The sequence below is a fragment of the Lycium barbarum genome, chromosome 5, assembly GCF_019175385.1.
Source record: "Lycium barbarum isolate Lr01 chromosome 5, ASM1917538v2, whole genome shotgun sequence".
NCBI lineage: Eukaryota > Viridiplantae > Streptophyta > Magnoliopsida > Solanales > Solanaceae > Lycium > Lycium barbarum.
This window is the reverse complement of record NC_083341.1, coordinates 4,337,424-4,409,512: the sequence shown is the minus strand read 5'-3', so window position 1 is coordinate 4,409,512 and position 72,089 is coordinate 4,337,424. Positions and strand designations below refer to the sequence as shown.

Here is a 72,089-nt window from a genome sequence, read left to right as displayed (position 1 = left end):
TGTAAGTTTTGCACTTCAAAAGAATGAAGGTGAAAGTGACTCACAATTGGACTATGCACGAGTTTTGGGAAGTTTGATGTATATTATGAATTGTACACGACCAGATATAGCATGTGCTATTAGCAAGCTGAGTCGATTCACGAGTAATCTCAATCAAACTCATTGGATGGCAATGAAACGAGTCTTGGGGTATTTAAAACACACCCAAAACTATGTTTTGCATTATGATAAATATCCCGCACTAATTGAGGGATATAGTGATGCAAACTGGAACACCGGATCGTCTGAAGTTAAATCCACGAGTGGATATGTTTTCACCGTTGGTAGAGGAGCAGTGTCTTAGAAATCATCAAAACAGACATGCATCGCCCGCTCTACAATGGAATCTGAGGTTATAGCTTTAGACAAGGCCGGTGAAGAAGCTGAATGGCTCCGGAATTTCTTAGAAGATATTCCATTCTGGACCAAACCTTTGGCTCCTATATGTATACATTGTGACAGTCAAGCAGCAATAGGTAGGGCAGGAAGCGTAATGTATAACGGAAAATCTCGTCACATACGACGGAGACACAATACCGTTAGACAACTCCTCTCTAGTGGCGTTATCACTATTGACTATGTAAAGTCAAGAGATAATGTATCGGATCCGCTTACAAAAGGCTTATCTAGAGAGGGAGTTAGTAGATCATCAATGGGAATGAGGTTAAGGCCGAGGACAATTCATCACGGCGGTAACTCTACCTAGCAGACTGGAGATCCCAAGAGCTAGGTTTAAGGAGATCAAACAAAGTTGTGACTGACGGTTCAACATTGTCAAATAACTCAACCCATTCTCGGATGAAGACAATGTTCAGAAATAAGGATAAAACTTTATGGCTTGTTAATAAAGCATTAAGATTTTTAATGATTATCTAAATCTGGCAGTGTATGACCAGATAATGTGGCTATAGGACCACATGTTTAGAAAGCACCTATGTGAGTGTTAAGTGTAAGCCGCTTTAAAGGGGAATGACAGTGAAGGCCCATTCTCTATGCACTCATGAAACCAGGCGGTGTTCATGGCTGAAACGAACACAACTGTGAGAACTATAAACGGTTGAGGGTTGATTGTGTGACTTATGTTGCCTAGGTATACAACAAAGTTCGACGGTTCAAAGATATCAAATCTACCGATTGATCGAGTATATCCGATATAAGTTCACTACGGAAAGTTCAAAGGGAAATCTACTTATCCAGATGCAGTCAATCTTCGCTTGTATATCACACTTGTCCGCGCATTCTTTTATATTATGGCCATTCCCCATTCATGTGGGGGATTGTTGGGTTTTGATATTGGTGAATGAGAAATGATGGGATGAAAAGTGAAGGGAATGTAAAAGGTCCCATTTGCTTTGGTTAAAGCATTTGTCCCACATAGGAAAAAAATAGGAAAAGAGAGGTGTATATATTACATTACACTTTCTCTAGTCGCTAAAAGGGTTGAGGGGGCAAGGACCCCTCGCGTTGTCGTCCTCGCTCGGCTCGGCTTCGGATTTGGATTTGGATTTGTCAAAGATCGATTGATTGATTATCTTTTTGGACAAAATTTTCTTTAATTAATTATTTGTTTCTTTAATTAATTAAATAGAAAGGAAAACCCAAAAACATCCAATGCGGATCGACCCTGACCCGCTACTTATGACCGATCCGGTCCGTTTTTCTCTTACCGGATATTTTCGAATTTCCCTCCAAAAACCTAGTGACTGATCTGAATGGTTGCATACATTCAGAATCAGTACCTCCAACTGCTATAAATTCCTGATTTGTTCCAGAATTCATAACGAATTTTCTGCGCTCAAAAACAAAATAAAACCTTTCTCTCCAAAACTCTCTTGTTTTATTCTGTGTGATACACTGATGTTGAGTGGTTCGCCGCTACCTGAATTTGGAGTACTACTATTCTGGTAAGATAATCGTTCTATCCCGGGAGGGGATATTCCATCAATATCGAGTACTGTGAGGGGAATAATTTCCTTAAGGACACACTTTGAACTAAGTGGGCTCGATTATATTCTGAAAAATATTTTTATTCTTCCAACACTGTTTCTGTTCATTTTTCAGTTTCTGTAGTTTACTGGTTTTAAGTATTGTACTGTTAAGTATTTTATACTGTGTAATCTGTTTTTACTAAGTGTTTTACAGATTGTGTTGAAACTTTGTTTAAACTTATACAGATTATTTTGCCAACAAGGACCATTTAATTAATTTGACATAATCTTTTCTTAAAATAACCATTTTAACTTTCATGGTTTAATGGATGCCTATAAATAGGGTTCTTATCCCTTGGTCCTCTCAATAAACACAACCAACAATTCTCTCCTTTATAGTAAGCAAATACCAACTCTGCACACACAACAAAAATTTGAAGCCAAATCTCAAATGGCACCAGACAAGAAAGACATATCCAAGATAGGTCAAGAAGCCTTTGCTCTTCTTGATGAACAAGAAGCCTTTGCTCTTCTTGATGAACAACAATTCTACGCGAGAAAAGGAAGGCCTTGTATTCCTCCTCCACCCCCTCCTTCTTATGTTTGTTCAAACAACCAATAAAAATTACCTTCATTGTAACCAATACCAATCTCAAAGGTCTAATCTTGTTTAGTTCAAACTAGCTCATGAAGAGAGAGTTATCGACAGTTATGAAGCTGTGCAGCTGCATGGAGGGGTTCTTACATGTAATTATTTCAAGAGAAAACCAAAACATATGCCTTATTATTACTGAGCAGAGAGGAATTAGAGTAACTGAGTTCAAGATGAGCGTAATTATATATTCATCTTGACTCTTTTACATATGTGCATAGTTTAATTAAATCTACTCAAGCTAAGTCAGTTCTGAATCCAACCAAGTCTTTTTTTTTTAAGAGTTTGTGAGCATACTTCTGCAGATTTATGGTCTATGAAAGTTGAAACCACTTGTAGTCTTGTACGTGTATGATGGTCTTTTTATATATATTTCACTTTTAGATGCTATATCGTGCTCTCTTTTGTTTTTTCTTTTAGTCATGATTTAATCTGCAGTACTCTAGCAACTTTTTTCCTTTTTTTTTTTTTTGCTTCGTCTTTTGCTCTTCTCATTTAATTTGTAGTGACTTCGTAGGTACCACATAAAAGTCGCCGCTAAAAATCTCATTTCTTGCACAAGTCCCAATTTGGATATTGTCAAAACCAAGAAAATAAATATCGGAAAAGGAATATAAAATGCCACATACTCAACATGTTGCCTTCTCTTTATGTTTATTTCAACAAAAAAAAAAAATCAGCTCCTTTCTCCCACTCTTTAAAAAATATTATTTCGATTATGCATTTAAAATATTCCCTTTGCAATAAGAAGATCCATTTCTCCAATTATATACTATTCCAATTTGCATATGTTCAAATAACCTAAATATTTAAATGAGATGTTCTTATATATAAATCATATATATGCCTTGGTGACTTGTTGTACCATCTAATCGGGCATATAGTCAGTGATATTCGTCAGATGATATTAAATAATTAATTGGTTATGGAATTATTGGAACAATCCGTTATTAGTCATGATTATCAAAAAAGAATTAGCTACGACTTCAGTCACTAATTTGTTGTGCGCTAAATAGCCCGTAGCTAACAAATTTTTTAGTGATTGGTTGTTAAATAGAATAGCACGGAATTTTATTGTTGGCTGTCGAAGTTGTCCGTCGCTATTCCTACTCTTTTATAACATATGTAATCATGATGATATTTAATCCCTACTCTTTTATAACATATGTAATCATGATGATATCTAATCCTAGGATATGAAAACATATTATTCCCAAGAAAACAATTAATAATATCCACATAACTCCCATGATTAAGATGCCAAAGGGATCGATTAATACTTAATTATTTTTCTCTGTTCTTTTGTTTAAAAGTACATAAAAGAGAGATTATTGGAAAGATCATATATACTTTTAGGATGAACTTAATTAATTGATTAGTTAATCAGATGCTTAATTCCTCTAATGATGAATTAATTTATATTTAGTTTGGTTTCAAGGAATATTAACTAACAGATGAAGCTAAGAATCAGAAGACTGAACTAGTGTATTTATACTTAACTGCGTTGGGAGAAATACGGACCATAATTACAGTCAGCATTTTGAGATACAGCCCATATTTATGGACCGTATTTTATCATGGCAAAAAAACAGAATCTTGAGGCTGAATTTTTCACAAAATACGGGTCGTATTTCATTAGACAGTTCTACGACCCTTCAGTAAACCGGTCATAACTTTTTGTACAGATGTGTGCTTGACCTCCATAACGTACCATTGGAAAGGTATTTTAAAGGGCTACAACTTTCATCTGGAAGTTTTCCTAAATTTGCAATTAATAAAGAGGCTATAATCGCTTGAAGTAAGACCTTCTGCAAACTCACCTGAAAACATGCCACGTAGAGTGGCTTCCAACTTTTCAAAACACTTCACATACTCCTCATATTGGTTCCATTATACCCCCATCTTACTAGTCGAACTCTAGCCCAAATGAACGAGGTATTACAAAGGTGATAAGTTTGTAGAAAGGGCAATAAAAGATGTTCTAGTTAGGTACTCAAAAACTCAGAAGGGTTATCGACTCTATGATCTGGTGTCAAAAGTATTGTTCATTTGTAGGGATGTGACCTTTAGAGAGTCAGTTTTTCCTTTCAAACATGATGTTGACAATTTACAAGTTGAGGACATGTTTTGGCATTCAGTTCCTGATAGTTCAGAGGAGCCTGATATCACATCTAGTCCACAAATGGATATGTAGCATGAAAATAATAAGGATGATTCAACTCTTATCATTCAATCCACTGATGTCTCATCCGCATAGAATGATACTACACCAGGACAACATGGAGATGCAGATACTGAGGTCATTAATGAAGAATCACCAAATATTGTTGCTCTAGTTGCAGATGAGACTGAGACAATAGATGGCATTCCTACAGATGAAGATGTGTTTCATGATGCTAGCATGCAGATGCCTTCTTTGATTCAACATCATGATGCAGTAGATGAGCATTTGACTATTATGCCAGATGAACAACAGCACCATGCCAAGCCTGCTAGAAATGCCAAACCTCTTATTTGGAATAGTGGCTATGTTATGACACACAAGCCTAGAGGACAGTGTTCATATCATATATCCAACCATATCATGTACTCACATTTGCCTTCTGCCTATCAGGATTATCGAAGGTATTTTTCAGCAACAGTTGAACCTAAAAGCATCAAAGATGCTTCTAAAGATCCATTATGGGTAGAAGCAATGCAAAAGGAGATTGATGCTCTGGAGGAAAACAATACTCGGAAGTTGGCTCTATTTCCACCTGGTAAGCAGTCAATAGGATCAAAGTGGGTATACAAGATCAATTTGAAGGCCAATGGTGAGGTAGACAAATACAAGGCAAGACTGGTAGCCAAAGGATACACACAATAGAAGGTCTAGACTATCATGAAAGTTTTTCACTAGTAGCAAAAATGGTTACTATGAGAACAATGATTAGTTTAGCAGCATCTCATAATTGGGAGTTATATCATATGGATGACAATAATGCTTTCCTTCAAGGTGACTTAGATGAAGAAGTGTACATGTCACTTCCTCAAGGTTTTCATAGACAAGGGGAGATAAGAGTTTGCAAGCTGATGAAGTCCTTGTATGGACTTAAACAAGCATCTAAATAGTGGAACATAAAGTTGACAAATGCCTTGATACAGGAAGGATATACACAAAGCACTCATGACCATTCTTTGTTCACTAAGAAGGACAAAGAGAGGTTAGTGGTTGTATTGATCTATGTGGATGATTTGTTGATCACAGGAAATAGCACAGATCTCATTAATGAGACAAAAAAACTAATTGAATAGTCAGTTTAAAGCAAATGACTTGGGAATGTTGAAGTATTTTCTTGGCATAGAAATGCTCAGATCCAATAATGGGATTTTACTTAGTCAGAGGAAGTATGCTCTTGAGTTGATTGCTGACTTGGGACTAAGTGGTTATGAACCATATTCCACACCATTAGAAGCCAATGTCAAGTTGACTTCTGTGGAGTATGATGAAGCAGTAAAGAAAACAGATGATCCAATTTTGGAAGATGCAGGAAGCTATCAGAAGTTGGTTGGAAAGCTAATCGACTTGACCGTCACAAGATCAGATATATGCTTTGCAGTGCAAGTGCTAAATCAGTTCATGCAACTTCCAAAAAGGCCACATTGGGATGCAGCACTAAGGGTGGTTAGATATGTGAACAAGTCATCTGGACTAGTATGTTATTAAGTAGAAATTCTATCACAGAAATGTCAGTTTTCTGTGATTCACACTGGGCTTCATGTCCCAATACTGGGAGGTCAGTTACAAGATTTGCAATACAGCTTGGTAAGTCCTTAATCTAATGGAAGTCTAATAAGCAACATGAAGTTAGTAAAAGCTCAACAGAAGCAGAATATAGGTCTATGGCCTCAGCAGTTTCAGAATTTGTTTGGTTACTTGGACTGCTTAATGACTTACAAGTTTCAATGATCCTACCAATTAAAGTGTTTTGTGATAGCAAAGCAGCTATCTAAATAGCTGCTAATCCCATATTTCATGAAAGAACCAAGCATATACAGATAGATTGCCACTTTGTCAGAGAAAAATACAAGAATGGACTTATTCAACCTACATATCTCAATACAAAGATACAGCTTGCAGATTTGCTCACAAAGGGACTAGGAATTGTTCAGCATCATTTCTTATTATCCAAGCTAGGAGTTCTTGATGTGTTTCACCCACTAGCTTTAAGGGGGGTGAGTGTTGCGATGTATATTGGAGCATATATTAGTGTATATCGAGTATAGCATATATCCGTGTATATCACATGTATATCGCGCAGTGTATTGAAGTGAAGAGTAGTTAGTCGAGTTAGTTAGTTTGTTAGATGATCACATGTCGTTGAGCTGGATGCAGCTGTCATTTTAGTTACAACTACAAATACTCCACTCTCTTGTAATGAGTAATTCAATTCAATGAAAAATCTCCTCTGCTCTCCTCTAACTTTTTTTCCCGCCAAAATGTCAATTCACCATGGATGAGCTTGAAGCTCAATTCATGGTTCTAATTCAATTATATCATTAGTGTAGCCCTTAGAAAGTTCAGATATCTATGGGATGCTCTTATATAATAATCATATAACTTGTGAGAAGATCTCTTTTTTCCAAATTATATACTCCAATTTACACATGTTCAAATCCAAATAATTTATGGGATGCTCTTATATATATAAATCATATAGTACCTTGGTAACATATAGCAACAAATCAAAAATACCAACACGGGTTGTCGTAGAGTAATAAGTACTTGTTCATTTTGAATCAGAGGTCTGGCACTACCAAGAAAAACAAGAATCTAGCGAAGGACAACTTTTGTAGCTAAACAACAAAATCCGTCGCTAATCTCATTTAACGACATATTAGCGAAAGATTATCAAATATTAATGTTGTTATCAATAGATTAGTGACGAAGTTCATAGCTAATTCCATTTTTTTTTTTAATGTCGGGTTTGAGCCCAGGGTATGGGGTGTCTTCGTTAGGGAGCGATTTACTCCCAAGGGACTTCCCGTGCGATTCGGAATTGAATCGAGCCTATTATTTGTGATATTAACTAATTAGTAGTGGAGTTTGGTAAAATCTGTTACTCCTCATTTAATCATGATGATAACTAATCCTAGGACTATGATATTAGAAAGCATAATATTCCCTAGAAAACAATTACTATAACTCCCTAATTATATGCCAAAAGGAATAGCATTTAATTATTTTTCTCTGTTTCTTTTATTTAAAGTACATAAAAGAGAGATTGGAAATATCACATATTCTTTTAGGAGGGACTTAACTAGTCAGTCAATCAGATGCTTTATTCACCTAATGATGAATTAATTTAGTTTTAGTTTGGATTAAAGGAATATTAACTAACAATGAAGCTCAGAAGGAATCCAATTCGAGCAACATAAAGTGTATCTTTTGCTCTTTTAAATTTATTTATTGAGAAAAAATAATGTTAGATAAAATCCTGATTTTAGTATTACTTATTGTCACCACCTCCACATGATTATTCTTAATTTTTAACACATAAAATAATGGAGTTAGGCTTATCAATCATCAACAAGTGTGACAAGAATAAAGGAAATATGGTATAGATGTTATAGCTGGTCAATATTACTGTAATTTGGTCAAAATAAGTTAAACCGAGATTCATGGAATATTTAATTTTCACCGAAAGTACACATGTTGTAAGTTATTTCATTTCCCAAAAGAGAATCACATTTATGTCATTGTTGTAACTTCATTCTCAATTGTATAGTATATATCAAAATAAATCAGTATGCATTTGTTATTTACTCTATATAAAAGATAGTTACGTTCCAGTTTCAGTTTAATCACGTGGCACACTTTCTTTTTGATTCGTTAAAAGAGTAAGACCGTCATGTTTCTATATTTAGAAATAACTTTTAATTTTAAAGTTCTTATTTTACTATTTTAATGAGATGATTTATAGTTATACAAAAATTTTAAAATTTATTTTGGACCACAATCACTACTGTGTGTCTAGCCAAACGATGCGATACAAATTAGGATAGAGGAAGCATTTAAGTTTATAAAAGTTCATGAGATGACCGTGAAGTTAATAGGACAACAACCACAAAGATTGTGGTGAGATCATAAGTATTCCTTCATCTTTAATATAGATGAATAAGTCGCGAATGCTTTACCTTCCAAAGTCGGACTTTGGGGGCCCAAATCCTGTTACTAGAACTGTGTTCAATAACAGAAAACCAGAAATTTGAATTAATTTGAAAAAACACAAAATACATAAAACTCAAAATATTCGAGTCCACAGAATTCACTGTGTGTCCTTAAGGAATTTAATCCTCCCATTGTATTCGAGGTTATGGATTACTTCCTCGCAGGATAAAACGGATATACCTGTTGATGGTGTAGCGATACCCCAAACCCCCACCAACTTCGTTGAACGCAAATTCGGCAACAAATCACACGAGTCTACTATAATTTTGTTTTGAAAACAAATGCAGAGAACAGTTTAAAGGGGAGAAAAAATTCAAATTTTGGTATATGTATGAAATCTGAATCTAGGCCTCTGAATTTGTAGGCAATAAAAGGGTGAGATGGAGAGATGCAATCCAAAATGTGTCTTTTAGGTACACTCCAAAAAGTACATTTTCTCATTTCCTATTCACACCGAAAAATCCCAAAAAAATCCAAATTAATTGGTCCTCAAAACAGATAGCGAATAAAAAAAATTATTGGTTAGGCAAGGACCATTTAATTTGATGATAATCTTTTTTTAAAAGAGCCTTCTAAATTTTCATGGTTTAATTGATGCCTATAAATAGGGTTCATATCCATTAGTCCTCTCAATAAACACAACCAACAATCCTCTCAATTCTACTATAGCAAGAAAAATACCAACTCTTTACACACAACAAATCAAAAGTTTCTAGCAGCTCTCAAATGGCACCAAACAAGAAAGATATATCCAAGATAGGTCAAGAAGCCTTTGCTCTTCTTGATGAACAACTCTATGGGAGAAAAGGAAGGCCTTGTATTCCTCCTCCTCCTCTTCCTTCTTATGTTGTTAAAACGACCAATAAAAATTACCTTCATTATAATTAATACCAATCTCAAAAGCCTAATCTTGTTCAGTTCAAACCAACTCATGAAGAGAGAGTTATCAACAGTTATGAAGCTATGCAGCTGCATGGAGGGGTCCTTACATGTGATTATTCCAAGAGAAAACCAAAACCTATGCCTTATCATTACAGAGTAGAGAAGAATTAGAGTAACTGAGTTCAAGATGAGCGTAATTATATATTCATCTTGACTCTTTTACATAGATATGTTCATAGTTTAATTAAATCTACTCAAGCTAAGTCAGTTCTAAATCCAATGAAGTCTTTTTTTTTTCCTTCTTAGAGTTTGTGAGCATACTTCTGCAAATATATGGTCTATGAAAGTTGAAACTACTTGTACGTGCATGATGGTCTTTTTTTATATATTTCACCTTTAGATATTAAATCGTGCTCTCTTTTGTTTTTTACTTTTAGTCATGATTTAATCTGCAGTACTCTAGCAATTTTTCCTTCTTTTTTTTTTTAAAAACTTTCGTCTTTTGCCCTTCTCATTTAATTTCTTTTGGTATATGGGACTACACATGGGAGTTTATCGTGTTCCCATTGATACTAACATGACCAAAAATCAATATAGTTTGATAAAAGTCTTGTTTCATCTTTCCTCTCAAGAATAATTACATATTGTATTTAGCGATCAGATGATATACTCTAATAATTAAAACTATCAATAAACAATTGGAGTACTAGTATTAGCTCAAAATACTCATGGTCTTTTCGAGGAAAAAAACGAGAATCATTCTTCTCTGCAATCTCAATGTACTTCAACGCCTGATTTCTTTAATTCGCCGACAATGAAAGTATATTTCGCATTTTTTGCAACTCATAACTAATAGTAGTATTTTTTTTTTCAAGTTAGATCGAAAAATAATGTGATGATGCGAAGGTTGTTATAGTGAGGTTTTCTTTGACATAGTTGATTACTATGCATCCAAATATGACATTAAACGTGCCAACTTACATACGGAGGCGGAGAAACATCCGCCGAAGGGGTTCAAATTACACTGTTTATACATAAGTAAAATTATTTTTATGCTTAGTGTGTTTACTTCTTCACTCCCCAAACCCCACTCAGTGTGGGATTCACTGGGTATGTTGTTGTTGTTGTTTACTTCTTCAACTTTTGAAGTCCCTTATCGCAAATTCTAGCACCGCCACTGCTTACGTATCATCCCATGCAACAATTAATGATTCATAAGATAATCCACCAGCTTATACAGCAATTGAATTTAATTTTTCTGTAGAGAAAAAAGAAAAGAGAAGTGTACACTACAAAAGATCCTCTGTGGTGACTAAAGTTGACACGAAAATTTGCAAAAGCCGTCATGCAAGGTCATTCATGATGACTCTAAGGGATGACTGATGACATAACATATGTTCCCTAAAAATTCCAACGGACTAGATTGATTTATTCAACTAAATAAGGAGACCAGAGAGAGAATACTTAACCATGGTAAAAACACTTTTAAATAAATTAATCTGGTCCGTTGAATTTTTTAAAGGTGGTGTAAGAAATTTAAGACCCAACCGGAGGAAATGAGGAAATTAATTACTAATGGGGAGCCTAAGTTAGCTGAAGCACGTTTGTGTCGACTCTAAAAAGTTACGTAGTCTCACGAGGCCTAGGCTTACTACAGATATAAAAAGTAATATGTTAATTAAAGAAATATAATTTATATTAATATAATTAAAATTCAAATAAGTATATTTTCAATATATAAAAGCAAAATTTTCATTTCACTCTTTTAATATCTTAACTTTCATTTTAATGAAATTATTTACTTCAAATTAATGCGGAGCCGTAACTTGGAATATATGAGTTTCGAGTCCTAATTTTTTAAGCTATTTAGTTCTAAATTAATAATTTATACATATTTAATGAACTTTTAAGACAAATACAGAATTTGAACCAAAGTGCTTTCGAATTCGATCAAATCGATAGCTGACACTCTAATTCCTCCCTACTTCAAACTCATTTTGTTTTTAAAAGATTAATTTTAGTTAACCAAACAAGAGATTTTAAAGATAACCCAATCTTGACAGATAATATTTTCTTCATTTTCAACATTTTATGGCATCATTTAATAATTTTTAAAACTATCTGAAAATCATTTTTGTACTAATCTTGGTAAACACATATGAGCTCATTAAAGTATAAATACAAAGTAAAAGAAATGCCTATATATGAGTAAAAGATTTTTCAGAAATTCTCAAATTTCATAATACAAATATAAAGTAAAACAAATGCTTATATGTAAAAATCTAGAATAAGCAACAAATGAAAAAGATGAAAACAAAGAGCAACAAGAAACAAGAATATCTAGCAAAAATGACTATTTTTTAGGTTAACAGATAAGATCAATAGAAAAAAGCAACAGGGAAAATAAAGTGCAGCGGATGGGGTTGTTCCTCCCTTAATCAAGGGTCTCGGGTTCGAGCCTGAGTATGAAAAAATCTTTGGTAGGGAGCGCTTCCCCCGATTTGGCCTATGCGATGCGAATCCAGATTAGGCAAGCTCCAATACGGGTACCGGATACCGGATAGAAAACAGGTAAACAAGGCAGAATGTTTGATAACTTTTAAAAAGTAAACCATAAGAACAAAATTTTAAAAATAAGATCAGGATTTAGAAGTAATTAATTGAAAAGTTTGACATTTTTTGAAACGTTTTGTTAGGAGCCCTTTTATAGTCCCATATATAATAGTAATATTTTCTTTAGCGACTAAAGCCGCCACTGAAAGCGATTAAAACCACTCCATAAAAGAAAAAAGAACACCCACATAAAAGGAAATGTAAATTTAATCTCTAATTAGTTGCGACATGTACATACATGGCACAAAATTTTTATTTTTCTACTAGAAAATACATCAAAACCCCCCGAGAGTTGACACTTTTTTTTTAATAAGACACCTAAACTTTGCGGGGGTCCTATGACTCTCCTGAACAACTTCAAATTGATATCAATACACCCTTTTTCGGCCACCTGACATAATGAGTGTAAGTCACTCTCCTAGAGCGAGTGAGGAACCAAAAAAAAGCTTGAAAATTTTATTTTTGATTGATTTCTTTTATTAAAAGTATTTTTCTTACTTTTTTCTCTTTTCATTTTGAGTACTTTTTTTCAAGTCACTCTCCTAGAGCGAGTGAGGAACCAAAAAAAAAGCTTGAAAATTTTATTTTTGACTGATTTCTTTTATTAAAAGTATTTTTCTTACTTTTTTCTCTTTTCATTTTGAGTACTTTTTTTCCTTTTTTTAAATTTTTTTTTTTTTAGTTTCTCCCTTCTTCTTCATAATAGAAGTTGGTGGTTTTTCTAATTACCGGCGTTTGCTTTTCCGGCGAGGACGATGAAGAGCAATAGAAAGTGTATAGAATGAGGGGAGAGGGAGATGATCGCTGCCAGCCACCATTTCACGACAAAGGGTGTTTTCCGCGATGAAGAGGTGATAAAGCGGCCGGAGGTGGTGCTATTTCTTATTTCTGCCTTTTTTTTAACGATGGTATGAAATTTGTTCTGGTAAGCATTTTAGGGGTTTAACTGTGTTTTACGGGGGAAAAGAGGAAGATAGAAGATGATGAACAAAGGTCGCCCGATGGGAGCTTTTTCTGGCGACCCTTTTCGCTTTCAATTTGAGGATGGGGTGGACTGGGGGGGCTTTTGATTTACGATTACATGAGTATTTTCAGTGATTTGAAGGAGAGGAGATGGTAGAGTAGTAGTGGTCAGCCATGGTGGTTTTTGCCGGTGCAATAAAGCTTTTCAAATTGATTTATTGGCCACATATGTGTTTGTATAATTTTAGGAAGAAAAAATTAAGCTAATTACAGTTGATGATAACATTTATGGTGAGTTCCACTTAGTTTCCCTTCTTGAAGCTAAGTACCCCCTCCATTTCTGATCATTAGTTCGTTAGGGACAATGGAGAAGGAGGCACGAATATTTTTTTTAATTTATAAAAGATTGTCCTTTTCTTGTTTTATTTTTTCTTTTTTGTAATTTTTTTTTTATATTTGACATGTGGCCATTAGTGATAGGTGCGTGAGATTCACTTTCTTTCTCAAAATTAGGATCGATCAAAAAGGATGTATTAATACCACTTTGAAGTTGTTCGAAAGGGTGTTGGGGGGGGGGGGGGACCTCAAAGTTTAGATGTCTTATTGAAAAAAAATGTCAATTTTCGAGGAATTTCTATGTATTTTCTCTTTTTCTACCGCTTGTCATGTTTGTCGCGAAAACACTTTGTGTTTTGTAGTGACTTCGTAGGTTACCGCATAAAAGTCACCACTAAAAATCTCATTTCTTGCACAAATACCAATTTGGATATTGTCAAAACCAAGATTAAAAAAATATTGGAAAAGGAATATAAATGCCACATAATCAACATGGTGCCTTCTCTTTATGTTTATTTCTAAAAAGGAACTCATATCCCTACCGAAAGAAGTTCACTCCAAACAATGTAACCATCAGAAGAAAAAAAAACAGATTACTCCTTTCTCCTACTCTTTAAAAATATTATTTCGATTATGCATTCAAAATATTCCCTAAGAAAAATCAGATTATTCCTTTCTCCTACTCTTTAAAAATATTATTTCCATTATGCATGCATTCAAAATATTCCCTTTGCAATAAGAAGATCCATTTCTCCAATTATATACTATTCCAATCTGTATATGTTCAAGTAACCTGAATATTTAAATGAGATGTTCTTATATATAAATCATATATATGCCTTGGTGACCAGTAGTACTATCTAATCGGGGATATAATTTGTGACATTTGTCAGATGATATTAACTAATATTTAAGTAGTGGAATTATTGGAACAATCCGTTACTAGTCATGACTATCAAAAAAGGAATTAGCTACGACATCAGTCACTAATTTGTTGTGCGCTAAATAGCCCGTAGCTAACAAATTTTTTAGTGATCGGTTGTTAAATAGAGTTAGCACGGAATTTTGTTGTTGGCAATAGAAGTTGTCCGTCGCTATTCCTGCTCTTTTATAGCATATGTAATCATGATGATATTTAATCCTAGGATATGAAAACATATTATTCCCAAGAAAACAATTAATAATATCCACATAACTCCCATGATTAAGATGCCAAAGGGATCGATTAATACTTAATTATTTTTCTCTGTTTCTTTTGTTTAAAAGTACATAAAAGGGGGATGATTGGAAAGATCATATATACTTTAGGAGGATCTTAATTAATTGATTAGTTAATCAGATGCTTAATTCCTCTAATGATGAATTAATTTATATTTAGTTTGGTTTCAAGGAATATTAAATAACAGATGAAGCTAAGAAGGAATCTAATTCACAGCAACATACAATATATCTTTTGCTCTTTTCTTTTTTCCTTTTTGAGAAAAATAATGTTAGCTAGGTTAAAGAATCAACATATATATAACGTGTAGGAGTATTTAATTGTGTGAGACATTTTATTGAAAATCTTGCGGTTTAGTTTAAAGGGGACATTATTATAACATGTTAAGAGTGCATTTTCGTTGATTTACTCAACAACTGATATCAGAGATGATAGTTCAACGAGATGAGTATATATGGACATATCGGAATGATCCATGAGGTTCAACTTAGTGCCTGTCAAACTTTACCCAAAGCTTGGAGACGCACATAAAAAGAAGCTTGCATGTATGGGCGTTGATGGCCATAAATACTCAAACGATGTAGGGGACATACATCAAATCTCCATATCAGCCTATGAATCTTGGTGATGTGCTATGCGGAACTTAATTAGTTCGAATCGGAGATTGTTAGGTACTATTCGACCATAATTTCACATTGTTAGTTGAAAAGAAAAGAAATATTATATATAAAGTGTAGGGATACTCTTAATGGTGATGCCTTTGAAGAATATATATTACACGACCCTGGTTCAAATCAGACTATGTTACACCATGTTAAAAGTGTATTGTGGGCTGAATTTATCCCAACATAAACATTTAACTAATTACATCAATTGAATGCAATTTGTCATATCATGGTTGGTCTGTTACATGTCTTTAACAACAAATAAATGTCTTTTTATTATACCATGGGTGAAGTGATTAAAAAAACTATTAAAGAAGAAAACAAAACCATAGGCTTCAATCTTCATTTTAACACAAGGCAAATTTAAGCATAAAGATTTGGATTTTGAATGAGGTGTGCTTCAACTGTTTTATATATGCCAATAGCACTATCTTTGCCAGCTTTAATATCTTCTTCTTTGACAACAAATTCACCAATTCCATGATAATTAGTTGTCATCTTGCAAATGCAGCCTTGATTGGACTCTTCAAATTTAATCTCATAAGAAATAGAGTCCAGCTTTTCTCCCAATGCATCCCCTTCAATCATTGTGTATATGCACACCATGTTTTCTTTGTCTAGTTCATCTATTCTATGTTTCACAAACTCAAATGGACTACCTGCAAATTAAACCAAAACAAACACTACTAATAAAAAGTCATTAGGGAGATTAAAGTATTATATAACCATTTGATTAGAGACTATGAGGGAGAGTAGGTAGAATTTCCCTTATAGCTTTATTTGAAAGGGCATTTGATATGACGAAAGTCATTTTTCAGAAAGAAAAAAAAACCTATGAGAAAGTCATTATTTCATAGAAAATAACTTCCGTCATCCAAAAGTTGGAGTTGCATATTTGATATCTATATGACCAATAATCTTTTCTCAGAAAATATTGGGGTGAAAATCTCGAACCAAAGTTACTAGTGAAGTTATAGAAGAACTTAAATTATGTTAAAACTTTGATCCCACTACGGCTCCATCCTTAACTATAAGTTTCAGATTCGAGTTGTGGGTATGGAAACAATAGTAAGCGTGTTTGCCCTTAAATGGGTCTTATACGACACGAATCCGGATTCATCAGAGTTCTAATGTAGGTACCGCACACAGATGAAACAAAAAAAAAATTGATATGCACTAACCTTTTGTGAAGTTCACTTGTTCAATACTTCCAGCTCCACCATCTCCTTGTAACAAACCAACACTCTCAACAAATTGAGGCAATAGTTTTGGTATAAGAGATTTTGAATCCACAATTAAAGCTTTGAACAAACGAATTGGTGCTATAGGGGATTGAAACTCTTGGTTAAAAGTTGTAACACCCATAATGATCTTGAATAGTCAAATGGTTTTAGGATTAAAAGTTTAATTATTGGCTAAAGAAGCTGATGATTTATATTGTATGATGGTTATTTGGTTAAACACGAATTGGCATACATATAGCCTAGCATGGAAATTTTTGGTTAATATTCTAAACTCAACAAAATGTATGGTTGGCGTTTAATGACCTTGATTCAAATTTGAACACGAGGAATTAAGTTGCGTTTTTTTAAATTTAGTCTTCTTTTGGAACCTAAAGTTTTGATCGAGTTGTACACAAGATTGTGGTATAGCCATCAATGAAATGAGTAAAAATCATTAAAGATCGGAGTTTAAATTTCAGAAAAAGGCAAAAAACGGTAGGTGATTTTTTCTCATCTGCTTAAGTCTTGACAGACAAAGTTACTCAATTCATTTGCAGGCGGGAGGTAACAAGTATCAAGTGAAATAGTCATACGCGCAAACTTATCTGGACCAAAGGCGAAGCTAAAGGGATGGGAAAGAGTTACGTTCATTCCAACTCTGTTCGTTGAAAAATTACATTATACATGTAAGATTAAATATCTTCGATGTAGATATAGTAATGTGAACGCTAGTCTTTTTTTAACCAGAAAAGCAAAAGTCCAACTCATGCTAATGAGAAAGATTATGCAATTTTTGAATGTTGAATTTTGAAAATTCTTTGACCATATGTTGCTTTACAGTGCCATGGTCCAATACGGAAATGGACCGACTTATTAATATGACTTTTCTGAATTGTTATTAATAGTACAATGTTGAATGACGAACCAGAAAATTTGAGACATAAGCCGAAAAACTTTTACTAGCCTCCTCTTTCAAAGACATTTACTTTTTTTATTTAATTACCCAGTATAATTACATTTACAAATCGATATCTTTAAATTAATAATCCATATTCTTTGTGTCCTTAGCTAATATTCTCATTTGCTCCTTCACAGAGACACTCCATTTTGTAAAGCCAAGGCTAGTTGGTACCCAAAATCAAGAGACAAAGTAGGTTTAACTGAATTCATTATTTTCAGTAGCTTGAACTATATATATATATATATATATATATATATATATATATATATATATATATATATACGTATAATAAAATCACACTCATTTCATGAAATGTTAGTTTATATATCTAACATCATATGTGTAATAACACAAACGTACTTTCATATAGATTCCTTCAGACAAAACAATTAAACAATAACTGTTCTACGGTATCATGAATAGGAAATTTGCATACTATTGTCATGAAATGATATCTTACTTTGTCTTAGTATATAGTCTTATATGATTTTTGGCCCTCGTGATCATATCTCACTGTTAGAGTACTTGGCTTATTCTCTCAGATATATGTCCTCCAATTGACTGAAAATGCTATTAAATCTTTGACTACAAAATGTAACTTTTCAAAGGTACAAGTAAATTAAATGCAATACAAAAAGTGGTACCAAGAAACAACTACCAAAAAGCACAATTAAGTACACATGAAATAAGTCTAAACTAACAAAGTTATTTACTAGAAAGAAAAAATTAGCAAAGGATAAATTCAAATTCATCGCTAATTCTAGTTAGCGACGAATTAGCGTGGATTAGTGATGGAATTATATGTCAAAATATTCTATTTAACTCAAACATTATACTTGCACCAAGTGGTTTCTTTCCCAAATATAAAAAGATACTATAACATCATCAAATTTTTAATTCCTCACAGAGTCAAATCGAATAGGCATATTTTGAACGGCATGAAAAAAACGAGTTGGGGGTGAACTAGGAGTATAACAAGCATCAAAATTTTCTCTTTAAAAACGATGCAATAAGTTCGTGACTCTAATAAAAAACACAGTAGATCTCTATTATTCTATCTGCCTGTGACATAAGGAGTTCAATTATATCTAGATATAAAATTATTTAGGATTAATAAGTTTCCCTTTTTTTTTTTTTTTTTTAATCTTGTTTCTGCTTAATGAAGCTCGTTGTCGTGGGTCATTCGCACAAATGCCCCTATTTTAGGGTGGTCTTTAATTTTTGCTCTTCAGTGTTTTTAATTTGGTGCGACTTAAGTTTTGATTTCGCTCGCCAAAGTTCATATTTAGCTTTGACATATGTATCAGAACATCCCACAAGTTATTTCTCACAACGCAAAACTTTCACCATTCAACATAATCTGAAAAGGGGCATAATATTAGATTTCGCTCGGCACAGTTTATGTTCAACTTCAACATATGTATCATAACATCCATATGAATTATGCCGGATAAGGCAAAACTTTCAACATTCGACATAATCTAAAAAATACTACAAAACTTATGCTGCATAACTTAATTCCTACAAAATTTATGCCGAGCATAGCAAAAGTTCAGTTTCCGAAGATAAAAGTGTTACAGAAATTATATCTTGCAAAGCAGTCCGGATATTTTCACTAAATAAGTAGAAGGGGGGAAATTAAAGGGGCAATTTGCACGATTACCCTTATTCGGGTGGTGGTCTTTAATTTTTTCCCCTCAAATTGCTGGTCTTTAATTTTTGTCTTTCGCCTAAATACCCCGAGGTACTAGGTTCCAACCCCGATTCAGTAAAAAAAAAAAATCGCAAGGCAAAGTTTAGTAGCAAAGAAGGCTTATTCGGGTAAAAGTTAGGTCTGTCTTGCAAAGTGGAAAAAAAAAGCCCCGAATAGGCCTATTTTGCTACGAAACTCTGCTTTGCGATTTTATTTTATTTTAATTTTTAACTGAGTGAAAATTTAAACCCGAAACTCATGAGTTTTTAGGTGAAGAATAAAAATTAAAGACAATACCTTTGAAGATCAATCCGCGCAAAAAAAGTGAAATTAAAGACCAGTGCGTTTGAAGGGAATCCGCGTCAAATGCACCGCCGCTGGTGAGAGGTCCAACTAATCATTTGGGCCTCATTCATCGGACCCACAGCCCAGGTTTTTTTCAAGCTGACAGACCAATCAAAGCCTATTATTTGTGGGCCTTATACAGCCCATTTGGGTCGCACACATGTCACACCAAGTACATTCAATCGGGCGATTCGCAGGAATGCCTTTGCTGTTTAATTTTTGTCATTCGCCTAACGCGATGAGATTTAGAGTTTAAAATTTGATTCAGTCTAAAAAAAAAAACTGCAAGACACTAGCAAAGTTAGGCCTCAGGCAGAATTTTGAATGCAAAACTCTTCCTCCAGGTAGAGTTTTGCATTCAAAATTCTACCATGCAAAACTCTACCTTGCGAAATTTCTTTCTTTTTTTTTTTTAGCTGAGCTGGGGTTCTAACCCAGAACCTTGAGGTATTAGGCGAAGGGCAAAAATTAAAGATCACCAATTTGAAGGGAAATCCGCATTAAAAAAATGTTCGATTTCACCTCTCTCTATCGATGTCAATTTTATGCCATAGTAAATCTTAAAATAGAATTCAGGATAAATATGCAGTCACCAATTACAAAATTTTATATGTCTACTTTTAAGAAAGTCTCTTGGGAGAACAGTTTCTCGAATTAGCTTGTATATGAGACATCATAAGACTCTTTTAAGTTCAAATCATGAACCTCTTCAACCATGCATGATTTACATTAAAAATAATCATGTGAGTAATCCACTTGTATATATGTGCTATGAATATGGGTCCTGTGGAGGACCCATTTTGGGGAGTTGGCAAATTATCTTTATCCTTTGGGATCTCGTTAAAAAGAAGCATGTGCACTATGTATGAAGAGAACTATTCTATTAGGGTTATGTTATGAAGTTATATCTTTATTATCTTAGATATTTAGATTAATTCTGAAACATACTTCCCTTTTATTTCTATAATGAACTCCTATATCAATGCATGTGGGAATTACACTACACCATGTCAATACTATTCCCCTTTGTTACAGTATATCTTCTAAAAAATCAATAATAAGCAAATACCTACGATTGCAAATCTAAACATGATTAATTAGAATAAAAAGCTCTATTATTTATTATATAGAGGTATAATGTAGTAATTATTGCCATTGAATAATAATGTGAAAATTAAAATAGGTATGTATGGTGAATTTAATACAATATTATTTGTTTTTCCAATGATCGACTACTTTTAGGGAATTTTGTATGTAGATACTGTATTAGCCCCCATTTCAAGAAAGTTGCATAATTCAATTAAAGATATATATAATGAAGAATGCCAACTTTCAACAAGATATAATAGTTTTTTATTGTCCGATATTCTCATGTGTTTAATTACGGACAATCAGGCCATCAACTCTAGCTTGACTTTGATCTCTTTCTTTGGAGGTATAGCCTCATAGAAAGATAGCGAGGTCAGACAGCTTTCTATTGATTCCCTTCTCTTTTTTTATTTTTTATTTTATTTCAGTGCTTCTTGAGAATAAACGACTTATTATAATTTTCCCCTCTATATTCCTACGTCTTCCTATTATGAGTATACCGCTACTTGTGAGGCAAAAATGGTAAAATCGATCATAAAAAATGATAATTAAATAGTCTTTTCCAAAGTTCTATAACAAGAAATGAGAGATCCACGAGAGATTCTTTCTCAAAATCAATCTGAAGTGTTTATAAAAGTTCATTGAAGATTCAACACATTCCAATAGTATCGCTTATCGATTTTTTTTTTTTTTGGTTGAGGAAAAAGGATGTAAACAAGCACATGATATGTTACATAAAAAATAAAACATAAAAACTAGAAAATTGAGAGGATAAAAATAGATTTTGAGTGTAACTTATTGAGACTCAATCACTAAACTTTTTTCCCACCAAATTGAAAAAATCAATGAGAGTTTCCGGCAGTTTACTGTCATGTTGATTAGTCAATGCTCTACAATAATATGATGGAGACATTAGTAAGTGGACACGTAACTTACCATCGTTGAGCCTACATAGAAGTGGACCAACTCTTGGCCCACTTACTTCTGTCACAATCGGCTTCTTTTTGGGTGAGCCCATTAACCTACAACACCCACACCACCACGTGTCCATCCTCATTTTGCTCAACACGTCACCTTTTTTTTTCATTCGGTTTTCGGTATCCGCATTGCAGCAGGGGCGGAGCCGGGCATAGCCAAGGGGATTCATCCGAACTTTGTCGAAAAATTACACTGTTTATACATGGTTAAAATTATTTTTTATATATATTTTGTAGATGTTAAACCCCCTTTGACTTCTTCGTGTGTTCACTTTTATAAATTTTGAACCTTCTTAGTGAAAATTTTGATTCCGCCACTGCATTGGAGCCCGACTAATTCTGATTCCCACAGCGTAGGGCTCATTCGGTGAAAGCGCTCCCTACCCGCTTCATATCAAGGATTTTTTCATACTTAGGACTTGACCTCGAGATCATTGGACCTCGAGATCATTAATTATGGGAAGATGAGCCACATCCCTGCACCACATCCTTTGGTAGTAACACGTAACCTTAATTAAATATGAGTGCAATTATGTGCATAACTGCATGTACCTAATGTATTTGATTGATCATAGAATTTATGATGTTAATTTAATTTAGTGTGACAAAAGTATCTACATCACATTGAAGCTTAAAATTAGATAGTGTAGTTAATCCGAATATTTGAAAATTATCAGCAGCGTTTTAATAATATTTGATTGAACTTGGGAAGAAAAAAAGATACTAAAATTGTGTTTAGACGATAAATTCACTTGAAGGAAGAACAAAAAAAAACTATACTGGACCAGTATTTCATTTGAAATACTTTTCAATTTTTTTTAAATATTAAAGTCATTATTATTAGGAACTAACAATGATCAAACCAACATTTCCAAGTGCTGAAACTTCAACTTGTGTAAATACTAAGCTTAACACTTGATAGAATTGGAACTTTACACTTAAATATTCAGCTAATTGGGTTGAATTATTTATATTTCTCTTCCAAATTCTAAATATCATATAGTAGCTATTTTCCTGAACCCATACTCTGCACAAAAATAGATAAATTGCTTTAGGTTTGTGTTTTTTTCTTATATATATATATAAAAAAATAACTCTCTCGTTTCGATTCGTGAAAGGTTGGCACGTGTATTATATAACAATTATTTAATAATCCACCTTAATTTTGCTATTGACTAGCACAACCCAAAAATCCAACACAATGCCTTGTGCATTTGTGTTGTGATAGCTGACAAACGCACGCATATGCAGTCTTCTCTCCACTATCCAAAACGTTTGGTGTTAGTTTTGTGGATGTTGACATTTTGAATTTTTTTATCAATAATATTGTAATTTGTTTGACTGCTTTCAAACAAGCACTATAGAATTAATAAGTTGTTTATAAGATGACTCATTTTAATCAACTGAAATTTAACTTAGCGTGTTAATTTAATCTTAACTTCAAACAATTTCTCCAATATAGGGCAGTTCAGTGTATAAAACATCTCGTGTTAGCAGGGTCTGGAAGAGGGCCGCATCCCAAGAGGTGTGTTGTAGACATCATAACCTAATGTAAGCATTAATGACTACTTCCACGGCTTGAACCCGTGAAAGGCGATATCATAATTTAACCTTGAGTTCAAATATTTTGCTGAGTTTTCCTAAATAGTTCTTATTGTTAAGAAAACAGAAAACCAGGAGAAGATAATGCAAATTGATGATGGCATGGCACTAATAATTGAAGTGGCAAAAGGGAGGATTCTTAAATACAGAGAACTCTAGTACTCAAGTCCTGTGAATGAAACTCTCTCTGACATGTGTAACTTAATACTCCATCAGCTAGGCTAATGTAACGCAAATTTTGTAATAATATGTGATATTTTTCTATTTGGTGAAAGTTCGTAAAGTGTTTCTCACAAAGTTTTACTTCATTATGAGCATTTCCACACCTTACATGTAATTTTTCAAGTTTTTAAATTATTAATATAAAACTTTGTTTGCACATCTAACAACTTCTACCGAACTAAGTTTTATGTGGCTCATCATCACGATCTACGGATTTCCCTCCTCAACCTAAGTTTCACGTGGGTATTTTTCCAAATCAATTTTCAGATTCATTGTGTGACACCCACATGAACGAGCATATATGGCCACCAAAGCCTAAAGCTAGCTTTTTTATTATTTGTGTGCATCTTTTAGCGGAGTAAAGATAGTGAACCGAGTATCACTCCATTACTCTGCTATATTTTTACTCGTCTCGTCAAATCGTTAGCCTCGATACAAGTTGTGGGCTCAACTAATCCAAAAATACTTCAATATGGTGTGATATTATTACTTCGAGTCAAGTTCACACAATTTTCACCCAAAGGCTTACAACATTTTTATATGTTCTTTCTAAGTACCAATGTGAGACTTTATTCGAAACACAATATCATCTCTAATAAGTCTATTCAATGCAACTTCCATTTGAATCAGATAATTTCATTACCTCATGTTTAAAAAAGGACGTATATTACCTTCCCATTTCCGCAAAGATAAACAATATATAATCACTAACGGGATGTAATGAAATGGTTGAGATCCTTTCGTTCTTAATTAAAGGTTTCATGTTTGATACTTAAGAATGGAAAACTTTTAGATAGAAAGCACTTTACCCATTATTGAGCTTATAGGTGCAAATCTTAATTAATTGGGCTAATGAATTTCAAACACTGAACAGTAAACTTAAAGAAATATATATCAATTGATAATTTTAGTAGGGAAAATTATATTTATCAATTTAGGCGTGAAAGCATGGCCACACAATCACTGCCAAACATATTTGTATTGCCCCTTAAAAGCATCTATGCCTCCATAAAAAGCTAAGCCATCCTCAGACCCCTTTAAGACTTCACTAAATAATTAATTGATTTAATTTGTTAAAGTGAATTTTATTAAAAGATGAGTAGAATTATAATAATAAGTAAAATTTAAAGTGAAACATTCTTGCTGGGGAAACCAAGATAACTTTAGCTATTCTTTACTTTTTACCTCGTTATTGTTTAACTGCTAGATGCTGACGTGGAGTCTATGGTGAAACAGGCTTTTTTGGGTATTTTATTGGGAATTACTGGTTCTTTTTATGGCTAAGTTTTTGCTTTACTCATTGGAATAGAGAAAAAGGTTGTTTGAGAGTATACTGCTGGTCTTATGTTTGATGCTGTTTGTACGTAATTTTGGTACTCCCCAGTCTCAAATTATTAATTGTGATTACTGAAAAAAATTGTCTTAAATTATTTGTTATTTTAGAAGTTTAATGCATTAATTTTGTCATTAATGGAGATAATGACATATAAATAGAGTAAACATTTAATAGAGAGAGATTTTAACTTAAACATAAATAAGGGTAAATAGGTTCCCTCCTAATTAACTTTTCTTAAGGGGCATGAAAAAAAACGATAAATAATTTGAGCCAGAAGAGGGTATTAAAAAAAAAAGAGAAAGAGAAAATGACAAAATGGTCCTAATGTTTGGACTAGGTCGAAAATGGTCATCTTCTAAATTTATTTCTTGAGCAATTTTGATTTTTAAATCTGTCAAAAATGAGAATTTTGCTCTGTCAAATATATTTAACAAACTTTAGTTTATTAGATTTAACAGTAACAATGAAAAAATGATTTAATATAATTTCACATCTGGAGGTGCAATTTGCAAATTCTGCTATTTTTGGAGTGTGGTGCAACTTAAAAAAAATAATCTATTTTGGTATTTGGAATAGTTTTTGATATTACGGTTTATGAGATTTGACAGCACTTTCTTAGTGTTTTGGTTAAAAAAAGTTCCCGCAATTTTCATAAAATCTATTTAATAGTCAAAGTTTATTAAATATTAACATAAACCTATTCCAAACATAACAGACCATTTTAGTAATTTTATCTGTGACGCTTATACAAATAACAAAAAAGAAAGAGAAAATAGTTACTTTGGTCATCATTCATTAATTCGAATAATTATAACGACTATGGTAATTAAACATAAATTTGAATTTATTTCACCACATGCAAAACTTGCTATACATTTCTTAAGAGAATATTTTCTTTCCGGTTTTGACATTTTACTGAAAGTAATTTATGATTTAACATATTACCAAGTTGACAAATACAATAAGGAATACTATATATAGTGTATGATTCACAAATCAAATTTCAAATGTACTAAACCATTAAAAGATAACCATCATTTAATTATTATTTTTGAGGTTCAAAAACCTACTTTTATATACCATAGTTACCAATTTTTTAATATTTAATAGTACCGGTGTAGATAGTCTTGTCTGGGAATTATTATATAATCTTCAAAAATTATAATATAAAATTACTACAATTATTTATTAAGTGACATCATATAACGAAGTTGGTTTCAACTTTTTCTGCGAGTTTATATTTTTTAAATGTTAGAACAATTAGATCTGAATTGTACTTCTAATTAGAATGACGACTTCATCTTGATAAATGACGTTTCTTTGATCCCATAATGAGCAATTCGAAAATAAATAGAAAAGAAGTTAGTTATCAACAGTTGCTAAATTAATAAATTAAACCCGTTGCTTATGTGGTATTAATTAGCTGTGCCTTTGCCATTAGAATCAGACGAATAATCAAAAAGGATTTGTCAAACCAGACAGCTAATTAACTCGAGAGACCAAGCTAATTATATTATTTTCTTGGGACCAAATAAATTATGTTTCAATTGAATATCATTGTAGACCACAGTTTTAATTAAATTCTTTATCCTTTTAAATTTATTTTTGCTTATAATATGGAATTATGCAGTGTATCGGAATAATAAAGATGTGTAAGGAGATGACACAACATGCAATGTTGCAAGAGTTTGTGATACAAAATATTGAAAATAATTGTCTCTAGAGTGATTGTTTAGTGATCAGGAGATTGCAAATCGCGCTACAAGTATGTATATCGAAGTTGTTTAATCAAATCTTTTCTTGTTTGATTTTTTTGTTAATAATGTTAAAAGGTAATAGATGGAATCAGTTTTGACCAGACGGGTGCTAAGTAATTAGTGAATTGCATCATGTGCTTAACATTAATTAAGTTGAACCTAATTATATTCAACTTATTCTAACAACTATAAGAAAAAACTAGATGAAGTAAAGGTGTATAAGACGAACTAAGGAATGAATTTGCAAAAAGGTGTTGACTAATTAATTAGCTTAAATAATCCATAAGGTAACTATTATACAAGTATAAGGGTTTGATGAAAACCGTGATTTGGAATTAACATAAGTACATCCTCCATGCGTTTTAATTTTTATATTTTATTTCCCTTTTTAGTCTAGTTACAAAATCATGATATTTTTATATATTTAGTAAGTCTTTAATTATAACATTCTGTCTCATCCAAAAGGCATTTATCACATAACATATTTATAGCCTGTTTGACCAAGCTTTTAAAATTAGCTTATTTTAAAAAGTATTTTTCAAAAAAGCACTTTTGGCAAAAAACAGTTTGTGTTTGGCCAATTAATTAAAAAAGTACTTCTGAGCAGTCATTAGTGTTTGACCAAACTTTTAAAAAGTGCTTTTATTTGTATTTTCCTCAAAAGTACTTTTCAAAAAAGTGCTTTTGGGCAAAAGCTGTTTTTTTAGCTTCTGAAAAACTGTTTCTGGTACTCCCCAGAAGCACTTATTTCCTCCCAAAAGCTTGGTCAAACACCTCACTTTTTTTCAAATAAGCACTTATTGAAAAAATAAGTACTTTTAGGGGGAAAATAAGCTTGGCCAAACAGGCTATTAAGCTTATACGTTAAAATGATATACATACTTATCGTTAAAGATCACAAGATTTAAAAATTTACATATTTAAATTGTAAGTCACAAATTATTACAAGTATTATACTATTTTATCTATCGTCCACAAGATGAGGACTTAAATCTTAAATATCAACATTAAACACCGATCTTTTTAATTTCTTTACGTTTCTTAAAGTGAGATTGAGCCCGTAAACAGTAACGACACAAAAAATGACGTCAAATAAAATTACACCCAAATGTTATAGTAAAATATATATTCACTTTCGCACGATGTTTGACAACTCAACCGCTCTAACCATTAATTTTACAATAGTTAAAGAACAAATAAGAAAATGACTACTAAAATAACATGGTTGTTATAAACTGCTTGTACATATTATCCGCTTTGACGCACCTCACGGCTTTAAAACGCGTATATGAAGGAGGAGGGCCACCAGGCGCCATAGCTCACTTGTATAAACTGTCCGCTTTGGGAACTTCTGGCCCCTCACGGTTTTCAAACGCGTATACAAGTAAAGGCTTCAGGCCCAACTTATAAGCACGCACACAATCCCGTGTGCGAGCGATGTGGGAACTTCAAGTTCACAACACACCCCTTCATCGCGAGCATCGTGCTGATAACGTGTTATAAACTGCTTGTACATATTGTCCGCTTTGGCGCACCTCACAGCTTTAAAACGCGTATACGAAGGAGGAGGGCCACCAGGCACCATAGCTCACTTGTATAAACTATCCGCTTTGGGAACTTCTGGCCCCTCACGGTTTTCAAACGCGTATACAAGTAAAGGCTTCAGGCCCAGCTTATAAGCACGCACACAATCCCGTGTGCGAGCGATGTGGGAACTTCAAATTCACAACAATGGTAATATAGTCTAATAGACCCTAAAAGGTTACAGCAAGATAAATTTTCAGATAATGGTCTATTACGTAAATCCACAAACAATAATAAAATATTACTTACTATTTTAAAAAAATACAAAAATAATTTTAGCTGGTGTGGGGTTAGTTAAGCTCGTATATGAGCTGGATCCACGCTCTATGGAAAGACCCCACAATAATAATTTTTTTAAAAACAAGAAAAACAAAAGAAATATTTTAAAAATATAATATAAACTTGGTGCATTAAGGACCGTTTGGCCATGAGAATTATTTCACTTTAGTTGAAATCAACATCTGGATGTGTAAATTCTAAATATAACTTGAAGTTGTATAAGTTATATTTAAAATTTTAAAAAATAGTTAAAATTTTATTTTCACTTTCAATACATTCAAATAATTAAATATTCTTTTTTAAAAAATATAAATATTCTTTATAAAAACTAACCAAACATAAATTTTTTAGATAATGGTCTATTACGTAAATCCACAAACAATAATTAAAATATTACTAATTATTTAAAAAAAATACAAAAATAATTTTAGCTGGTGTGGGGTTAGTTAAGCTCATACATGAGCTGGATCCACGCTCACTAGAGAGACCCCACAATAATAATTTATTAAAATAAAATATATTTTAAAAAATATAATAATAAAATTGGTGTATTAAGGACCGTTTGGCCATCAGAATTTTTTCACTTTTTTCAAAAAATTGTTTCACTTTAATTGAAAGTCAGCGATTGAGCATGAAAATTCTAAATATAATTTAAAATTGTATTTAAAATTTTAAAAAATAATTAAAACTTTATTTTCATATTTTTCATTTTTAATACATTCAAATAACCAAATAATCTTTTAAAAAAAAAACACCAAATATTCTTTGAAAAAATTATAATATAACACAACTCCAAAATTTTAAATAAACAACAACAAACATCGTGAGATCTGGGTATGCTAGAGTGTAAACCATAAAATTTTTAAATAATATTATTACAAGATAAACCATAAAAAGGTTTGACATAGACAAAAAATATATAAATTTTGATTTAATCTCCCTTGTTTCCTCTTTTTGTTCTTCTCTTAAAACCCAAAAAAAAAAAAAAAAACTTTATTTAAAATAAATAAAAATTCTCCTTGTCTCTCTTTACAATTTTCTTACTGATATGATTCCATATGGATTGGATGTACCAATTGAGATATGTACTAGTACTACTAACTTTTAAGATACTTTTGTTCCTGTTTGTTTAAGGGTATTTTTTTTTCCCACTTTTCATTACATATTTACATGTAAATTTGGTTGAAAAAAAAAATTGAAAGAAAACATGAATCTTGGTACTGCTCCTTCTAGAGTTTCAGACCGACAGTTTCCAGCAGGTTTAAGAGTACTTGTTGTTGATGACGATCCTCCTTGTCTTAGGATCTTGGAAAAGATGCTTAGGAAGTGTCACTATGAAGGTAATTAAAATTTTTGATGTTATATACTACTTGCAATTTTGTAAATCAAGAATGGTACTTTAAAGTTTGTTTTTTTAAGAGTTGACCTTTTCTAGGTGCTTATTCGTTGTAGTACGGTTCAAGTCTTTGTTGTTCTTTTTTGTCGGATTTGAGCATGTGGAATAGAGGATGTGTCTTTGACTTAATTTGGAGTTCAAAAATCTGTTGGATTAAGGATTTGTAAGATAGGATAAAGCAATAAATAGTGAAATTTATATGAGATTTGGAAATGATAGGTTGTGAATTCATGATGAAAGAAGATTTTTTATTAGATCTCTTATTGACCTTCTCTTGGTGCTCCGTAGTTTATTAAAGTTCAAGTCTTTGTTCTTCTTTTTCTTTTTTTATATGGTGAATTTGAGTTTGTGGAGAGGATAGAGGATGTGTTTTTGTGCTTAATTTATTTGGTTTATTTGGAGTTCAAAAATCTATTGAACTAAGGATTTGATAAACCAATAAAGAGTATGAGCAATATAAGATTTGATCTTCGTGAGATCTGGAAATGATAGGTTGGGAAATTCATGGTGAAAGAACATTTGTTGTTGGATCTCCTATTTACTTGTTTATCAAGAACCTTAAACTTCCCCAATTAACTTTTAGGGTCAAGTGAACTCTTTCATTTGATTATTCATTGTGTCCCCTCATAATTTATTCCAATTTTGTGCTTCTTCCAGTCACCAAGTCTAATCGAGCGGAGATTGCATTATCAATGCTCCGGGAAAACAGAAATGGTTTCGACATCGTTATTAGTGATGTCCACATGCCAGACATGGATGGTTTCAAACTTCTCGAGCATGTTGTTGTGGAAATGGACCTGCCTGTTATAAGTGAGTATCTCGTTTCATTTCATAAAAACTATAGTATTTTTTTCAAGTTTTGGAACTGCTGATGCGGTACTAATTGATGGGATCTGATTTCTGATTTGTCATTGGCTAGTGATGTCTGCGGATGACAGTAAGGATGTCGTTATGAAAGGGGTTACTCACGGTGCATGTGATTATTTGATCAAACCGGTGCGCATCGAGGCATTGAAGAACATTTGGCAGCATGTGATTCGTAAAAAGAAGCACGAGTTTCCCAAGGACAGAGATTTTGATCAGTCAACAAGCGTAGAAGATAATGGAGATCGACAGCAGAAACCACCAGAAGATGTTGATTATTCATCTTCAGCTAACGAAGGGAACTGGAAAATCTCAAAGAGAAGGAAAGAGGAGGAAGATGAAAACGAAGAAAGGGATGATTCATCCACATTAAAGAAGCCACGTGTGGTTTGGTCGGTCGACCATCATCAACAGTTTGTACAAGCTGTCAATCAACTTGGAATTGATAGTATGGACCATTTACTTCGCTTGCCATTTGTTTGCCTTAATATTTCCATGTCGCTGTTTTTCCAAATTTCTGTGTACTTGGGGGTATTTCAGGTCCAGCGGAGTGTATGCATATTTATGACCTTTAGAACTGAAAGAAGAGTTCTTCCCTGTCATTTTTGTCAGGGAAAATGGGTAGAAATATTTGGCGTTATACCTGGTAAAAAGAGTTCGTACCACCTGACTTAAGAGTTCTTACCAACTGACTTAACCCTTGCCTAATTTATCCCTTATTATACTGCTTCTCCTTTGTTCTCGGTTTTTAGGGTTGGGATGGAGAAACCTCATTCAAGTAATACATACTAATCAATAGAGCTATGTATCCTACTTCCCAGATGATTTAACTTTGTGCTTAGTAGACCTTGATATACCGATATAACATGTCTTTTCCATCTTTTTTTGCGATTTTACCATGTAGAATATTTGTCCATTTCGCTCCTCTTCAGAAGGGTGCGAGGTTAAGTTGACACCATTACATTGTTAACATGCTAGCTTCCTTCATGTCCTTTTAGTTGCTCCTCTTTTACCCTTGCAGATACTAAGTAGGGAAACTTTGAACAGATTACTCAATTGCAGTAAAGCACAAATATGTTTAAGTTAGTACTTGAATTGCATTTTAGATCAGTGCTCGACTGATTACTATTATTTCAAGAAGTTAGACTTTTTGTCTTATAACCGTGGTGTCCGGGCCAGCTTACTCACACTTCGACTCAATCCACGGGGTACTTGTACATCGTACTACCACAACTACCATGTTACTCTGTCCACCAATGCTTAGGCGGATGGGAAGAATCACCTTGCGTTCTTTTGTCTCTGCTAGATTTATACCCTAGTTTTATTGCAGTTTCTGTTTATTCTTAACCATCACTGATAAAATAAAATGTTCAAGGTTCTATAAATCCGGGATATGATTGGAAGATGTTTGACTTCTTAGTGATATTGCTAGTTGGTATCACAAGAATAACGTTCACTTCTCTTCTCTCCAGTGTCCTTAATATTTCACATTCCTTTAAATTTTTATGTGAGGTTTAGTTTAACATTTGCAACTTTTCTTCATCCAACATGCTTATTCTAACTGTAGTGCAGTGTCTTTTACCTAAGAATGTTTACGTGTATTCTAGATACTTACTACTCTATTCTTCATTGCCAATTCTGTTTATGATTTCAGAGGCTGTTCCCAAGAAAATTCTTGAACTGATGAATGTTCCCGGGCTAACCAGAGAAAATGTTGCTAGTCACCTTCAGGTACTGAGCAACTTTATTTCTTCCCTTTTCAAGAATTCATGTTGTCGTGCACAATTAGTTTATTAGTGGAAGACTTCATGTTTGTTTTGCAACATTTAGTTGATAATATTTCGAGAAAATGACAAAAGTGGTCCCTTATGTTTGAGGGTAGGTTCAAAATAGTCCCTTTTTCGTCCTTTAATTATGAACTGACGGAGACTAAGAGTATTAACTTTTGGCAAACTTAAAGGACCAGAACTGTTCAATGCATACTTAGGGACTATCTTGAACCTACTCTCAAACATGAGGGACTGTTTTTGTCATTTTCTCATAATATTTCTATAGTTTCTTAGTAAAGCACTTATTGGTGGTAATCATGTAAATGCAGAAATATCGGCTGTACCTCAGGAGGTTGAGCGGTGTATCACAGCATCTGAGTGGACTGAATAACTCGTTCATGGGACACCCCGAAGCGACATACGGGACGATGACTTCTTTCAACGGGCTTGAGCTTCAGGCTTTAGCTGCCACCGGTCAATTACCAGCGCAAAGTCTTGCTACCCCTCAGGCAGCTACGCTCGGTCAGTCCGCCATATCTATGCCTCTAGTAGATCAAAGAAACCTTTTCAGCTTTGAAAATCCCAAGTTGAGATTTCCAGAGGGACAACAACAACAATTAAATAATAGCAATAAGCAAATTAACTTGCTTCATGGGATCCCAACGATCATGGAACCGAAGCAGCTAGCAGACTTGCACCAGTCCTTTGTGGCTGTGAATATGCAAGGGTGCCCCAGAATGCAACAAAGTAACGCTCTATTAATGCATATGCCTCAACAACAACCGTCTAATGGTCAAGTTTCACGGCCACCATTGTCCATGTCACAACCTTTGTCGTCAAATGGGATAAGAAATAGCATTGTTGAAAATCCAGCCTCCCAAGCATATTCAGTGGTAGATGTCTCGCTGAATCAAAATGCAGAGTTGCAAAATAACGGTTTTCATCTAGTGAGTAATAATTCCGGGAAAAGATTGCTTCAAGAAGAGGTTAATTCTGATAGTAAAGGATTCCCTGCGGGTTGCGATATTTTCCAAGAATTGCATCAGCAAAAATCACAGGATTGGGGCTTACCGAATGTTGGATCAACCTTCAGTGCCACAGTTTTAATTAAATTCTTTATCCTTTTAAATTTATTTTTACTTTTAATGTGGAATTATGCAGTGTATTAGAATAATAAAGATGTGTAAGGAGATGACACAACATGCAATGTTTCAAGAGTTTGTAATACAAAATATTGAAAATAATTGTCTTAAGAGTGATTGTTTAGTGATCAAGAGATTATAAATAGCCCAAAAAATATGTATATCAAAGGTGTATAATCAAATCTTTTTTTTTTTCCGTTAATAATGTTAAAAGGAAATAGATGGAATCAGTTTGACCAGAGGAGTGCTAAGTGAATTTCATCATGTGCTTAGGATTAATTAAGTTGAGCCTAGTTATGTTCAACTTACTCTAACAACTACAAGAAAAAACGAGCAGAAGTAAAAGTGTCAACGAAAACCAATGAGAGTTTCTGGCAGTTTACCGTCACGTTGAATAGTCAATGCTCTACAGTAATATGATGGAGATGTTAGTAATGGGACGCGTAACTTACCATCGTTGGGCCTACATAGAAATGGGCCTACTCTTGGGTGGGCCCATTAACCTACAATACCCACACCACCACGTGTCCACCCTCATTTTGCTCAATACGTTATTTTTTGTGAAACTTACACAAATAGCTACCTTTTAATAGTTTCTAACTAGTTATAGCTACAAGTTAAAGATTTACAATTCGTAGCTGCTTTTGGCTATATTTCAGTTGTATCTGGCATTTTTGAAATTCAGTAAAATATAGCGAAATACAGAGAAATACAAAACACGTTAGAGTAAATTTAGGCTCTATTTTTGGAACATATTTTTTTTAAAAAAAATCTAAGAGAAAAAATAGGCTATATTTTTTTAACATAATATTCTTTTCCTTTTTAAATAATAAGTCAAATTAAATCAACCATATTTCACACAAATCACTGAAGAGTAAAATCAGGCCCTATTTATGGAACAGTTTTTTTAAAAAAAAAATTATGGGATTCAATTTAAAACTTCCCATAAATCATGCATAACAGTTGTTCTTCCATAAAAGCTCACGAATCTCTCTCAACTTTTATCACAATCAAAACTCTTTGAATTCAAAAACAACTAAAGATCTAAAAACTTCTAAATACAGAAAAATATTCACTGAAATATAATGAAATACGGTTTATTGTTTAAGAAATATAAAGTTGTAGTATGCGTATATACAATGGAATACAGTGAAATATATCAGAAACTGTTTCATAAATTAGAAATACATAATGCAGAAATACATTGAAATACAAAAGTCGTGAAAACAAAGTGTAGTAAAAATAGGCTCTATATTTGGAACATTCACTATATCTACACCAAAAAAAAGATAAATACATTGAAATACAGCGAAATAATGTACTGAAATATACTGAAAATTAAAAGTACTGTTTGTTAATACACTAAAATATGCTGAAAACATTTTATCAAACACTTGGTGGGCATGAATCCCCACAACTCTCATCAATGGTGTTCTTATGGGAAAGAAGCGAGTTGTCTCAGGTTGCTACAAAAAGGAAGTTATCCGGAGATAAAGACTTTCAATTGGACTAGTTAATAAATCTTCAATCCGTCGTCTTCCACCATTGTTAGAGCTATTTTTTTTCACTCCGTCGTCGATCATGGCTGCTGCTACTACTGTAGGATTCTTCTGATTTGTAAGAGAAAATGAGATCTAGGGTAGGTGATAGAACAGAAGCATATGGAGTTCAGATCTGAAGAACTAGAACCTTAAGGGTTTTTTCGAGTTTGGAGATGGAGATGGTAGTAATAGTGGTGGTGGTGTTAACGGCGGCGTGGGTGGTGGAGATAGAGAAGGGAGGGAGGGGTAAGTGAGGGGAAGGAGAAGAGAGGCTGGAGATAGAGTAAGGGAGGGAGAGAGGCGGTAGTCACGGGAAGGAGAGAGAGGAGAGGGAATTTTTTTTTTAGGGTTTGGAGAAGATGATAAATCTTAAATGTTTAGTGATGGAGAATAGAGAGGTACATGTATTTCAAAAGTTACTGGACCAGTTATGAAATGTAATTTTGAAAAAATAAAGCTACGAAAATTAAATAAAAAATAAGGTAGTTATTATTCATAAATAAGTCTTACAGGTAGCTATGGCAAGTAAATTTTCCTTATTTTTTTTCCATCCGGTGTTTGGTACTCGCATTGGAGAGGGGCGAAGCCAAGCATAGCCAACGGGAATCACCCGAACTTTGTCGAAAAATTACAAAGTTTCTATAGGGTTAAAATTATTTTTTATGTATATTTCATAGATGTTGAACCCCCTTTGATTTTTTTCGTGTGTTCACTTTTACAAATTTTGAACCCTCTTAGTGAAAATCATAATTCCGCCACTGCATTGGAGCCCGACTAATTCTGATTCGGGCTGCGTAGGGCTCATTCGGTGGAAGCGCTCTCTACCAAGGATTTTTCCATACTTATGACTCGAACTCGAGACCATTGATTATGAGAAGATCAGCAACATCCCTGCACTACGTCCTTTGGTGGTAATACGTCACGTTAATTAAATATAGTGCAATTATATGTGCATGCATATAACTAATGTATTTGATTGATCATAGAATTTATGATATTAATTTAATTTAAATACTAGAAATATAGTGTGACAAAAGTATCTACATCGTATTGAAGCTTAAAATTAGATAGTGTAGTTAATCCGAATATTTGAAAACTATCAGCAGCGTTTTAATAATATTTGATTGAACTTGAGAAGAAAAAAAGATACTAAAATTGTGTTTAGACGATAAATTCACTTGAAGGAAGAACAAAAAAACTATACTGAACCAGTATTTCATTTGAAATACTTCTCAATTTTTTTTAAATATTAAAGTCATTGTTATTATATTTCCAAATACTGAAACTTCATGTGTAAATACTAAGCTTACCACGAGATAGAATTGGACTTAGGGCCGGTTTGGCTTTTTTAAGCTGCTTTTTTTAAGCTAAGCCAAACGGGCCAACTTATATTTTTAGGCTTATTTTAAGCACAAAATGACTTATAAGCTGGCCATTCAAACACTCAAAAAAACTGAAAACAGTTTGTAAGCTGTTTTTAGCAACTTATAAGCTAAGTCAAATAGATAAATTGCTTTAGTTTGGTGCTTTTTCCTTATACATATAAAAAAAAATAACTCTCTCCTTTCGAGAGTCCGGAACCAAAATGCCCCCCAAAAAAACATTTAGAACCAAATACCCCAACAAATAAAAAAATTACCAAAGTATCCATAGCGCAGTAAAATACTGCGCTATCGCACTAACGGAAACGGAGCTGTTAAGTGCTATAACGCAATATTTTAGTGCGTTATAGAAAAAATTTATTTTTTTTGGTACTTCTATAACGCAGTAAAATACTGCGTTATAGAAGTACCAAAAAAAAATCTTTCTATAACGCAGTAAAATACTGTACTGCGTTATAGAAGTACCAATTTTTTTTATTTTTTTTTGTATAACGCAGTAAAATACTGCGTTATATAAACAGTACAAAAAAAAATTGGCCAACTTTATTTTTTGCAACACTTAGTGTTATTTTTCATACTTTGACCAATGATTAGTCGTGTGTCAAGACTCCGAAACGTCAATATTTTATATAGAACCTGATTTTTTTTTCTGCGTACAATAATGTAGACCCAATACATCAAGGATACGTACACATTCGGATCGTCATTTTAGGGGTTGAAAAGGTGCCCGAAGTAAGTTTTGTTTGAAAAAACTTAGTATTTTTTCCATACTTTGACCAATGATTAGTCGTGTGTCAAGACTCCGAAACGTCAATATTTTATATAGAACCTGATATTTTTTTCTGCGTACAATAATGTAGGCCCAATACATCAAGGATACGTAGACGTTCGGATCGTCATTTTAGGGGTTGAAAAGGTGCCCGAAGTAAGTTTTGTTTGAAAAAACTTAGTGTTTTTTCTATACTTTGACCAATGATTAGTCGTGTGTCAAGCCTCCGAAACGTCAATATTTTATATAGAACCTGATATTTTTTTCTGCGTACAATAATGTAGGCCCAATACATCAAGGATACGTAGACGTTCGGATCGTCATTTTAGGGGTTGAAAAGGTGCCCGAAGTAAGTTTTGTTTGAAAACTTTAAGGTGTTTTATTTTTTAAGATTTTGATTTAAGCGTGTTATTTTTTAATCAAGACATAACTTTATTTTGAATATAAATATAATTCTAAAAAATATAGGGACAAAAACTAGTTGTAAAGTCGTCAAACTTTAGATGGTCATAACTTTGCGCTCGGACGTCCATTTTACGTGTTTTTTTTTTCAATTGCGTATTTTTTCGAGATCTATGCGGACAAAACTTACTTCGGGCACCTTTTCAACCCCTAAAATGACGATCTGAACGTATACGTATCCTTGATGTATTGGGTCATGACGATCCGAACGTTTACGTATCCTTGATGTATTGAGCCTACATTATTGTACGAAGAAAAAAATATGAGGTTCTATATAAAATATTGACGTTTCGGAATCTTGACACGCGACTAATTATTGGTCAAAGTATGGAAAATAACACTAAGTATTGCAAAAAATAAAGTTGGCCAATATTTATTTTTTTTGCACTGTTTATATAACGCAGTATTTTACTGCGTTATACAAAAAATAAATAAATTTGGTACTTCTATAACGCAGTATTTTACTGCGTTATAGAAAGAAAAAAAAAATTGGTACTTCTATAACGCAGTATTTTACTGCGTTATAGAAGTACCAAAAAAAAAAAAATCTATAACGCAGTAAAATACTGCGTTATAGCACTTAACAGCTCCGTCTCCGTTAATGCTATAGCGCAGTATTTTACTGCGTTATGGGTACTTTGATAACTTCTTTTTTTTTTTTTGGGTATTTTTGTTCAAAATATTATTTTTTTTGGGCATTTTAGTTCCGGACCCCTCCTTTCGATTCGTGAAAGGTTGGCACATGTATTATATAACAATTATTTAATAATCCACCTTTATTTTGCTGTTGACTAGCACAGCCCAAAATTAAATTAAAAAAATCCAACAGAATGCCTTGTGCATTTGTGTTGTGATAGCTGACAAACGTACGCATATGCAGTCTTCTCTCCACTATCCAAAACTTTTGGTGTTAGTTTTGTGGATGTTGACATTTTGAATTTTTTTATCAATAATATTGTAATTTGTTTGACTGCTTTCAAACAAGCACTATAGAATTAATAAGTTGTTTATAAGATGACTCATTTTATTTAGCTGAAAGTTAACTTAGCGTGTCAATTTAACCTTGACTTCAAACAATTTCTCTAATATAGGGCAGCTCAGTGTACAGAACATCTCGTGTTAGCAGGGTCTGAAAAAGGACCGCAACTCAAGAGGTGTGATGTAGACATCATAACCTAATGCAAGCATTAATGACTACTTTCACGGCTCGAACCCGTGAAAGGCGATATTGGCGATATGATAATTTAACCTTGAGTTCAAATATTTTGCTGAGCTTTCCTAAATAGTAGTTCTTATTGTCAAGAAAATAAAAAACCAGGAGAAGATAACGCAAATTGATGATGGCATGGCACTAATAATTGAAGTGGCAAAAGGGAGGATTCTTAAATATAGAGAACTCTAGTACTCAGGTCCCGTGAATGGAATTCTCTCTGACATGGTAAACTTTTTATTATCTGTTTGGCTAATGTAACCAAATATTTTTAATAACTAGCAATATATTTATTCGCTTTAATTAACCAGTTTTTAAAGTTTGAGTTTATAAATAATTTTTAAAAATTTGTCATTGTCAAGACAAAGAAAGTTGTTCATCGATGTAAAAAGAAAATTAGTAAGAAGGTGAAGGAAAATTAATATTTTGATCTTAGATTTTTTCTTTTAAATTCTTTAATATCTCATATGTATACCGACAAGTTAATAACCATCTCAATTAATTAATTGTTCAAATCCAAACATAAGAACCATTGTGTTGTATATATTGGATTTTTTAAAAGCAAAACTAATAAAATATTTTTATTACATTAATTAAAAAATATGTTAATAAGGGGTAAATTAGTTACATTATAATTGTTTATTTTAACAATTATAGATAAAAAGAATTGTTACAGAGGAATCAAAATTAGAAAGATATATGTTATATCGTAAATCACCAAATTAATTCTTAAATAACGTGAAAAGTTAAAAGTAATTGTCCACGTTAACATATCAAGAGAAAGAAACTTTTCTTCTTCTTATTTTACCCTTCACTTTAATTACTGATTTTCAAATTATTTTCTAAGGCTAATGAGGCTATACTACACTAATAAATATGGATATTATGATAAAATATATACTCCATTTATTAATTCTTAAAGAACGTGAAAAGTCAAAAGCGAACAAGTAAAAGTGGACGGAGGAAATAAATATGTCGGAGAATTGTTCGTCCTCTCTTCACGTTTAAAGTATTGAGAAATAAGGAAAATGAGGATAAAAGTCGCTCCCTTTATTAGAGAGAGATAGGAGTATGATATTAAAATATATCTTCTATTTATGATTTTTTAACGGACATGTAAAACGGAAAGTGGGCAAGTAATATGGGACCGAGGGAGTATATATTTTACCATAATATTCATATTTATTGGTGTATAACGTCAGTAGCCTTGAAAAATGATTTGAAAATGAGTAATTAATGTGAAGGGTAAAATTAATAATAAGAAGAAAAATCAACATGGACAGTAAAAGTGCACAGATGGTGCATACATGAGAAAACAATAAATATTCAATATTATGACATATATCCACATGGAATTAAAAAGTAGTTGGTTAAAGTGTCCAATTTATTGTCCACATGGAATTAAAAGTAGTTGGTTGAAGTGTACAATTTATATAGCTCTTGATACAAGTATTCATTGCGTGTACAATTTGTAAAGCTTGTGTTACAAGCATTTTATGATGCGTTCGTCCACTCACCACACTTATATATAATAGAAATAAAGAAAAATATCTAATAGAAAAATAGACATATATTTTTAGTAATGTAGCCAAGTAATATGGGACGAATGGAGTACTCCATTTATTAATTCTTAAATAATATGAAAAGTCGAGTATAGTAATGTGGCCAAGTAATATGAGACGAAGGGAGTACTTCATTTATTAATTAATTCTTAAAGAATGTAAAAATTCAAGTATAGTAATGTGGCCAAGTAATATGGGACGAATGGAGTACTTCATTTATTAATTTTTAAAGAACGTGAAAAGTCAAGTAATGTGCCCAAGTAAAGAAGAGAATAAATATTCAGTACTATAACATATGTCTACGTGGGATTTATTAATTCTTAAAGAACGTAAAAAGTCAAAAGTGAACAAGTAAAAATGCACTTAGGAAATAAATAAGTGCATACGTTTATACATGATAAGAGAATAAATATTAAGTACTATGACATATGTCTACGTGAGATAAAAAAAAGTAATTGGTTAAAGAGTACAAGTTATATAGCTTTTAGTATAAGCATTCATTGAGTGTACAATTTTTAAAGCTGTTAGTATAAGCATGGGAAGCTGTGTTGGTCCTCCTTCCATGCTTATATATAATAGAAAAAATATGTGATATTCTTTTATTTGGTGAAAGTGCGTAGAGTGATTCTAAAAAAGTATTACTTCATTTTGAGTAAATCTACAGCTTATATGTAATTTTTCAAAGTTTTAAACTAGTAATATAAAACTTTTTTCGCATATCCAACAACTTGTATTGAACTAAGTTTTATTTGGCTCATCATCATGATCTACGGATTTCCCTCCTCAACCTAAGTTCCAGGTGGACATTTCGATGATCCACAAATCAATTTTTAGATTCATTGTGTGACACCCACGTGACCAAGCACATATGGCCACCGAGTATCACTTCATTTGTGCATCTTCATATGTGACCAAGCATATATGGCCACGTAATTTGTGCATCTTTAAGCTACTTTTGGCATAGTAAAGATAGTAAACTGAGTATCACTTCATTACTTTGCTGTATTTTTACTCGTCTCATCGAATAGTTAGCCTTGGTACAAGTTGTGGGTTCAACCGACTCAAAAATACTTTTAATATAGTGTGATATTATTACTTTGAGTCAAGTTCACACAATTTTCTCCAAAAGGCTTACAACACTTATATATGTTCTTTCTAAGTACCAAGGCGAAACTTTGTTCGCATACACAATATCATCTCTAATAAGTCTTTTCTCGATGCAACTTCTATTTGAATCAGAGAATTTCATTACCTCATGTTTAAAAAAGGACGTATATTACCTTCCCCATCTCCACAAATATAAACAACATATAATCACTAACAGGATGTAATGAAATGGTTGAGATCCTTTCATTCTGAATTAAAGGTTTCATATTTAATCCTTAAGAATGGAAAACTTTCAGGCTGGAAGTACTTTACCTATTACTGACCTTATCGGTGCAAATCTTAATTAACTGGGCTAATGAATTTCAAATACTGAGCAGTAAACTAAAAGAAATACTATATCAATTGATATTTTTAGTAGGGAAAATTATATTGTTCAATTTAGGCGTGAAAGCATGGTCACACAATCACTGCCAAACATAGTTGTATTGCCCTTAAAAGCATCTATGCCTCCATAAAAAGCTAAGCCTTCCTCAGACCCCTTTAAGACTACACAAATTAATTTAATTTGTTAAAGTGAATTTTATTAAAAGATGAGAAGAATTATAATAATAAGTAAAATTTAAAGTGAAACATTCTTGCTGGGGAAACCAAGGTAAATTTAGCTCTTCTTTACTTTTCACCTCGTTATTGTTTAACTGCTAGATGCTGACGTGGAGTCTATGGTGAAACAGGCTTTTTTGGGTATTTTATTGGGAATTACTACTTCTTTTCATAGCTAAGTTTTTACTTTACTCATTGGAATAGAGAAAAAGGTTGTTTGAGAATATACTGCTGGTCTTATGTTTGATGCTGTTTGTACTTAATTTTGGTACTCCCCGTCTCAAATTATTAATCGTGGTTACTAAAAAAGATTATCTTAAATTATTTATTATTTTAGAAGTTCAAGACATTAATTTTGTCATTAATTGAGATAATGACACATAAATAGAGTAAACATTTAATAGAGAGAGATTTTAACTTAGACATAAATAAGGTAAATAGGTTCCCTCCTAATTAACTTTTCTTAAGGGGCGTGAAAAAAATGATAAATAATTTGAGACAGAAGAGGATATTAAAAAAAAAAAAAAAAAAAAAAGAGAAAATGACAAAATGGTCCTAATGTTTGGACTAGGTCGAAAATGGTCATCTTCTAAATTTATTTCTTGAGCAATTTTGATTTTTAAATCTGTCAAAAATGAGAATTTTGCTCTGTCAAATATATTTAATAAACTTTAGTTTATTAGATTTAAAGGTTGTTATGAAAAAAATTATTTAATATAATTTCATATCTGGAGGTGCAATTTGCAGGTTCTACTATTTTTGGAGTGTGGTGCAACTTAAAAAAAATAATCTATTTTGGTATTTGGAACAGTTTTTGGTATTGCGGTTTATGAGATTTGACAGCACTTTCTTAGTGTTTTGATTAAAAAAAGGTCCCGCAATTTTCATAAAATCTATTTAATAGTCAAAGTTTATTAAATATTAACATAAACCAAAAGCATCCACTTTTGCCACACTTAGAGAACCAAATATACTTAAAGGGTCATTTTAAACCTATTCCAAACATAACAGATCATTTTAGTAATTTTATCTGTGACGCTTATACAAATAACAAAAAAGAAAGAGAAAATAGTTACTTGGGTCATCATTCATTAACTCGAATAATTATAACGACTGTGGTAATTAAACTTAAATTTAAATTTATTTCACCACATGCAAAACTTGCTATACATTTCTGAAGAGAATATTTTCTTTCTGGTTTTGACATTTTACTGAGAGTAATTTATGATTTAACATATTACCAAGTTGACAAATACAATAAGGAATGCTATATATAGTGTATGATTCACAAATCAAATTTCAAATGTACTAAACCATTAAAAGATAACCATCATTTAAATTATTTTCTTTTTTTTTTTAGGTTCAAAAACCTACTTTTATGTACCATAGTTACCAATTTTTTAATATTTAATAATACCGGTGTAGATAGTCTTGTCTGGGAAGTATTATATAATCTTCAACAATTATAATATAAAATTACTACAATTATTTATTAAGTGACTTCATATAACGAAGTTGGTTTCAACTTTTTGTACGAGTTTATATTTTTTAAATGTTAGAACGATTTGATCTGAATTGTACTTGTAATTAAAATGACGACTTCATCTTGATAAATGACGTTTCTTTAATACCATAATGAGCAATAATTAATTCGAAAATAAATAGAAAAGAAGTTAGTTATAAACAGTTGCTAAATTAATAAAATAAAAAATTTGGTTATGTGGTAATATGGTATTAATTACCCGTGCCTTTGCAATTAGAATCAGACTAGCACGGGCCGAACGTGTTTATTCGTTTTAATTAACCAGTTTTTAAGGTTTGTATTTTGTAAATATTTTTCAAAAATTTGTCATTGTCGTGACAAAGAAAGTTGTTCATTAATGTGGAAAAAAAAATTAGTAAGAAGGTGAGGGAAAATTAATATTTTGATCCTAGATTTTTTCTTTTAAATTCTTTAATATCTCATATGTATACCAACAAGTTAATATCCATCTCAATTAATTAATTGTTCAGATCCAAACATAAGAACCATTGTGTTGTATATATTGGATTTTTCAAAAGCAAAACTAATAAAATATTTTTAAAAAATTAATTAAGAAATATGTTAATAAGGGCTAAATTAGTTACATTGTAATTTTTTATATTAACAATTATAAATAAAAAGAATTGTTAAAAAGAAATCGAAATTAGAAAGATATATGCTATATCGTAAATCACCAAATTAATTCTTAAATAACGTGAAAAGTCAAAAGTAATTGTCCACTTTAACATATCAAGAGAAAGAAATTTTTCTTCTTCTTATTTTACCCTTCACATTAATTGCTGATTTTCAAATCATTTTCTAAGGTTACTGAGACTATACTACACTAATAAATATGGATATTATGATAGAATATATACTTCATTTATTAATTCTCAAAGAACGTGAAAACTCAAAAGTTAACAAGTAACAGTGGACGGAGGAAATAAATATGTCGGAACATTGTTCGTCCTCTCTTCACGTTTAAAGTATTGAGAAAGAAGGAAAATGGGGATAAAAGTCGCTCCCTTTATTAGAGAGAAATAGGAGTATGGTAGTAAAATACATCTTTTATTTATGATTTCGTAAGGGTCTTGTAAAACGGAAAGTGGGCAAGTAATATGAGACGGAGGGAGTATATATTTTACCATAATATTCATATTTATTGGTTTATAATGTCACTAGCCTTGGAAAATAATTTGAAAATGAGTTATTAAATTGAAGGGTAAAATTAATAATAAGAAGGATCAACGTGGACAGTAAAAGTGCACGGACGGTGCATACATATATACATGAGAAGACAATAAATATTCAATATTATGACATATGTCCACATGGAATTAAAAAATAGTTGGTTAAAGTTTACAATTTATTGTCCATGTGGAATTAAAAGTAGTTGGTTGAAGTATACAATTTATATATCTCTTGGTACAAGTATTCACTGCGTGTACAATTTGTAAAGCTTGTGGTACAGCATTTTATGTTGTGTTCGTCCACTCACCACACTTATATATAATAGAAATAAAGAAAAATATAGAATAGAAAAATAGACATATATTTTTAGTAATCTAGCCAAGTTATATGGGACGGAGGGAGTACTCCAATTATTAATTCTTAAAGAATGTCAAAAGTCGAGTATAGTAATGTGGCCAAATAATATGGGATGAAGGGAGTACTTCATTTATTAATTAATTCTTAAAAAAAGTAAAACGTCAAGTATAGTAATGTGGCCAAGTAATATGAGACGAAGGGAGTACTTAATTTATTAATTCTTAAAAAACGTGAAAAGTCAAGTAATTTGCCCAAGTAAAGAAGAGAATAAATATTCAGTACTATAATATATGTCTACATGGGATTTCTTAATTCTTAAAGAACGTGAAAAGTCAAAAGCGAACAAGTAAAAGTACACGGAGGAAATAAATAAGTGCATACGTATATAAATGAGAAGAAAATAAATATTAAGTACTATGACATATGTCCACGTGAGATAAAAAAGTAGTTGGTTAAAGAGTACAAAGTCATGTAATATGGGACGGAGGGAGTGCTTCATTTATTAATTCTTAAAGAAAGTGAAAACTCAAGTATAGTAATGTGGCCAGGTAATATGGGACGAAGGGAGTACTCCATTTATTAATTTTTAAATAACGTGAAAAGTCAAGTAATATGGAACGGATGGAATACTTCATTTATTAATTCTTAAAAAACGTGAAAAGTCAAAAGTGAATAAATAAAAGTGCACGAAAGAAATAAATATGTGTCGGAGAATTAAAATTAAAGTGCATACATGTATACATGAGAAGAGAATAAATATTCAGCAAGAACGTGAAAAGTCAAAAGTCAAAAGTAAATAAGTAAAAGTGCACGGAGAAAATAAATGTGTCGGAGAATTAAGATTGAAGTGCATACGTGTATACATGATAAGAGAATAAATATTCAGTACCATAACATATGTCCCTGCGGGATTTATTAATTCTTAAAGAACGTGAAAAGTCAAAAGTGAACAAGTAAAAGTACACAGAGAAAATAAATTCGTGTAGGAGAATTAAAATTGAACATCATACGTCTATACATGAGAAGAGAATAAATATTCAGCAAGAATGTGAAAGTCAAAAGCGAACAAATAAAAGTACACGAAAAAAATAAATGTGTCGGAGAATTAAAATTGAAGTGCATATTGAATAGACAAATAGACATATATTTTTAGTAATGTAGACAAGTAATATGAGACGAAAGAAGTACTCCATTTATTAATTCTTAAAGAATGTGAAAAATCGAATATAGTAATGTCACGACCCAACCCCGTGGGCCGCGACCAGTGCCCGAGCTGGGCACCTATACGTACCCGATACCCCAAATTAGCATATTAACTACAGAATAATAATATAATAATAATATTAGTGGTCGCTACAGAATTTAGTAGAAAAGCAGACTTGGCACACATAGGCCGATAAGGCCATCACAGAACAAAATATCCCAAACATATGTACAGAACCCACACAGATGTATCCACAGACCTCTACAGAACATATCATAATCATAAGACGGGACAGGGCCCCGTCATACCCTGAACAAAGTACATATCCAGATAGCAGTGACAGACTGTACCAAACGATGGGCTCTGTAGAAGAGAGCGCCCCAAATAGCAGAAATAGGATCCTAAACGTGTGGATCAGCGAACCTGTCGTCAGTACCTGCGCGGCATGAAAACGCAGCCCCCGAAGAAAGGGGGTCAGTACGAAATATGTACTGAATATGTAAAGCGGAATCACAGAAGTCAAATCATAATGGTTACAGAAAATGAGTACAGAATCCAGAGTGTCAAATGCATATTTCCAAAACAGACAGAATGCGTACAGAAACATATGTCATATCATATCATATCCGGGCCCTGACACGGGACTCGGCAGACAGAATGTGGCCACCCTCCCGACGCTGGTGCCACTATACAGAGGAATCAGAAAAAGGGGCGTGGCCCCGTATCATATAATGTCATATCAAAATGGCCATACAGATCAGATCAGAATAGGCGGACATGGCACATCATACTCCACAGACCCATGTACGCGTATACCTGCCCCCTCACATCGGGACGCGGCGAACAATGCAGAGAATTTCGCTTGACAACATATCCTGGCCCGGGCTCAGTGTGGGAAACATTGGGACATCCACGAATGGAGTAGTAATAGAGACTAATGCAATTTAAAAATATAATAAATATTTTCAAAGACTCGATGAAGCGTATCAAAGACAAACAAATCCAATGGGGTCGGACGGAATCATAATAAATGTATTTCGGATATCATAATAAATTACAGAAGTATAACTTTCCCGAAGTCATTCCGAGTGTCAAAATAATTTATAATATTTAACAGAATATTTAGAATAATATTCGTTAAGCGATTAGTAGGGTAATTAAAACATTTCTTTAAAAAATCGCTTAAAAAGGAAGCTTTAACACATTAGGGGCAAAACCGTAAATAGCGGGCCCGCCTTGGGACAAACAAGGCGGCGGGCTCAAATTGTGCCCTCTAAGCATATAGTATCACCTAAAAAGGTTATACAAACATTCTATGATTTTCTGAATAATTTAGAGCAAAATTGCATAATTTCAGAAAAAGCGTATCAAAATGGTTCAATTCTACTGAAGGAAAAACTGAAATTTTGTCTTGCGGATTCCGAGGGCCAAGAGGTCCTTCGAGGCCCGGATCCGACCCTAACACACTAGGGGCATGCCAAGGGAAGAATTGGGGTTGCTTTACATACCTTTCGCGCTCCTTAAGCCTTTCCAAACTCACTTCCCGTTTCGTCGAAAAACTGCAATTGGTCAAGTTTACCAATTGTGAATTATTAATGCCATTATTTCAACTTTAAGCATATTTGGCTACCGAAATTTCGGCAGCACTTCCCCTATACATATGACACCCCGAGAATTCAACTCGGCTATAAATCATCAACAACAACCCAAACGACAACAACAATATCAACAATGAACATTAAAAACACAAATATCCTTCAACTAGTCATTTTTCTCACAAGTTGACATAATCTTCAATTCAACCCAACTTTCAACTAAGATCAATAATTTCATATTCAACAACCATCATGATCATCACCATATAGTTCTAGAAACATTTCATATCGTTTTCCTTAAGATATACACTCGATATACATGATATACAATCTTCCGCCAAAATCATAACTTATGCAAAACATCAAATCTTTGGCATACAACTTCATAACAAGTTTCCAACTTCCAAATTCATCAACCATAATCATAATTCACATCTTAACAACTTCATTTCCATAATATCACAAAATTATTCTAAAGTGACATAATCATCTACATTCCAACTTCAACCAAAATTCATTCAACTTTCATTCCCAATATAATTTCCATCATAACCACAACTAGAATGCAACATAAAATTCAACTCATATATGTATACAACATATATACACCCATGGCTACATATATATGTACATACCCACTTTGCAAACTTCCTTATTTCCATAATTTCTACTCATTTCCACATACCACAACATAAACAAACCTTCATAACATAAGAAAAAGGAATTGATTCTTACCTTTTTCTACAAACTTCTTCACTTGAACAAGTTGTCAACTTGAAGAAATAAGTGCTCCTTCTTCCAAAACAATTACACCAAGTTGTAGAGGACACTTAATTTAGTAGGAATTCAACAAGAAAATAATTTTAGAGGCAAGATTTTGAGGGGTGATTTTTCTATGGCCAAACCCGAAATGCCCTCTTTTTGTTCTTGTTTTTCTCTTGTTTTTCCTCCTATTCTTTCTCTTGAAAGTTCTATGGAATTTGGATGATTAAGTGGTCTTTTATTCATTGACCACATGACTTAATTCCATGGGCTTGGATCCTTTTTATGGACCATGGCCGAATGGCTCCTCACTTGGGCCTGAATTTTTTTTTCATTTTTTTGGGCCAACTCGGTTGGTCCCGAGTTGGGCCTAGCCCACTGACCTTTCGACCTTAAAACGTTCATATCTCCTTGTACCGACGTCACCTGGGAACCCACGACCTATGGATGGAAAGCTAATTCAATTATCTACAACTTCTATTTCAAGGTATTTTCGAAATTCCAAACTTACAATACAGTTTTTGCCCCCCAAAGTCAGGTCACCCGAAAACGTTTTCTTAAAAATATTCGTTTGGAGGGTTTCCACTTTGATTTGGTCCAAAGGTACTTCATGAGTTGTGTTTAACTTTACATATGTGATTCATATGACTTTTCAGATTTTCCAAAAAAAAATCTCGGTATGTGGGCCCCACCCCAGCAGATGCTCCGAGGTTCAAAAATACGGGATATAACAAGTAATGTGGCCAAGTAATATGAGACGAATGGAGTAATTCATTTATTAATTAATTCTTAAAGAACAAGTATAGTAATGTGGCCAAGTAATATGGGGCGAAAGGAGTACTTCATTTATTAATTTTTAAAGAACGTGAAAAGTCAAGTAATTTGCCTAAGTAAAAAAGAGAATAAATATTTAGTACTATAACATATGTGTACGTGGGATTTATTAATTATTAAAGAACGTGAAAAGTCAAAAGTGAATAAGTAAAAGTGCACCGAGGAAATAAATAAGTGCATACGTGTATACATGAGAAGAGAATAAATATTAAGTACTATAACATATGTCCACGTGAGATAAAAAAGTAGTTTGTTAAAGTGCATAAGTTATATAGCTTTTAGTATAAGCATTCATGGAGTGTACAATTTCTAAAGCTGTTGGTGTGATGCACGGGCTGAACGTGTTTATTTACTTTAGTTAACTAGACTTTAAGGTTTGTATTTTGTAAATAATTTTTAAAAAATTCTCATTGTCATGACAATGAAAGTTTTTGTCTTCGATGTGAAAAATAAAATTAGTATGAAGGTGAGGGAAAATTAATATTTTGATTCTAGATTTTTTCTTTTAAATTGTTTAATATGTTATATGTATACCGACAAATTAATATCTATCTCAATTAATTAACTGTTCAGATCCAAATATAAGAACCATTATGTTGTATATATTGAATTTTTTAAAAGCAAAGCTAATAAAATATTGTTATTAAATTAATCAAAAAAATTAGTTACATTATAATTTTTTATATTAACAATTATAGATAAAATGAATTGTTACAGAGAAATCAAAATTAGAAAGATATATATCGTAAATTACCAAATTTTAATTCTGAAATGAAAATATGAAATAATACATTTTTATAAATGTAAAGAAACAATAATCAGAGAATACAAAAAAGAGTGAGATAAGTAAAGTATTGACGAAGAGGGAAAATGAGGATAAAAGTAATTGTCCATGCTAACATATCAAGACAGAGAAAAAAAAATCTTCTTATTTTACCCTTCACATTCATTACTGATTTTACTTCATTTATCAATTCTTAAAGAACGTAATAAGAGGGAGAAGAGAGGCAGTACATTGATTTAGTTTAAACACTCAGCGTGTGATATGTGTTTACCTATTGCTCTTATCATCCTAACTAATCCTAATTAGGGGACGCTCGTATTTTCTGGAACAGTACATCCTCTAAGGGTCACATGAGTAAATATTTATCTGCATATTTACACTAAATTAACTCAATATATTAATTAAATAATTTAATACGTTGAAAATATGTACTATATTAATCAATACTTTTTTTATTCGTTTAATGTGATACAATTTGAATTTTGAGAGTCAAACAAGATTTTTTTTGACAGCTATCTATTTTTTTAAAAAAATTCTCAATTATTATAATTTATATTATATATATATATCTTTTCATAAAATTTAGAAATTGCGTATCCGAATTCATAGTCCATTCAAGAATTATGCGTATTTGTTTAATTGATGTTAAGTGTACAATTTATTGTCCACATGGAATTAAAAGTAGTTGATTGAAGTGTACAATTTATATAGCTCTTGATACAAGAATTTATTGCGTGTACCATTTGTAAAGCTTGTGGTACAAGCATTTTATGCTATTTTCGTCCACTCACCACACTTATACATAATAGATAGAAAAAAAAATATATAGAATAGAAAAATAGACATATATTTTTAGTAATGTAGCCAAGTAATATGGGACGAAGAGAGTATTTCATTTATTAATTCTTAAAGAATGTGTAAAGTTGATTATAGTAATATGAGACGAAGGGAGTACTTCATTTATTAATTCTTAAAGAACGTGAAAAGTTAAGTAAATAGGCCAAGTAATATGGGACGGAGGGAGCACTTTATTTATTAATTCTTAAAGACCGTGAAAAATCTAAATTAAATAAGTAAAAGTGCATGGAGAAAATAAATATGTGTCGGAAAATTAAAATTGAAGTGCATACATGTATACATGAGAAGAAAATAAATATTCAGCAAGAACGTGAAAAGTCAAAAGTGAACAATTAAAAGTGCACGGAGAAAATAAATGCGTGTCGAAGAATTAAAATTGAAGTGCATACGTCTATACACGAGAAGAGAATAACTATTCAGTACTATAACATATGTCTACGTGGGATTTATTAATTCCTAAAGAACGTGAAAAGTCAAAAGTGAATAAGTAAATGTGCACGAGGAAATAAATAAGTGCATACGCGTATACATAAAAAGAAAATAAATATTAAGTATTATGACACATGTCTATGTGAGATAAAAAAGTAGTTGGTTAAATAGTACAAGTTATATAGCTTTTAGTATAAGTGTACAATTTTTGAAACGGTTGGCCGTGAAAAGTTAAAAGTGAACAAGTAAATGTGCACGGGAAAATAAATAAGTGCATACGTGTATACATAAAAATAAAATAAATATTAAGTAATATGACATATTTCTATATAGGATAAAAAAATAGTTAGTTAAAGAGTACAAGTTATATAACTTTTAATATAAGAATTTATTAAGTGTATAATTTTTGAAGCGGTTGGTACAAGGAGAGACAGCCGTGTTCGTCCCTCCACCGCTCTTATATATAATAGAAATGAACAATCAAAAAGGATTTGTCAAATCAGACAGCTAATTAACTCGAGAGACCAAGCTAATTATATTATTTTCTTGGGATCAAATAAATTATGTTTCAATTGAATATCATCATAGACCACAGTTTTAATTAAATTATTAAATTCTTTATCCTTTTAAATTTGTTTTTGCTTATAATGTGGAATTATGCAGTGTATTAGAATAATAAAGATGTGCAAGGAGATGACACAACATGCAATGTTTCAAGAGTTTGTGATACAAAATATTAAAAATAATTGTCTCTAGAGTGATTGTTTAGTGATCAAGAGATTACAAATCGCGCAAAAAATATATATATCAAAGTTGTTTAATCAATTTTTTTTTATTAATAATGTTAAAAGGAAATAGATGGAATCAGTTTGACCAGAGAGGTGCTAAGTAATTAGGGAAATGCATCACGTGCTTAACATTAATTAAGTTGAACCTAATTATGTTCAACTTACTCCAACAACTACAAGAAAAAACTAGCAGAAGTAAAGGTGATGAACTAAGGAATGGATCTGCAAAAAGGTGTATAAGGAAACTATTATATAAGGGTTCGATGAAAACCGTGATTTGGAATTAACATAAATACATACTCCATTCGTTTTAATTTTTATATTTTATTTCCCTTTTTAGTTTAGTTACAAAATTATGGTATTTTTATATATTTAGTAAGTCTTTAATTATAACATTTGGTCCTATCCAAAAGGCATTTATCACATTACATATTTACGATTAGACATTCAAATGATATACATATTTATAGTTTAAGATGGCAAGATTTAAAAATTTACGTATTTAAATTGCTAGTCACATATTATTAAAAGCCTTACTATTTTATTGCCTTTATCCGTAAGATGAGGACTTAAAACTTAAATAAATATCAAACACCGATTTTTATTTTATTTTTACATTTCTCAAAGCAAGATCGAGCCCATAAATAGTAATAACACCAAAAATGATGCCAAAAATTTACTCTCAAATGTTATAAAATATATATTCACTTTCACACGATGCTTGACAACTCGAACACTCTAACAATTAATTTTAAAATAGTTAAAAGAACAAATAACAAAATGACGAGTAAAATAACATGGTAATATAGTCTAATAGACCCTAAAGTTTACAGCTAGATAAATTTTAGATAATGGTCTATTACGTAAAAATCCACAAACAATAATAAAATATTAGTACTTATTATTTTAAAAAAATACAAATATAATTTAGCTGGTGTGGGGTTAGTCAAGCTCATATATGAGCTGGATCCACGCTCACTGGAAAGACCCCACAATAATAATTTATTAAAAACAAGAAAAACAAAAGAAATATTTTAAAAATATCATAATATAAAATTGGTGTATTAAGGACCCGTTTGGCCAGGGCAATTTTTTCACTTTTTAAAGAAAATTATTTCACTTTGGTTGAAAATCAGCAATTAAGCATGAAAAATTCAAATAAACTTTAAGTTGTATTTAAAATTTAAAAACCAAATAAAACTTTCTTTTCATTTTCTATACATTATAATAATTAAATATTCTCTACAAAAACTATAACAAAACACGATTCCAATTGTAAAATTTCAAATAAAGTGAAAAATATTTAATTTTCACGGCCAAACACCTACTAATATTATTACAAGATAAATCAAAAAAAAAAAGTTTGACAACTCCAAGCACAAACACCCATGTTCTTCATTTCTTCCATCATACACAAAAACTACATATATACATATAAATTTTAATTTAATCCCCCTTGTTTCCTCTTTTTGTTCTTCTCTTAAAAAAAAAAAAAACAGAAAAAAACTTTATTTAAAATAAATAAAAATTCTCCTTGTCTCTCTCTTTACAATTTTCTTACTGATATGATTCCATATGGATGTACCAATTGAGATATGTACTAGTACTACTAACTTTTAAGATACTTTTGTTCCTGTTTGTTTAAGGGTATTTTTTTTTCCCACTTTTCATTACATATTTACATGTAAATTTGGTTGAAAAAAAAAATTGAAAGAAAATATGAATCTTGGTAGTGCTAGTTCTAGTGTTTCTTGGAAATCTAGTAATAATGATAGAGTTTCAGACCAACAGTTTCCAGCAGGTTTAAGAGTACTTGTTGTTGATGATGATCCTACTTGTCTTAGGATCTTGGAAAAGATGCTTGGGAATTGTCACTATGAAGGTAATTAAAATTTTCATTTTTGATGTTGCATACTATGTGTTTGCAGTTTTGTAAATCAAGAATGGTACTTAAAGTTTTGTTTTTTGAAGAGTTGACCTTTTGTTTGTGTTCATTAGTTGTTAAAGTTCAAGTCTTTGTTGTGCTTTTTCTTGTTTTATGTTTGAATTTGAACTTGTAGAGAAGACAGTGGATGTGTATTTTTACTTGTCTTAGGATCTTGGAAAAGATGCTTAGGAATTGTCACTATGAAGGTAATTAAAATTTTCATTTTTGATGTTATACACTATGTGTTTGCAGTTTTGTAAATCAAGAATGGTACTTAAAGTTTTGTTTTTTGAAGAGTTGACCTTTTGTTTGTGTTCATTAGTTGTTAAAGTTCAAGTCTTTGTTGTGCTTTTTCTTGTTTTATGTTTGAATTTGAACTTGTAGAGAAGACAGTGGATGTGTATTTTTACTTGTCTTAGGATCTTGGAAAAGATGCTTAGGAATTGTCACTATGAAGGTAATTAAAATTTTCATTTTTGATGTTATACACTATGTGTTTGCAGTTTTGTAAATCAAGAATGGTACTTAAAGTTTTGTTTTTTGAAGAGTTGACCTTTTGTTTGTGTTCATTAGTTGTTAAAGTTCAAGTCTTTGTTGTGTTTTTTGTTGTTTTATGTTCAATTTGAACTTGTAGAGAAGATGGTGGATGTGTATTTTTATTTGTCTTCGGATCTTGGAAAAGATGCTTTGGAATTGTCACTATGAAGGTAGTTAAATTTCATTTTTGATGTTATAAACTATGTATTTGTAAATTTGCAAATCAAGAATGGTACTTAAGGTTTTTCATTTTTGATGTTATAAACTATGTATTTGTAAATTTGCAAATCAGGAATGTTACTTAAAGTTTTGTTTTTTGAAGAGTTGACCTTTGTTTGTGTTCATTAGTTGTTAAAGTTCAAGTCTTTGTTGTGCTTTTTCTTGTTTTATGTTGAATTTGAACTTGTAGAGAATATAGTGGATGTGTATTTTTTACTTGTCTTAGGATCTTGGAAAAGATGCTTAGGAATTGTCACTATGAAGGTAGTTAAATTTCATTTTTGATGTTATAAACTATGTATTTGTAAATTTGCAAATCAAGAATGGAACTTAAGGTTTGGTTTTTTAAGAGTTGACCTTTTGTTTGTGTTCATTAGTTGTTAAAGTTCAAGTCTTTGTTGTGCTTTTTCTTGTTTTATGTTTGAATTTGAACTTGTAGAGAAGATGGTGGATGTGTATTTTTATTTGTCTTCGGATCTTGGAAAAAATGCTTAGGAATTGTCACTATGAAGGTAATTAAATTTCATTTTTGATGTTATGAACTATGTGTTTGCAATTTTGCAAATCAAGAATGGTACTTAAAGTTTGTTTATTTTAAGAGTTGACCTTTTGTTTGTGTTCATTAGTAGTTAGTAAAGTTCAAGCCTTTGTTGTTCTTTTTTGTTTTTTATTTGTGGGTTCTTTACTTAAGTTGAAGTTAAAAAATCTGCTGGATTAAGGATTTGAAAGAGAGGACAAACCAATGAAGAGTATTATTGATATAGATTTGATTTTCATGAGATATGGAAATGATAGATTGGAAATTCATGGTGAAAGATTTCTTTTTTGGATCTCCTATTGACCTTCTCTTGGTGCTCCTTAGTTTATTAAAGTTCAAGTCTTTGTTCTTCTTTTTGTATTTTTGTGTTGGATTTGAGTTTGTGGAATAGAGGATGTGTTCTTTACTTAAGTTGGAGTTCGAAAATCTGTTGGATTGAGGATTTGAAAGATAGGATAAACCAATAAAGAGTATAGTAATTAATAGTATAAGATTTGGATATGATAGGTTGACCTTCTCTTGGTGCTCATTAGTTTGATTAAAGTTGAAGTCTTTGTTCTTCTTTTTGTTTCTTTGTGTTGAATTTGAACTTGTAGAGAAGATAGTGGATGTGTGTTTTAACATAATTTAGTTGGTTGCTTTGGATTTAAAGGATAGGATAAACCAATAAAGAGTAGATTGTCATGAGATTTGGAAATGATAGGTTGGGAAATTCATGATGAAAAAAGATTTGTTGTTGGATCTCCTATTTACTTGTTTATCAAGGATCTTAAACTTCCCCAATTAACTTTTAGGGTCAACTGGGTCAAGTGAACTCTTTCATTTGATTATTCAGTGTGTCCCCTCATAATTTATTCCAATTTTGTGCTTCTTCCAGTCACCAAGTCTAATCGAGCAGAGATTGCATTATCAATGCTCCGGGAAAACAGAAATGGTTTCGACATCGTTATTAGTGATGTCCACATGCCAGACATGGATGGTTTCAAACTTCTCGAGCATGTTGGTTTGGAAATGGACCTGCCTGTTATAAGTGAGTATCTCGTTTGATTTCATAAAAACTATAGTATTTTTTTCAAGTTTTGGAACTGCTGATGCGGTACTAATTGATGGGATCTGATTTCTGATTTGTCATTGGCTAGTGATGTCTGCGGATGACACTAAAGATGTCGTTATGAAAGGGGTTACTCACGGTGCATGTGATTATTTGATCAAACCGGTGCGCATCGAGGCATTGAGGAACATTTGGCAGCATGTGATTCGTAAAAAGAAGCACGAGTTTCCTAAGGACAAAGATTTTGCTCAGTCAACAAGCGTAGAAGATAATGGAGATCGACAGCAGAAACCACCAGAAGATGTTGATTATTCATCTTCAGCTAACGAAGGGAACTGGAAAAGCTCAAAGAGAAGGAAAGAGGAGGAAGATGAAAACGAAGAAAGGGATGATTCATCCACATTAAAGAAGCCACGTGTGGTTTGGTCGGTCGAGCTTCATCAACAGTTTGTACAAGCTGTCAATCAACTTGGAATTGATAGTATGGACCATTTACTTCTCTTGGCTATTTGTTTGCCCTAATATTTCCATGTGGCTGTTTTTCCAAATTTCTATGTACTTAGGGTATTTCTGGTCCAGGGGAGTGTATGCATATTTAGGACCTTTAGAACTGAAAGAAGAGTTCTTCCCTGTCACTTGTGTCAGGGAAAATGGGTAGAAATATTTGGCGTTATACCTGGTAAAAAGAGTTCTTACCAACTGACTTAACCCTTGCCTAATTTACCCCTTATTATACTGCTTCTCCTTTGTTCTCGGTTTTTAGGGTTGGGATGGAGAAACCTCATTCAAGTAATACATACTAATCAATAGAGCTATGTATCCTACTTCCCAGGTGATTTAACTTTGTGCTTAGTAGACCTTGATATACCGATAACATGTCTTTTCCATCTTTTTTTTTGCGATTTTACCATGCAGAATATTTGTCCATTTCGCTCCTCTTCAGAAGGGTGCGAGGTTAAGTTGACACCATTACATTGTTAACATGCTAGCTTCCTTCATGTCCTTTTAGTTGCTCCTCTTTTACCCTTGCAGATACTAAGTAGGAAACTTTGAACAGATTACTCAATTGCAGTAAAGCACAAATATGTTTAAGTTAGTACTTGAATTGCATTTTAGATCAGTGCTCAACTGATTACTATTATTTCAAGAAGTTAGACTTTTTGTCTTATAACCGTGGTGTCCGGGCCAGCTTACTCACACTTCGACTAATTCCACGGGGTACTTGTACCTCGTACTAGCACGACTACCATGTTACTCTGTCCACCAATGCTTAGGCGGATGGGAAGAATCACCTTGCGTTCTTTTGTCTCTGCTAGATTTATACCCTAGTTTTATTGCAGTTTCTGTTTATTCTTAACCATCACTGATAAAATAAAATGTTCAAGGTTCTATAAATCCGGGATATGATAGGAAGATGTTTGACTTCTTAGTGATATTGCTAGTTGGTATCACAAGAATAGCGTTCACTTCTCTTCTCTCCAGTGTCCTTAATATTTCATATTCCTTTAAATTTTTGTGTGAGGTTTAGTTTAACATTTGCAACTTTTCTTCATCCAACATGCTTATTCTAACTGTAGTGCAGTGTCTTTTACCTAAGAATGTTTACGTGTATTCTAGATACTTACTAGTCTATTCTTCATTGCCAATTCTGTCTATGATTTCAGAGGCTGTTCCCAAGAAAATTCTTGAACTGATGAATGTTCCCGGGCTAACCAGAGAAAATGTTGCTAGTCACCTTCAGGTACTGAGCAACTTTATTTCTTCCCTTTTCAAGAATTCATGTTGTCGTGCACAATTAGTTTATTAGTGGAAGACTTCATGTTTGTTTTGCAACATTTAGTTGATAATATTTCGAGAAAATGAAAAAAGTGGTCCCTTATATTTGAGGGTAGGTTCAAAATAGTCCCTTTTTCGTCCTTTAATTATGAACTGACGGAGACTAAGAGTGTTAACTTTTGGCAAACTTAAAGGACCAGAACTGTTCAATGCATACTTAGGGACTATCTTAAACCTACTCTCAAACATGAGGGACTGTTTTTGTCATTTTCTCATAATATTTCTATAGTTTCTTAGTAAAGCACTTATTGGTGGTAATCATGTAAATGCAGAAATATCGGCTGTACCTCAGGAGGTTGAGCGGTGTATCACAGCATCAGAGTGGACTGAATAACTCGTTCATGGGACACTCCGAAGCGACATATGGGACGATGGCTTCTTTCAACGGGCTTGAGCTTCAGGCTTTAGCCACCGGTCAATTACCGGCGCAAAGTCTTGCTACCTTTCAGGCGGCTGCGCTCGGTCGGTCCGCGAAATCCGCCATATCTATGCCTCTAGTAGATCAAAGAAACCTTTTCAGCTTTGAAAATCCCAAGTTGAGATTTCCAGAGGGACAACAACAATTAAATAATAGCAATAAGCAAATTAACTTGCTTCATGGGATCCCAACGACCATGGAACCGAAGCAGCTAGCAGACTTGCACCAGTCCTCACAGTCCTTTGTGGCTATGAATATGCAAGGGAACCCCAGAATGCAACAAAATAACACTCTATTAATGCAGATGTCTCAGCAACAACCGTCTAGGGCTCAAATGCTAAACGAAACCAATAACGGTCAAGTTTCACGGCTGCCATTGTCCATGTCACAACCTTTGTCGTCAAATGGGATACGAAATAGCATTGTTGAAACCGTACGGGGCCCGGTATACAATCCAGTCTCGCAAGCATCTTCAGTGGTAGATTTCTCGCTGAATCAAAATGCAGAGTTGCAAAATAACGGTTTTCCTCTAGTGAGAAGTAATTCAGGGATGTCGACTTTGACATCTAAAAGATTGCTTCAAGAAGAGGTTAATTCTGATATTAAAGGATCTAGAGGATTCCCTGCGGGTTACGATATTTTTGAAGAATTGCATCAGCAAAAATCACAGGAATGGGGCTTACCAAATGTTGGATCAACCTTCGGTGCCTCTACTGATCATTCAAGTATACCAGGAACTCTAAACGTCTCTCCGTCCATGTTAGTTCAACAAGTTTCTTCCATGAAGAACGGACAAAATGGGAATTCTCTTCCTATTAGTAAAGTTTTCTGTAGCAGGGAAGAAAGTGGAAGTGTTAATTCTATAGGTGGACCGCAACTTAACCTACTTGCTAGTGGAAATTTGCTCACGGTTAAAGCTGAACAACTTCCTGATACGAGCTATCAAAGTACCTTTTTCCCGGAGCAATTTGGACAGGATGATCTCATGAGTGCCCTTCTAAAGCAGGTTAGTCCGTGGTTCTTATCCGTAGGGTAGCTTGCTTCAGTATCTTATAGCCTGTTTGGCCCAAGCTGTCAAAATCTGCTCATTTTGCAAGTGTTTTTTGTCAAAAATGCTTTTCGAAAAAGTACTTTTGGAGAGTAAGCAGTTTGTGTTCGGCAAATCAATTTTAAAATCAATTTTTTAAAATTAGAACAGTAATTTGTGCGTGACCAAGGTTCCAAAAGTGCTTCCGGGGAAAGACTATTTTTTCACCTTCTATAAAACGACTATTGCTACTATTTAGAAGCACTTATTTTTTTCCTAAAAGCTTGACTAAACACCTCAATTCTTTAAAACAAGTACTTTTTCTATTTAAAAAATGCACTTTTGGCTTCCCAGAAGCTTGGCCAAGCTATTAATTGTAGTGATGACATTTTTTCGCTAATTTCCATTTAATGAATTTCCGACAGCAAGAAAGTGTCGGACAAGTTGAAAGTGAGTTCAGCTTTGATGGATATTCACCACTGGACAACCTTCCTGTGTAAGACGTGAAAAGAGCGTAGTAGTTGTAGCTTACTCGGTGAACATATGATTTGGGGCCCCCTCAGTAGTGTACATAGTTGTCTTTACAGCTGAAAATTGACTTCTGTGAAGAAACACCGGTGGAGTTTCAGCTCGTCGGTTCAATTCTTGATGTTGGATTCTCGTCTGGCTGCTGATTCTTGATTCTTGTGGAATTAGATGGCAAGTATGAAGGGTAATTTGTGTATGATACTTTTGCATGGTATAGGCAAAGGCGTACATGCAAAGTTTTGACTTTCTATATAGCTAGGTGATTATAGGACAATTGCACATCCTTAAAAGTAATTTTGTGGAGGTGTTTTTCGGTTTGTGGGATGCAACGCTTTGGCGTAGGGATTCTCTTAAACAGTCGAGTTATTTACTTGCTGCAATAACACGATTTAATTTTCCATATTTCACTTTCAGGAATTGATCTTGCAAGTCTCTGAGATTCTTTTAGTTGCTCATTTTAGCTGTTACTTTTTTTGTTTCCTTTCATGCTTTTTTCTTTATATGAGTAGGTGATGTGAAAATAGAGATGTTATTCTATTTGCTAGCCACATATTCTTTCCAAAGCTTAGATTTTGACCTTGATTAAGCTAATAAAACTAAGTGTGTTTTGATCTATTTACTAGTATGTTTTATGTCTGTTTCCGTGGTGTTTCACCTTGGATATAATTTTACAATATTGGAAAACAAGGCAATTGCCATGTAATAACTTTTCGTACAATTATGGTTGTCTTTGATCTATTTACTACTACTATATGTCTTATTATGTCTGAAGTGGTGATCTCGTCTCCCTTATTCAGGGAGAGGAAGCTTAATGATCACCATGAACGCTAACTGAAAACAGTTGGGGAATAAGTACCTATCCCTTATGGAAATCGAACCCTCATCTTCGACATGAAAAGACAATGACCTAACCATTGGATGAAAGGGACCAAAAAACCATTTTTCATATACCTTGATTCTTTGTTTCTATACACAATTCAAAATTTTATTTGTGAACATATTGGTAATTTCCGATGTAATTTCAGCAAGTGATCCCCTTCCCGAAGCTTTTTAGTTTGTTACATATAAAGGTCTGCATACACTCTACTCTTCCTAGGCCCAATTTGTGAGATTACATTGGATATGTTGTTGTAGTAGTATAAAGGTTGTTGACATGTAATGACCATTAGAAAATAATTCATCAATGAAGTGATCAACTGATCATCAAACATTAGAAAACAATTTCATTAATGAACTCAAATGAAAACATAGAGCTTCCAACTTGGATAAGCTCCTGATTATTCTACCCACACACTCAACCAACACACAATGTACTACTTTTACTGTCAAAAGTACAACAGTTTTCTCCTTTCCTTTCTTTTTCCATTTTCATTTCTCTCTGAGCATAAACAGAGCCACAAGAAAGAGCCATCAACAAGAATGCTGCCTGTTCTACTTCTCCCAGTTTCCTCTTTTGAGTAGAACTTGATCTTGGTTTCTGCAAAACTTTTTCCTCTTTACCAAAAGGTAATAATTTCTTTTTCAATGAAGAAGAAACTATGTTCTTCACAAAATTACTGCTTCTACTATCTCCACTGCTGCTGCTACTACTGTTACAACTTTTATTTCCAAATGACACTGATTTCTTTGGTTTCTTGTCTTCTTTTTTCAACCCCAGAAGCCCTCTTCTGTTTTTACTGCTTTTGATCCCACATGCATTACATAGTGACTGCATTCAAAATGATCATATCATCAAATTTGAGTACAAATAAGAAAAATCACTACTACTCAAATAAGAAACTTTTCATTCTATTAGTAAACTATTACTCTTCAAGTTTACATGACACATTTCCACAATAATCTGTTCCAAGCAATATAATGACACCTTTATAAATCTGACACGCATTTTACTTTTTAATAGCATGTATGAAGTCACAAATTTCTAGGGACATTTTAAAATATGCCAACAATCTTTCTTTCTTATACTAGGTACCAAATCAGACAATTGTCGTACAAAATGAAAAGAATGAGTACTATATACAATCAAAAAATAATTCCTTTGACTAAACTTGTAATGCAATTTTTAAGATATCTTGAATGCTATTTCAAAAAAAATCATAATTATGACTTGCAATTTTTTTTTAGAGATCTTACACAAATTGCAGGTCAGATTCATGATTTGCTTTTCCTAAGTCATATTACATACAACATTTGTCAGCTAATTTTAGTTTAAACAATTGGGTGAGCGGCTATTCAGGTTAATACTTCTCTTTAAACTGTGTTGTTAGAGCCAATTTGAACCAACACCTACTATTCCACTACACAAGAACTTTATAACTTATTCTTCTTTTGTAAAAATAAGATCAATGTCAAATTGAAATCATTAAGGGCAGCCCGGTGCACTAAGCTTCCGCTATGTGCAGGATCCGGGGAAGAGTCGGACCACAAGAGTCTATTATACGTTTCTGCAAGGGTTGTTTTCACGGCTTGAACCTGTGACCTCCTGATCACATGACAGCAACTTTACCAGTTACGCCAAGGCTACCCTTCGTCAAATTGAAATCATTAAAAAAAAAAAATTGATCATTTATTTTGAAAGTAAGCAAGTAGTAACCTTGGGACCAGCAGGTCCACCTCTCCAAAGAGGTGTTTTTGTGGTTCCACAATCAACACAAGTCTTTACATTACTCTGACTTGTTTCAGGTGAAGTTGTTTCACTACTCATTTCTTCAGATCCTAAACCCTGTTACATGAAAAACAATTCAAATCAACAACAACATACCCAGTGTATTATCAAAAGTGAAGTCTGGAGAGAGTAGGATGTACGCAGGGGCGGATCTACTTGGGGGCCAGGGTGTTCAGAACGCCCTTGGCAAAAATTTACAGTATATATGTAGGGTAAATTTTCTGTGTTTATGTGCATATACTAACTTTTGAACACCTCGACAAAAAATTATAATATATATTTAACTTCTTTATTCTGAAGACCCTGAATGAAAATCCTGAATCCGCCACTGAATGTACGCAAATCTTACCAGAGGCAGATCCAGAATTTAAACTCTAAGGGGTGGGGGGTTCAGTTTTAAGATTACTAGCATTATGGATTCATGTCTACTATTTATTATAATTTTAGTAAACATATAGAAAACCATCAATAATAAGAAGATCTAAGAATAATCCCTACTAAATGATCGCAATTGAGTTAACTTTACAGCCAATTAAGCAAGACCCATCAAAGGAAACAGCTAAAAAGATTCAAAATAAGCTGAATCAAACTTAAATTTGACCCCAAGTAATTAAAAAAACAAAAAAAAACTAGTGAACACTTACTTTATCACTTAGATCCACCATTTTGCGATCACCCAATCAGAAGATCTGAGAAAAAATCCCAAATGAATGATTAGAATTGAGTAGACTTCACCAAAACTTGATTATTGAACTTGATCGAGTACAAAGAAGAGCAATTTTACCCTCACAAGTCTACTACTATAATTAAACAAATAACAGAATGATTTTATTGAAGAAAACAGTGAAAGTGAGCGGCGATAAGCGGGAAAAAAAAAAGAAACGGCGATATATAAGTATACGAAAACCCTAGGTGCGCGGGAGTGTGAAAAGACGAAAGTATCCTTGCTTTTGAGAATTTTTTTTACCCGCCAAATGAGTTGAGCTATAACAGAAAATGGCGCCATTCTAAGCCAATAATAAAATTACAATTACAAAAACAAAATGGCGCCATTACAATTTGGTTTTTGTATTTTTGGGAATTGAGACAAATTCATTTTTGCCATTTGCCGCTTTACTTCAAAACTAGGGGTTTCAAACTAATTAATCATTTTTCCTTGCAACTTTTTTTTTTTTTTTGGTAAATCAAGATACGTAATTAACATTAACACTAACGAAAACTATTACAGAAACTAAGGAGGGAGAGCGAATCCCAAGCATGTTCTGGGCTTGCCCCATTTAATGTATTTGCATTACAAACTGGCACATAACGTTCAAAAATAGTTCCTAACATGTCTGCTCAAAACACCTTACTAACAAACGTAGGGGGATCTACTAAAACATTAACGTTTCAAAAAAGTTTTTTCTTAGCTCCCTCCTTTGCTAGTAGATCATCGACCTTGTTTTGCTCTCGATAGGTGTGCTCTACCTCAGGGGTTCCCAGCATATCCATCAACAATCTGTGAATCGAAATTTATTTTCAGAGGTAGGAGCTTGTGTTGCTAAGCTAGTTTGAGACCCTGCAATATGGCTGTTAATTCAGATAAATTGTTAGCAACTTTTTCAAACAATTCGCTACAAATGAATTTCATGTCATTAAAAAAGGGATTTCTGCACGGTAGCCGGAGTAAGAAAGATTCAAGGAGCGCAAGGGGATCATAACCTCCTTACTCCTTAGTCTTTACCTCTACACAACTTAATATCATCTATTGTAGAGGCATATTCATGATTTAAATTCTATAAGTTCAATCTTTTAAATTCTTAGTTTGAACCAATTATATTTTAAAAGTTATGAGTTCATGTCTACTGTTTATTACAATTTTAATAATTTTTACACATAAATAAATGTTCCGAGTCGAAAGTTAGGGGTTCACCCCAATCTATCATGCTGCATCCGCCATTTATATAGTGGTGTTGACCTATTACATATATATGTGTTTAGTTTTTAGAAATAATATAATTACTCTAGTAGTTTTATATTTTTATATAACAACAATAACTATGTTTTAGTTTCAAACAAGTGAATCATAGTACTCCATTTTAATTTCATATCACGCCAATATTATGCAAATATAAATAAAGGTAATAGAATTTCTCTACATTGCAAATATAAATCTTTTGCTTTTACTGTGCCTTAGCTTTTACTAAGTCTGCCTGGATTCCCAAAGATTATACTTTGAAATAACTTCAAGTAGGAGCGCATCTTGTGTTTCAAAGATGAATTACCTAATAGTCTTTCATTCATGTGATTGGTTCTACTTTCATTTCCTCCTTCCTCACACATGAGCACATCTTGGTTTCAAAAATGAATTGTAGATCATGAGTCAGTTCGATCAACCCACTTATTAGTAACTTTTTAAAAAGAATTAACCTAAATATTCGTTCACCCAACTGCTTAAATTAAAATAGTAGGTGAATGTACTATATATATAATGCATATATCATATGTGTATAACTCTATATATTCAGATCTATATGTACTGGCTAAAAAAGTAAACAATGACCAGCTGTTTGTGTCAAACTATTTGTTAAGGCCTTATCCTAGATCTATCTAGTTGACCGAGGAATAAACGACTATAAAACATGATAAAAAAATAATCTTTCATTAATTATTACTCAGAATTAAATAGTTCCACATAGTGTACAAGACCAGGAAAAAGGAAAAAACAAAATATGTTTAATTAAGAAAATTGTATAGAAATTAAAACAAATGAATAGTGTTCACAAACGGTAGTGGCAGGAATAAATAAGAAAGAACAATGTTTCAAAAAGAACGACAGAAAACAAAATTATACAGGACAAACAATAACTATAAGGTTTTTTCTCTTGTGATGATACTAAAAAGAGACAAAAAAAAAGGAAATTACTTAACAATTCAATTTGTTACCCGAAAGGACGACAAAATATTTACCTAATAGTCTTTCATCCATGTGATTAGTTCTACTTTCATTTCCTCCTTCCTCACACAGGAGCACATCTTGGTTTCAAAAATGAATTGTAGATCATGAGTCAGTTCAATCAACCCACTTATTGGTAACTTTTTAAGAAGAATTAACTTAAATATTCGTTCACCCAACTACTTAAATTAAAATAGTTGGTGAATGTACACTATATATATAATGTGTGTGTAACTCTATATAATCAGATTTATATGTACTGGCTAAAAAAGTAAACAATGAATCCGACCAGCTGTTTGTGTAAAATTATTTGTTAAGGCCTTATCCGACATCTATCTAGTTGACCGAGGAATAAACGACTGTAAAAAATGATAAAAAAAAAAAATCTTTCATTTAATCTTAATTTGATGTATATGTTATGATGCCTTCATATGAAAAAGGACTAAAATAATTTTGAAAAGTAGTTGTGTGTTTGAATTTAGTTTTGAATTGTGTTTGGCTCAAAATATTTTTTAACACCAAATAATTGATCAAATTTCTTGGTATACGAGATCGCTCAAATCAAATCCTATGAATTGAATATACGAGATTCAAAAATTGTCATATTTAAACACCTCGTGAGAAAGCATCTTTTGTTTTTTACAACATAATTTTCATCCTCTCTTTTTGTTTTCCTTCTACCTCTTGTCTCTTCTGCTCAACACACTTTTAATCGTTATCTCACACACAAAAGCTCATGTATATATGTGAGAGGACCGAGGGCCGAATCTATCATATAAGTTATAGGTTCGCGTAAACTCAGCAGCTTTTGTTTAGATCTTATTATGCATTAAGAAATTTGCTAATTATATATAAATATTTGATCTTAAAATTAATTATTACAATTGTGTAAACTAACTTGAGGTTATTATAAACTAAAAATTTTGAATCCACGCGTGAGACACAATCACTCAGAATTAAATAGTTGCACATAGTGTACAAGACCAGGAAAAAGGAAAAAACAAGGTATGTTTAATTAATAAAATATACAAATTAAAACAAATGAATAATGTTCACAAACGGTAGTGGCAAAAATAAATACGAAGGAAACAACATTTTGAAAAGAACGACAGAAAACAAAATTATACTGGACAAACAATAACTATAAGGTTCTTTCTCTTGTGATGATACTGAAAAGAGACAAAAAAAAAAGGAAATTACTTAACAATCCAATTTGTTACCCTAAAGGACGACAAAATATTTACCTAATAGTCTTTCATCCATGTGATTGGTTCTACTTTCATTTCCTCCTTCCTCACGCAGGAGCACATCTTGGTTTCAAAAATGAATTGTAGATCATGAGTCAGTTCGATCAACCCACTTATTGGCAACTTTTTAAGAAGAATTAACCTAAATATTCGTTCACCCAACTACTTAAATTAAAATAGCTGGTGAATGTACAATATATATATATATTCAGATCTATATGTACCGGCTAAAAAAGTAAACAATGAATCTGACTAGCTGTTTGTGTAAAATTACTTGTTAATGCCTTATCCTAGATCTATCTAGTTGACCGAGGAATAAATGACAATAAAAAATGATAAAAAAAAAATAATCTATCATTTAATCTTAATTTGATGTATATGTTATGATGGCTTCAAATGAAGGAGGACTAAAATAATTTTGAGAAGTAGTTGTGTGTTTGAATTTAGTTTTGAATTGTGTTTTGCTCAAAATATTTTTTAACGCCAAATAATTGATCAAATTTCTTGGTATACGAGATCGCTTAAATCAGATCCTATGAATTGAATATACGAGATTCAAATAGTGTCATATTTAAACACCTCGTGAGAAAGCATCTTTTGTTTTTTACAACATAATTTTCATCCTCTATTTAACTTTTTGTTTTCCTTTTACCTTTTGTCTCTTCTGCTCAGCACACTTTTAATTGTTCTCTCTCACACAGAAACACATGTATATATGTGAGAGGACCGAGGGACGAATCTATCATATAAGTTATAGGTTCGCGTAAACTCAACAGCTTTTGTTTAGATCTTATTATGCATTAAGAACTTTGCTAAATATATATAAATATTTGATCTTAAAATTAATTATTACGATTGTGTAAACTAACTTGAGGTTATTTTAAACTAAAAATTCTGAATCCACGCGCGAGACGCAATCACTCAAAATTGTTAATGCCTTATCCTAGATCTATCTAGTTGACCGAGGAATAAATGACAATAAAAAATGATAAAAAAAAAATCTTTCATTTAATCTTAATTTGATATATATGTTATGATGCCTTCAAATGAAGGAGGACTAAAATAATTTTGAGAAGTAGTTGTGTGTTTGAATATAGTTTTGAATTGTGTTTTGCTCAAAATATTTTTTAACACCAAATAATTGATCAAATTTCTTGGTATACGAGATCGCTCAAATCAGATCCTATGAATTGAATATACGAGATTCAAATAGTGTCATATTTAAACACCTCGTGAGAAAGCATATTTTGTTTTTTACAACATAATTTTCATCCTCTCTTCAACTTTTTGTTTTCCTTTTACCTTTTGTCTTTTCTGCTCAGCACACTTTTAATTGTTCTCTCTCACACAGAAACACATGTATATATGTGAGAGGACCGAGGGACGAATCTATCATATAAGTTATAGGTTCGCGTAAACTCAACAGCTTTTGTTTAGATCTTATTATGCATTAAGAACTTTGCTAAATATATATAAATATTTGATCTTAAAATTAATTATTACGATTGTGTAAACTAACTTGAGGTTATTTTAAACTAAAAATTCTGAATCCACGCGCGAGACGCAATCACTCAGAATCAAATAGTTGCACATTGTGTACAAGACCAGGAAAAAGGAAAAAACAAAGTATGTTTAATTAACAAAATTGTATAGAAATTAAAACAAATGAATAATGTTCACAAACGGTAGTGGCAGAAATAAATATGAAGGAACAACGTTTCGGAAAGAACGACAGAAAACAAAACTATACTAGACGAACAATAACTATAAGGTTCTTTCTCTTGTGATGATACTAAAAAGAGACAAAAAAAGGAAATTACTTAACAATTCAATTTGTTACCCGAAAGGACGACAAAATATTTACCTAATAGTCTTTAATCCATGTGATTGGTTCTACTTTCATTTCCTCCTTCCTTACACAGGAGCACATCTTGGTTTCAAAACTAAATTGTAGATCACGAGTCAGTTCGATCAACCCACTTATTGGTAACTTTTTAAGAAGAATTAACCTAAATATTCGTTCACCCAACTGCTTAAATTAAACTAGCCGGTGAACGTACAATATATATATATATATATATAATGCATATATTATATGTGCATAGCTCTATATATTCAGATCTATATGTACTGGCTAACAAAGTAAACAATGAATCCGACTAGCTGTTTGTGTAAAATTATTTGTTAAGGCCTTATCCTACATCTATCTAGTTGACCGAGGAATAAACGACTGTAAAAAATGATAAAAAATAAAATCTTTCATTTAATCTTAATTTGATGTATATGTTATGATGCCTTCATATGAAAAAGGACTAAAATAATTTTGAGAAGTAGTTGTGTGTTTGAATTTAGTTTTGAATTGTGTTTGGCTCAAAATATTTTTTAACACCAAATAATTGATCAAATTTCTTGGTATACGAGATCGCTCAAATCAAATCCTATGAATTGAATATACGAGATTCAAAAATTGTCATATTTAAACACCTCGTGAGAAAGCATCTTTTGTTTTTTACAACATAATTTTCATCCTCTCTTTTTGTTTTCCTTCTACCTCTTGTCTCTTCTGCTCAACACACTTTTAATCGTTATCTCACACACAAAAGCTCATGTATATATGTGAGAGGACCGAGGGCCGAATCTATCATATAAGTTATAGGTTCGCGTAAACTCAGCAGCTTTTGTTTAGATCTTATTATGCATTAAGAAATTTGCTAATTATATATAAATATTTGATCGTAAAGTTAATTATTATGATGTGTAAACTAACTTAAGGTTATTTTAAACTAAAAATTCTGAATCCACGCGCGAGACGCAATCACTCAGAATTAAATAATTGCACATAGTGTACAAGACCAGGAAAAAGGAAAAAACAAAGTATGTTTAATTAATAAAATTGTATAGAAATTAAAACAAATGAATAATGTTCACAAACGGTAGTGGCAGAAATACATACGAAGGAACAATGTTTCGAAAAGAATGACAGAAAACAAAACTATGCTGGACAAACAATAACTATAAGGTTCTTTCTCTTGTGATGATACTAAAAAGAGACAAAAAAAAAAAATTACTTAACAATTCAATTTGTTACCCTAAAGGATGACAAAATATTTACCTAATAGTCTTTCATCCATGTGATTGGTTCTATTTTCATTTCCTCCTTCCGCACGCAGTAGCACATCTTGTTTTCAAAAATGAGTCAGTTCGATCAACCCACTTATTGGTAACTTTTTAAGAAGAATTAACCTAAATATTCGTTCACCCAACTGCTTAAATTAAAATAGCCGGTGAACGTACAATATATATATATATATATATATATATATATATATATATATATATATATATATATATATAATGCATATATTATATGTGTATAGCTCTATATATTCAGATCTATATGTACTGGCTAAAAAAGTAAACAATGAATCCGACCAGCTGTTTGTGTAAAATTATTTGTTAAGGCCTTATCCTACATCTATCTAGTTGATCGAGGAATAAACGACTGTAAAAAATGATGAAAAAAATAATCTTTCATTTAATCTTAATTTGATGTATACGTTATGATGCCTTCATACGAAGAAGGACTAAAATAATTTTGAGAAGTAGTTGTGTGTTTGAAGTTAGTTTTGAATTGTGTTTTGCTCAAAATATTTTTTAACACCAAATAATTGATCAAATTTCTTGGTATACGAGATCGCTCAAATCAGATCCTGTGAATTGAATATACGAGATTCAAATAGTGTCATATTTAAACTCCTCGTGAGAAAGCATCTTTTGTTTTTTACAACATAATTTTCATCCTCTCTTTAATTTTTTGTTTTCCTTTTACCTTTCGTCTCTTCTGCTCAGCACACTTTTAATCGTTCTCTCTCACACACAAACACATGTATATATGTGAGAGGACCGAGGGCCGAGTCTATCATATAAGTTATAAGTTCGCATAAGCTAAGCAGCTTTTGTTTATATCTTATTATGCATTAAGAAATTTGCTAAATATATATAAAAATTTGATCGTAAAGTTAATTATTATGATGTGTAAACTAACTTAAGGTTATTTTAAACTAAAAATTCTGAATCCACGCGCGAGACGCAATCACTCAGAATTAAATAATTGCACATAGTGTACAAGACCAGGAAAAAGGAAAAAACAAAGTATGTTTAATTAATAAAATTGTATAGAAATTAAAACAAATGAATAATGTTCACAAACGGTAGTGGCAGAAATAAATATGAAGGAACAACGTTTCGAAAAGAACGACAGAAAACAAAACTATACTGGACAAACAATAACTATAAGGTTCTTTCTCTTGTGATGATACCGAAAAGAGACAAAAAAAGAAGAAGAGGAAATTACTTAACAATTCAATTTGTTACCCTAAAGGACGACAAAATATTTACCTAATAGTCTTTCATCCATGTGATTGGTTCTACTTTCATTTCCTCCTTCCTCACGCAGG

The 72,089-nt window shown here is 32.4% G+C and overlaps 4 protein-coding genes across 5 annotated transcripts; 2 read left to right on the top strand and 2 right to left on the bottom strand.

Moving 5' to 3' along the window:
• Nucleotides 1-15,545: 15,545 nt before the first annotated feature.
• Nucleotides 15,546-17,098, bottom strand: LOC132642208 (major strawberry allergen Fra a 1-3-like). The gene is made up of 2 exons (XM_060359464.1): nt 16,690-17,098; nt 15,546-16,167 (listed from the first exon to the last, which is right to left on the bottom strand). Exons 1-2 carry the CDS (start codon nt 16,871-16,873, stop codon nt 15,872-15,874), a joined length of 480 nt encoding a protein of 159 aa, XP_060215447.1. The 5' UTR covers nt 16,874-17,098; the 3' UTR covers nt 15,546-15,871.
• Nucleotides 17,099-29,541: 12,443 nt separating this feature from the next.
• LOC132640213 (two-component response regulator ARR2-like) lies at nt 29,542-33,858 on the top strand. The gene is made up of 5 exons (XM_060356713.1): nt 29,542-29,916; nt 30,630-30,782; nt 30,892-31,284; nt 32,491-32,567; nt 32,935-33,858. Exons 1-5 carry the CDS (start codon nt 29,784-29,786, stop codon nt 33,772-33,774), a joined length of 1,596 nt encoding a protein of 531 aa, XP_060212696.1. The 5' UTR covers nt 29,542-29,783; the 3' UTR covers nt 33,775-33,858.
• A 20,289-nt stretch (nt 33,859-54,147) lies between these two features.
• Nucleotides 54,148-61,198, top strand: LOC132640212 (two-component response regulator ARR2-like). 2 transcript variants are annotated; one of them, XM_060356711.1, is made up of 6 exons: nt 54,148-54,586; nt 56,803-56,955; nt 57,065-57,457; nt 58,641-58,717; nt 59,085-60,236; nt 60,683-61,198. In XM_060356711.1, exons 1-6 carry the CDS (start codon nt 54,424-54,426, stop codon nt 60,755-60,757), a joined length of 2,013 nt encoding a protein of 670 aa, XP_060212694.1. In that variant the 5' UTR covers nt 54,148-54,423; the 3' UTR covers nt 60,758-61,198. The 2 variants fall into 2 exon arrangements, with proteins under 2 accessions (XP_060212694.1, XP_060212695.1); XM_060356712.1 differs by lacking the exon at nt 54,148-54,586 and adding an exon at nt 55,755-55,899.
• Nucleotides 61,199-61,982: 784 nt separating this feature from the next.
• Nucleotides 61,983-64,338, bottom strand: LOC132640211 (GATA transcription factor 16-like). The gene is made up of 4 exons (XM_060356710.1): nt 64,235-64,338; nt 64,095-64,139; nt 63,379-63,507; nt 61,983-62,493 (listed from the first exon to the last, which is right to left on the bottom strand). Exons 2-4 carry the CDS (start codon nt 64,113-64,115, stop codon nt 62,080-62,082), a joined length of 564 nt encoding a protein of 187 aa, XP_060212693.1. The 5' UTR covers nt 64,116-64,139; nt 64,235-64,338; the 3' UTR covers nt 61,983-62,079.
• Nucleotides 64,339-72,089: the final 7,751 nt, after the last annotated feature.

Coding starts and splice junctions, on each gene's coding strand:
- LOC132642208 (XM_060359464.1), bottom strand. CDS start 16,873: ATGGGTGTTACAACTTTTAACCAAGAGTTTCAATCCCCTATAGCACCA. Junction 16,168..16,689: donor ACAAGTGAACTTCACAAAAG/GTTAGTGCATAT, acceptor TTTAATTTGCAG/GTAGTCCATTTGAGTTTGTG.
- LOC132640213 (XM_060356713.1), top strand. CDS start 29,784: ATGAATCTTGGTACTGCTCCTTCTAGAGTTTCAGACCGACAGTTTCCA. Junction 29,917..30,629: donor TAGGAAGTGTCACTATGAAG/GTAATTAAAATT, acceptor TGCTTCTTCCAG/TCACCAAGTCTAATCGAGCG. Junction 32,568..32,934: donor ATGTTGCTAGTCACCTTCAG/GTACTGAGCAAC, acceptor ATGTAAATGCAG/AAATATCGGCTGTACCTCAG.
- LOC132640212 (XM_060356711.1), top strand. CDS start 54,424: ATGAATCTTGGTAGTGCTAGTTCTAGTGTTTCTTGGAAATCTAGTAAT. Junction 54,587..56,802: donor TGGGAATTGTCACTATGAAG/GTAATTAAAATT, acceptor TGCTTCTTCCAG/TCACCAAGTCTAATCGAGCA. Junction 56,956..57,064: donor AATGGACCTGCCTGTTATAA/GTGAGTATCTCG, acceptor GTCATTGGCTAG/TGATGTCTGCGGATGACACT.
- LOC132640211 (XM_060356710.1), bottom strand. CDS start 64,115: ATGGTGGATCTAAGTGATAAA. Junction 63,508..64,094: donor TGGTGGATCTAAGTGATAAA/GTAAGTGTTCAC, acceptor TTCATGTAACAG/GGTTTAGGATCTGAAGAAAT. Junction 62,494..63,378: donor GTGGACCTGCTGGTCCCAAG/GTTACTACTTGC, acceptor TTTTGAATGCAG/TCACTATGTAATGCATGTGG.